This window comes from Microtus oregoni, unplaced genomic scaffold (genome assembly GCF_018167655.1).
Source record: "Microtus oregoni isolate MIOR12 unplaced genomic scaffold, Mior012 000020F_ref0000438, whole genome shotgun sequence".
Classification (NCBI taxonomy): Eukaryota; Metazoa; Chordata; class Mammalia; order Rodentia; family Cricetidae; genus Microtus; species Microtus oregoni.
In genome coordinates, this window is record NW_024543079.1 from 9,861,548 (window position 1) to 9,933,636 (window position 72,089).

The window sequence follows — 72,089 nt, forward strand, 5'->3', positions numbered from 1 at the left end:
GGGCGGGGTGTTGGCAATTACAGGCTGAGCTGGCTGTGGGATCAGAGAGCTGCCGAGGCCTGGGGAGGCCTGGCATGCAGAACCTCTTTGATGAGTGACAGGGTCATTATTATGAATGTTATGCTGGGGTGCCCATGAAGTCCTGTGGCAGGAGGGCTTTCCTCCATTTATCTTGTCTTACCCATAAAGACAGACATACATATACATACATATATTCATATCCTGGGACACATACCTGGTGAAGTGTGTGTGTGTGTGGGGGGGGATTACAGCCAGATAGATGGGTTTCTTACACATTCTGGAACAATCTTCCCATGGTTGTTGACTTCCTAGGCTCTCATCTTGTAGACAAGCTTCTACTTTGAAGGAGTAGGAATTTTGTCTAATTCCCAATTGAAGACTGCTTCTTCTTTCCCAGCCATTTGATTCTGCATCCCTCTTTCTCTCTTGTCTATTCGGCTGAGGTTTGTGGATTCTTCCACTGGACTCATTTCCTGCTACTCTTGTTTCTTGCATGGGGAAATGAATAAACACTTGAGGGCTAGCACTTCTGGCTTGGTCCCCCACAACAGCAGAGTGCTTCTCTGGGGACCTACTCTTCTCTCTCTTCTCCGCTGTGTGGGTCTCCATTCAAGGCTCTCATTGGTAAATCCCCATGTTGGATTGTTCCATAAGTCTACATTTTTAGCAGTGGGCTCTGGCTTCCCACCCAGTGCAGGAGACAGGCACGCCCTGCGTTAATTGTCTAGGCAGGGAGAGCTATGTCTAATAAGAAAATTCTCTCTTCTACATGGTTTGTCGAGGGCCCTCTTTGCCTCCCCATTTCAGTTTTACACTTTGAGATTGGATGCTTAGGGGATGATGCAGGATTTGGGGGCGGATCCACATTTCCTTGAGACAAGCTGATGCAGGCTGTAGCAGCATGTGCTTCACAAACTTGTTGAGCCTCTCTCATCTTGCATGTGAGCATGGCCACTTATTTCTCACTGTTCATTCTACTCAATTGCCTTTCTCAAAGTCTCTTCAGAACCTTAGAAATTGGTCTGGGCACTATACTGAATGCAGGCTTATACCTTATCTCATTCTGAACACAGACAAAGAAGTCACAATTCCTCCCCAAATCGGCCAGTGCAGCAAAGAAAATTGTAGAATTCATATCTGAAACCATGGCTAGTGTTTTTAAGTAGTCTCTATGTATCCATCATTGTTTGCATTTTATTGTTTACAAATGGTCCTTTCTGATAAGGGTTAATTATTTTCTGGATCTTAAGACCTCTCGTGATCTCGCACCACCTTTGCTCCCATATGATAGAGGAGATGGGACATCTGAGGTGGGGCGTGCAACTGCCTGTCTGTGGTGAACCCCCCCCCCCCCACCAGGCTGCACAGGGGCTAGAGGATCTGCAGCGTTCATTCAAAAGGAGGTGTAAATGCTTTTCACACATGCAAAGTACTTGCATATTACTGGTCTGGCTTGATGGTTACCGCCCCCCCCCCGTGTGTGTGTGTGTGTGTGTGTGTGTGTGTGTGTGTGTGTTAAGCAAGACAGAGTTGTTTGTTAAATGTTAGGAGCAGTCTGTATGCTTTGTCTGCTCCTTCAGAAACTACAGGCCAATACATGGAGGATGAGAGAGATGGAATTCAAGATGACCTCAACCTTGGACTAATTCCTGGACTAAGTCAGAATTTGGTCACCAATGGAAGTGGCCAGGTAGAGAAGAAGAGACTCCAGCGGCACAGATGGGAAGAATGAAAGACACCCCCACCCTTTCCCAATAATGACATATAATACATGCCAAATTTCGCAGAGCCCAGACTTGCCCGGTCAGGTTCTGCATGTGTCTAGCCTTCTGTTTCCACACCATATGGATATGGTCGTAAGGACTATAAAGAACAGTCCAAGTGGCACATAGAACCAGTGTGTCGGTTTTGCCAAAGAGCCGAAAGATGGGGTGAAGAGAAACAACTGTGTGGACCCTTTGCTCCTCCACCTTCTTTTCGTAGCTCACGGCAGGCGAGGGGAAAGAGAAGTGCTCACTCATACTTGTATTATGTCAGGATGTCCAGTGATTTTTCTCAACCTGTGTCGCAGCCATCCCAAACTACCAACAGACCATAATACCCTGACCATTCCTGGATGCTGGAAAAAGATGCGGATTTTCAAATAGAAGACCTTGATTATGGGTCTAAAAAGAGATCACTGATCAATGTGTGGACTCAGAAAGCAATTTCTCTGTAGGCTGTGAGAGGACAGCCAGAAAAAGCCCCAACTCTGCCATTCTAACAGAGTCCCCAAGGCACTGGCCGCTCAGTCACTGGGATTTTATCCCACATCTGCTCCACTGCTCCGGCCGTGGCAGCGGAGTGTGTTTCCCCTCCTTGAACCACAGTTCCTCATTCATAGACTGCAGAGTTCGGATTTCTGAGACCTCTCCCTTCCCCATGCCTTAACCAGCCTAAGCTATGAATTTGAAGACTGTGTAAAAGAAACTGAGGCTGTCAAGATGAGAGAGGGCTTGTATTTAGGTGCCTAGAAACTGGGACAAGTGATGGCCACTCTAGTCAGTCTGAAATGTACAAGGATCTGGCTGGGGACCCAAAGGTGACAATGGAGTGTCCTACAGGGGCTAGTCAGTCACACAGGGTCAGGTTCTGGGCAGGATGCCTCAGTTTGAGACTCGCATCCATGTGTAGGGCGAATACCTCCTGGCTGAACAGGTGTCTGAGCCGCAGCCGAGTGGACTGGAGGTCAGGCTGGGACTGAAGTCCTAAAAGTGGTGCCAGGGGACAAAGCAGTTCTGAGGCAGAGCCCAACCCTCTAGAGGCTCCAGTGCTGCTGGTGTCGCCACTGATGACCAGACTCTGGGTATAGGACTGCTATATCAAGGGCAGGAAACATCCAGGATTACCTACCTTCCCAGGGCAAGGACAGCATGGAGTCAATATGGGAGGTCGGAGAAGCTGCAATGGGATGAGTAGAACTGAGATTAGTGCTTTCATAAATTAATGTGAATTGAAGTTACAAAAGTTGTACAAGGAGGGCTCACTGTGTTGCTTCTTTATTCTAGTGTGGCATCATGTGAACCAGTTCATAGCTCGTTTTAGGCCTTTGGTTTATAAACCAGTGTGTTAACAGACAGTTGTTTAATTAACGAACTAAATTATTTTTGTTCAAGATGAAAACGTGGCAATAGCCAGACTGTTCATTGTGATTACCACCATAGAAGACTCTGGGACAAGATACCGTGGGTATGGAACAGGAGAATAGACACCATTGTGGGAAATCATGGAAACAGTAGGAGTTCTTTGCTTGCCTTCCTGTGTATGGATTTCATGTCACCTCTCAGGTGATTGAAGCTCCTCTCCAGTCTGTGACTTTTGCACTTTTCCAGTAAGGAGTCCACATCTCTATGCTGAAGATGATTGGATGTCTGTGAGGGTTTAAATGAGAATGACCCCTATAGGCTCATATAGTTGAATGCTTGGTCCCTAGTTGGTGGAACTGTTTAGGAAGGATTAGGGGGTGTGGCCTTGTTAGAGGAAGTATATCAGTAGAGGTGGGCTTTGAGGTTTCAAAAGCCTGTGCTAGGCCCAGTTTTACACACTTTCTTCTTCCCGTCTGAGGTTCAGGATGTAATCTACTTCTCCAGCTCCATGCCTACCTGCTTGCTGCTACATTCCCCACCATGGTGGTCATAGACACACCCTCTGAAACCGTAAGCAAGCTTTGTCTATAGTGCCTTGATCATAGTGTTTCTTTACTGCAATAAAAGAGTCACTAAGACAGTAACATTTTTTAACTTCTAGAAATAGCCTTTAAGTTCTTTTAGGCTTTGCTTTGAGGTGACTGGAGAAGCTGACAGGAGAGGTTAAAAAGCTACAAGGAATTTTTAAACAGTATTTTAAATGCATTTAATGCATGACTGAAAATGTAAGATGGACAAATCCCACTTTCTTCCCTGTTGAGAAGCAGATTTATAGGCACAGCTTGCCTCTAAACTGTACTGGGACTTGCTGCCTTGGTCTTCTCAATAATCAAGGAGGCCCTCTGTTCTCTTACTGTTCAGTCTGCCCCTCACTCTGTGTGTTAGTCCCTTCTCTCATCATTATGGCAAAACGACAGAAACAACTTAATGAAAGATAGCTTTACTTTGGCTCAGAGTCTTTGTCCTCAGTGGCCACCTTCGCCTGCAGACTGATACCTAGAGTTCACACCTCATGCCCTAGCTACCTAAGGTGTGCCTTAACAAAGTGCCCCACCTTTGCCTGCAGACTGATGATACCTAGAGTTCACACCTCATGCCCTAGCTACCTAAGGTGTGCCTTAACAGAGTGCCCCATCTTAGCTTTCACTCCTGGGTCCCACAATTCCAGGCTCAAAGAAGAACATGTTCTCAGTTTCCTCAGCTTCATCTCTCCCATCTGTGAGAAACAGGTTTCTCTATTTCTACCTGTGAAAAAAGTCCTCCTGGGTAGCATAGCTCTCTTTGTAGTATCCACGTCAAAGGCCAGCTCCTAGAAGCCTCCCTCTACCTCCATGCTTTGGTTTCATACTTCATCACTAGTAAAGATCATACTTACCTTTTGGACTCTAGTTTTTTAATCTCTGTATTAGTGTTTCTCAGGATTGTCTGTGTTGGTGCGTACACTAACTACTGGCTGGAATCATTGTTCATAAATCACCATATTCCCTAACCCCAAATCTGTCCCTCCACATTACAAACCCATGATGCTGTAGCCATGTGGTATTTATGTACAGACATATTTTATACATAGTCATGCATGCACATGATGTTTTTACACATGTATGACACACATGTACTTGTAATTACTTATGTTTGAAAGTACAACTGAGAACCTCTGTGAACTTCTCAGGCATATAGGAGTGGAGCAATACAATACGAAATCAAATTTGGTTGTATAGGTTTATTTCTCAACCCTGCTCATTTATGGGGAAGGCATCCTGGGCATGGAGTAGGCTTCCATTCAAAACTGCTACTCTAATTCATGCGATGGAAGGCCAGAGTGTCCACTGCCAGGAACCTTGGATAGTTCAGAGACAGCGGTGATCCTTCAGATCCTTGCAAGCACCAGGAATCCACATCAGAGTTTAGTCCTGACTCCAAACTCCATGTCTTCTCATAGCTATAAAAGCAGTCTTCCCAGGAAGCCTGTCTTCTAAGAGCATAGGGACCTTCCTCAAGGGTGCAGGACAGACATCCGGCTAATAAACAAGGGGTGGATATTAATTCCTGAAGGTTTAGCACACAGATGTGAACTTAAACTTTAATTTCTATATTGCCTCTGTTTCTACCTGCTAACCTGGAGAAATCCGGCATTTACTCTTGAAAGTTTACCTTCGGGTTACTAAACGCTTATATTTGTAATGTTTGACCTAGCTTCTCATCTTTGCCCAGAAGTTCTTCTGACTTCCTGATGTGTTTGCTTTTGTTGTGTATTTTAACAAGATCAAATGTCTTGGTGTTTGTGATGGTTAATAGCAGTTATCTATTGGACAGAATCCAGGATCACCTAAGGGCTAATGGATAAGTCTGCAGGTGATTATCTTAATTCTGTTAATTGATGCCAGGCTAACTATGGGTGGAAGCATTCCCCGGGCAGGGGATTCTGCACAATGTGAATTGGAAGGGGAAGTGAGCAGTGACCTCCATTCATTGCTCTCTTCAGCTGTTTGCAGATGTCATGTGACCATCTGCTTCAGACTCCTGCTGCCTCGATTCCCCTCCATGCTGAGCAGCTGTAGTTTGAACTATGACCAAAAAGAAATCCTTTCTTCTTTAAGTTGTTTTTGTCAGAGGATTTTTAGCACAGACACAGGAAAGGAAACTGAGAGAGTATATCACGTTAAACGATGGACCTCATTGGTTTTAAATCGTTTTGAGAATTTCTGTGGAAAATAGCTTTCTAGAAACACACACACACATACGCATATATGTTCTTCACCCTAATTGTATATCATATATATGAAATACATACATACACACACACAGGGCAAGAGAAAGAGATTGTGTGTGTGTGTGTGTGTGTGTGTGTGTGTGTGAGAGAGAGAGAGAGAGAGAGAGGGAGAGATAGATAGATAGATAGATAGAGCACAATTAATAAAACCCAGAGTCAGATATTGGGGTTCAACCTGAGGGTCAGAAAATCAAAACAGCTAGCCACTGGCTCTTTCCTCTACCTCAGTCCAAAACAGTGATCCTGCCTCCAGGAATCTCAGAATGAAACTGTGAGAGCTGTCTTCTCCCGTTTTATATTCCTCTCTAGGGCTGGGATTAAAGGTGTGCACCACTGTGATTAAAGGCATGCACTACCACCTGGTTTCTACGCCCAGCTAGTGTGGCTACTGGCATTAAAGGTGTGTTTCACCACTGCCTGGTCTGTAAGGCTGATCAGTGTGGCTGTTTTATTCTCTGAACTTCAGGCAAGCTTTACTTATTAAAATACAAATGAAATACCACTACAGAGAAAGAAGGGGGGAGGGAGGGGAGGAATTTGGGAAGACCATTATTAATACCACTTCTTCTAATCAATGCACATGGTATATCTTTCCATTTATTTAGGTCTTTAATTTAATACTGTATTTTAGGTTTAGGGATCATATATATATTTTTTTTTCCAAGAGGCTTTTTTGTTGTTTTTAACGATAATATAACTCCTTTTTTGTTTTCCTTCTTGATGCATAAATTTAAGTTGATTTTAAGTGCTGAACTTGCATCCTGTAAACTTATTTGTTCTAAAAACATTCCATCCTTCAGGGACTTCTTGAGCTGAGGAAGTAAACAATTCAAGGGCTTCAGGAATTCTCTGAAAGGGATCAGATGTACTTGGCTCCTCCTTCCCCGAGTATATACAAGCATTAAGGGCTGAGGAGAGACACTCTCATACAAACTGAGACACTGGAAAAAGGCAAAGCCGGGCTGCGCTGCCTAGAGAAGACACTTTCTAACCCGTTAGCTGCCAGCAGGTCATTTACTATGATCCAGATTTCCAGATTCTCTGAGGTGTCCATAGGCTGGGGTGGGGGGTTTCTGGTGGTACAGATGCTTTTGAGCAACCTTATCTATACTCCTGTCAGGGCCCTAGGAAAGACTCATTGGTTCACAAAGATGGGCTTTGGTGCAACCATTAATTTGGTATGTTATCTGTTTTCTTTCTGAGGTGAATAGGTGTGTGTGTGTGTGCATTGTGTTACACCAGGGAAAGTCTGTCACACAACCCTTGGGTCTTTTGAATTGATTAAAACCCCTTCTATATTCCACAAAATAGAATGCCTTGTAGTCTTCCATGCATACTTGGAAAGAATGTATATTTTTCTGGGTGGAACATCTGGAAGATTTCATTGGATTCTAGTTGCTTTATTGTGTTATCGGAATCACCTAAATCCTTAATGCTTTTTGTGGTAATTCTGGAATGTAGATTGTTGAGATGTCAGACTGCAATCATGAATTTATCTCATTTGCTGTCTAGTGTAAACAGTTCTCCCCTTTGGCATTGCTGAGTTTCCGTTATTAGGTAGGTTATGCGTTAGTAATTGTATGCCCCTTGACTTCATGCTCCAGGTTTTCATTATAGAATTCCTCAGTTGATACCTCCAGCTTATAATATTAATATCGACCTTCCAGCATCGGCCAAATACTACATGTCATATAACTTTTTACCCTGTTACCATTTTTGTCTCCTCTATGACTTCATATTTAGAGTGGACTTTGTGTAGTTGACCTAAAATTGGATAATGCCCTTTAATCTGCTTGAGCAGCTTCTCTTTGCATTGGATGTTAAGGTGGGTAAACTTAGTGCACCCGTCCCCTTGAGAGAATGAATCTCTAGCCTGATATTTGCTTTTACTTTCTTCTTTTTTGTATTATTTATCATTCAGGTATTTCCATCATAGAACTATTAGAAATGTCTTGCTTTTAGTCTTTATTTCTCTAGGCAATAAAACAGACATTTTTAATTGATCTCATCCTATCTTTAAACCACATCTGATCACTTCACAGTGTAAGAATCCTATACCTGTGAACTCTCATTTAACCTCTGAACTTCTTTGTGCATCATGTTGTGTCCTTTAAATGAGACAAATAAATGCCAAACACACACACACACACACACACACACACACACACACACACACTCACATATATTCAGAAATCCTTCCAATGTTATTTATTCTTCTTGTACAGGTAAATGTTCTCAACTGGCACCTTCTTTCTTCTTGTTGAAGAACATCAGTTAGTTTCTCCCAGGCAGGTCTGCTACTGATAAAGTCTTTTCACATGTTTTTATCTGAGACAACATTCAACTCTGATTTTATAAATTTAAGTCTATTGATGTGAAATTCTAAGGTGGCAGTTTTAGTTTGCATTTCTTCTATGGAAAGAATCAAAAGGCTTACTTAAAGGAATTTATGAACTGTGGCTACATTTGTGCTTCTGATCTACCCTTTGGAGAGTCTTCAGAAGGATTATTTGGCTTGTGAAAAGTCTGAAAGTGACTGAAACAACTAAGAAGCTGTTAATTCAAAGAACCAGATACGGTGTCACACACCTGTAATCCCTGTTCTTAGGAAGCTGAGACAGGAGGATCCTAAGATCAAAGTAAACCTGGGATTTATAGTGAGCCCCCCATCTCAAAGAACCAATCAAATCATCATCATTATCACCACTGTAATCACCATACCATGATCAAAACTACAAACATATTCACTACCACCATCACCACCACCACCATCACCACCCTCACTACCACCCAGAGAAGATACTATGAAGTTTCAAATGAGTCACCACAGGGAGGTATGGATGAGACAAACAGGCTGGGACAATGAATCTTCTGTCAGAACCGGGGGTAAGATGTAAATGCAGATATGGATTCTCCACACTTCGGTTAAGGATCGTGAATAAGATTAGACTCTGTTTATCAAGGTGAGAATTTGCAGGTACAACCAGTTGTGAAGCTAGTGGCAGCCATTTCCATGATGGCTTAGGCCCTAGAGCTGACCACTGCCTGCTCAGATTCTCTGCCTGGAGTTCAAGTTCCCCACTGGGATGCACTACTTATCTGTTGGAAAATACGATGCATTTCCAGCTCTTGTATGCTGCCTCAACCACCAAAGGGACTATTTTTTTTTTCCTGCAAATGACTGCTGAGAACATATTCTCATTTTAGCCTTCATTTCTATGATGTTGAGAATCTCTCACTCTTGGACTCTGGCTCGGCCTCTCTGGTCCTTTTGACCTGGACTGGGTTCTTATGAATATAGTCCTTAGGCAAGCTCAGGTCAGTAATTCTGCCATGGTGCTTGGCTTGTGGCTTCTTGTTAGAGACACCCTCGTGAGTACTGGCCTCATTAGACTCTAGTTCCTTCTGCTGCTTCTGTCGTACTGGTTACAAAAAGTCGACGGCTGAGTTCACCCACTAAGTTATGACATTATTTAGACTTTTCCTTTCAACTTGGAATATGAAACAAGGATAAATCATTCAACCTTTGCCATCTATTTAACCCCTGTGTAAACTGTCTGAGGAACAAAATGATAATTACCTTTTCCAGGGACAGACTTGGGGGAGAGTCAATTAAGGCTTGTATTGTGCTTTGAGATCTTTCAATGAAAGGCTCGGGGTTATTATTGTTAACAAGATACCAGAGGATATTTGCCAGAAGTCCCTCCCTTTGAGCCAGCATGTCTGTCATTAGTAATTTGGGGGCTTGGCACAGAGTCATGGGAATGTTTTAATGGCTTCTGTTCAACCCCAGAAATAGATCATGGAGTTGCTAAAAGAAATGTTCGTTTTCTTCTTCACTCCTTTCTTTGTGTCTGCATGCGGGGGCTTTCAGAGACCTCAAGTTTTCTAACAATAGTCAACGAAGTGGACAATGGGGGTCTTCCGTCACTCCATAAACTCAGACAGAAAAATGGCAGCTCGGAGTGCTCGGGATACTGAGTTAAAGATGGGTTAGCCCATCACATTGGAAATTTGCCTGAGCTGATGCTACCTGGAGGTCTTGCTAGTTCACTGAAATCCAAGAGTGAGAGGGAAAGAAAGTCTCTTACTCTAAGAAGTCCTTGGGAAAAGTGTATGAGTTCGAAGAGGTTATTTCCTTTGCAAGCTGACTCCCAAATGCTTTGCAGGGCTGTCTTGATGAGTCAAGGCTGTTTGGCATCTGAGAAGCCCAGACTTGTTTCTTGAACATAGGCAATGAACATATCTGTTTGACCAGGACTGTGCGTGGCTTCTCTCTGGAAGAGCCCATGCTATATCTTCATTTCCAATTGATTAAGAAACTGTTCATTTCAAATATTCCATCTATCCCTGTGCTCAAGCCTTGTCTCCATTGCTTCTGTTCCTTGCTTTGTGCTTAATCAATCCTTTGCTCCGTTTGTCAGGACAACAGGACAGACTTGAGGGAAATGGCAGATATTTTGAGATAAGGGTGACTCTGACTCTTACTGATGATAATCTTCAGTAAGTTACCTTAGCCCCTCCAAGCTTCATTTAGGATTGTTGGGACAGTGGAGTCCAATGATTTCAAGCTTCAAGTGTAGCTGAAGCTACGAAGCTACTCTGACTAATCCAAGATGGTATGGTAGAGATTGAGTCAAACTCCATTCACCCCATTCACAGGAGCGGCAGATGTTTCTATGGATTCCTTGCTTTGTTCAAACAAAAACAAAAACCTAAAATGAATGTATTTGCTTCCTTTCTTTTGTCAAAACAAACAGGGAACCCAGAAATGTGTGAACAAAATTTCCTGGTTTATAAATGGTGTAATTAATTCATTTTCTTTGAAAAGATTAGAAAAATTAAACCATGGGTACAGGCTGGGTCTGGTGAACAATTTAGGGCTTATGGTTTTATTTGATCTCTCTATCTCTTTCCCTCCCTCCCTCTCTCTTTTCCTCCCTTGCTCTTTTTCTCTCTTTCTCCTCTCCCTCTCTTTCCTTCTTTCCTCCCCTTTTCTCTCTCCCCCTCCCTTTGTCTCCGCCTTTCTTTCCCCTCTCTCCTCTCTGTCTGTCTGTCTGTCTCTTTTTCTCTGTCTCTCTCTCTCCCCCTCTCTGCCTCCTTCCTCCTTCCTTTCCCTCACCTCTCCTTTTTACCGATTTCTGCTACCTTCTCCTTCTTCTGTATCATAGACTACTTTGGGGTTTCTTTTCCCTTTCTATGCTTTCCCACCCCAACATTAACAGTCTCTTTTCTTTGCCATTGCCCTAAATGTGAAACCTGGTTCCCTGCTTGAGACATAGCTTCACAAACCACAGTTTTCACGCTTCAGCCTCGCACAGATTCCCATCTTCTTTCTTAGGTCCAACAATGTAGGAATGGCGCCAAGTCCACTGAATTTGGGACAGTTCTTCCTATACTGTATCCCAAGGAGGAAAACACAATAAATCTCTCTACTTGTACCTAAAAAACAAACCTAACAAACCTAAAATAAAACACAATCCCATGTGGCTTCTGATGCCATCATTAGGAATGTTAACTCACCAGCCTTTTGGAGCTCCCTCTGTGGATGTGTTTACTAGCTCTGGGCCCCATAATTGATACTGCTGCCGATCATGGTAAGGAGTTGTCATAGAAGGAGACATGACAGCTGTGGTTCCATTGCCTCTCCAGAAAAATATGCCAAAGAAGCCCCAGCCACTGAGGATCTAGTAATTGTACTGCAAAAGGCATGGCTTTCTGCAGAATGCCTGGGGCTCTTCCACTTGTGATTACTTACCTTCTTTGAATAAAAATTTATTTTACTTTTAATTATGTGTATGTGTGTGTGTATGCTGTGTAGGAGTATACATATGCAAATGAAGATGCTCATAGAAGCTAGAAGCATTGATCTCCTGGAGCTGGAGCTATAGGTGTTTGTGAGCCACTTAGCTTGGGTGCTGTGTAATGAATCTGGATCCTAGCAAGAGCATTACATGCTCTCAAATGCCGAGCCATCCCTCTAGCCTGTGCATCCTCTTATTACTAGTTTCCAGTGAGAAACATGACTGCTTCACTCTGGGCAGTGTTGTTTGTATCTTTCGTGTCCCCACCGTCTCATGTGCTGAGCACTTGATCCCCAGGCAATGGTGCTATTTTGAGAGATTGTGGAGCCTTCTGGAGGCAGGGCCTAATTCTAGAGTCACAAATCTGGGTACACACGAAGTCCATTGCTACTCATCTGAAGTGGGGGTGTTTGTCAAGATTCACTATGCCCAAAGGGAGAACAGCCCAAATATTAAGTAAAGAAACAGGCTAACTACACACACAATGGGAAACTCTTTGGCCATGAATTGAAAGGAGGAATGTAGATGAACATAGGCCATCCAGATGAGCCACAAAACATTACAGTGAACAACCCAGATGCAGAAGGCCAAGTGTTGCCTGAGTGTTCTGTAGGCAAGGTTCAGAAAGGGCAAGTGTATGTCAACAGGAATTAGGTGTGCAGATCTCGGGACAGGGCTGGTTAAAAGGCCAATTGCAAGTGGGCTCAAAATGTGGTAGAGGGAGGATTAGAAATGTTCCCTCATTATTGGGTGTTGCTAAGGGGCACACAGTTCACATATACAAAAACCATTGAAGGTGTATATTTCAAACAAATGAACTTGATTTTATGCAAATTATGCCTCAGTAAGGTTATTTATAAAGAATATAGTAGCTGTGACTGTCAAGATGTTCAACTCTCCGGAATCAGAAAAGCCTATAGTTACTCTGAAATTTTCCACCAACTTCCTAGATCAAGTGGGGGAAGACTTCTGTGCAGTTTCTTTCTCTGGAAGCAGATGTCTCTGTGCTGACATTTTCTCAGTAACTTCATGCTCCCCAGTACCAAGCAAAGAAAGCAGTTCCTGCCATCATGCAACATAGCTGCTCCTGAGGTTGGTGACTTTGGGGAGAGAGAAACAGATTACTAAGGACTCATTTTCCCGTGAATACCTGGCCCACACTCCCCCCCCACTGATCGCCATCAGTGCCTCATTATCAATATGCTATTGTGGATATGAACGTCTATGGGCATCCAGACATATACAAGATATTTCCTAATTTAATATTAGCACAATGTATGGAGATTCTGTGGCATTCCTGCCACAATACCGTGTCTTTTAGTATTCCCAGAATGTATGGCGCACTGGGGGTTGGGCTACCTCTCTCCATGATTGCTTCTATTAAGTAAGTAATAACAGTGAGGGCATGCATGTGTGTGTGTGTACTGAATGTGTGTGTTGGTGAGAATGGGCTCTGGAATTGAAACAAACATAAATACACAGACACACACAGCAAGAAACATACACAAACACACAGACGTTTACAAGCACACAGAGCGAAGTCACAAAAAATACGGAAACATACCGTACAGTTACTCACACAGGCACTCAGACATTACACACACAGACAGAGACGTACAGAGACACAGACACAGTCATATAGATACATACACAGACACATTTGCACACACACACACACACACACACACACACACACCTACCTCAGTTCCATCCCATATTTCATGACGTCCTTATGGGACCATGACTTGGCTCTTCTGAGCATCCCTGAGATGAGATGTAACCCATTTTCTGAAGTTCTAGGAGACTCTCTATGCTAGTTCTAGCATCAAAGTCGCTGCTTCCTTAATGTGTGTGTGTGTGTATGTGTGTGTGTGTGTGTGTGAACTCTATTCCCTTTCTATCCTCCTCTGCCAAGTTTAAGATCTGTTGGGATATGGCTGGATTTAGGTGGTAGAGGCTCAAAAGGAAGTTGCCCAGTTCGCTGGTTAATTAGACACGAATGCAGTCAGTCCAGGCCATTCAGCTTGTAAGAGAACCCTGCTGTGCTGAATGAGTGTTAACTGACTCTGGAAATGATTTTCCTGCCTTGCCTCTCACCCGCCTTTGCTTCTGTCTTTGGTCCGAGGGGTTTTAAGCAGCAGTAAGGATCCTGATGAGACATTAGGCCCATGATAATGAACATTCTTTGGCATGAAGAGATGGCAGGCATGAGAGATGAGAATTATTCCTAAGCCCCAGGAACCCACCCATCCCTTTTTATTTCACATTTGTTCAAAGAATCTAAGTTTCTGTTGCTGTTTTGCGGCAAGCCAGTGCCTTGCTTTTGGTCCATTTGTCCTTTAAGTCACAGCCAGAAATCCCTGGCAATGCTGGGCATGGTTTTGCATGGCCACACACACTGATGGACAAAGTCAACTCTAGTTATATCTAGTAATGTCATTGCTCATCTGTGAATGCCTTGTTCCAAACCAAGAGAATGTGTGATGAATATTCTTTTCGTTTTTGGGATGTGTGTGGTGTGTGTGTACACAATTTCACATCTGTGTGTGTGCGTATAGCCAGAAGTCAATATTATATACCTTTCTCTATTGATCTTCATCATGTAATATGCATTTTTTTATTTTTTGAGACTGCAATGTAATTACATCAATTCCACCTTCCCCTTTCGCCCTCTAAACCCTTTCATGTACATATGTGTGTGTATACAATCCACTTTTACTTTATTAGTTCTTTGAGAATTTCCTAGAATGTGCTTTGACCATACTTACCCTCATTCCCACAGTTTCTCCCAGATCCATATCTCTTCCCTGTCCACCCTACTTTGAGTTGTCACCTCCCCTTTTACACCAATCAAGTCCAATTTGTGTCACCCATTTAGTCTTGGGTGTGTGACCTTCCACTGGAGCGTGGTCAGTTAACTGGAGCTATACCTTAAAGACTACTGACTTTCTTTCTGCTAACAGCTGACAGTTGCAACAGCTCATGTCCAGGGTCTGACTCTGTGCTCCTCCCCCATCCATGCTAGGGTTTTGTCTAGAATGAACTTGGACAGTCTTGTGTATGTACTTTCATGACCACCATGAGTTCATATGTGTAGCTGCTCCACTGTTTCCAAAAGACCCCGTTTTCTGGTTTCTTCTGGCTCTTAACTCTTTCCCCACCCTCTTCCACAGGGATCGATGAGCCTTCAGAGGATGGGGTATGATATAAAGGTTCTATTTAGGGTTGAGCATTCTCTGGTCTCATCCTCTCTGCACATAGGCCAGTTGTGGGTAAACACCAGCTACTGCAAATAGAGGCGTCTCTGATGAGGGTGAGAGATGCCCTAATCTATTGTTAGAATGGCAGGTCATTAAGAATCAGTTTATCACAATGTCCATTTATCAGAATAAATTGGTTTTCTCTAGGGCCTATGACCTGTCTAGTCACACGTTCTTGGCCCAGTAATGATGCCAGGAATGGGTTTCGTTTTGTGGAGCAGGACTTCAATCCAATCACAAAGTGATGGGTTAATACCATGGGTTCCATATACCCCTTCATAGTGGGTAGCTATACCCTATCCATGAGCATATGCTCTGATTCTTGCAAGCCTTACATGTGGTTTAACACATGCATATTCATAAGCAATTGCAACTAATTTCGAAAAATTCAATTTTCAACCTAGTGTGATGTTGAGGAAGGCATTGATCTATCTGGCCAGGGTCTAGGTGTGACCACGATAGGGATGGGGACTAATTGCTCTTGGCCTCCTAGAGCTTGCAATTTAGCTCACCATTGTATTTCCTATGTACACTCTCCTGCCCTCTCCCCAGTTCTGACGATTAATGATGACTTAGAGATAAGAAGTTAGTGGCTGAAGGAAGGATATGGACATGAAACAAGACCACCCAAACTCTTGTTTACATAGCTGGGGAACAGTCCCATGTCTGGCGCCCAAATTCCCACACAGGTTGCTACCCTTTAAATGGCTAGTAATACTTGGTCACTCCAACCATACCAAGATAAATTGGTCAAATCTACCTACAGGATATCAGACTTTTTGAAGGCATCAGTAATCTAGCCAAAATAACACAAGCAAAGAAAGTGATTCCTAGTGAGTATCTGTGTGTGTGTGTGTGTGTGTGTGTGTGTGTGTGTGTGCTGGGTGGGTGCGTGTGTATATGCAGGTGTACATGCACACATGTACATGGAAGTCAGAGGAGACTTGTTCTTCAGGCACCGTCTACCTTGCTTTCCAAAAATGGCTCTCACTGGGCCTAAGGGTTGTTTATCCTGTGAGTCCCATTTTGACTGTCTCTACCTCCCCTATGCTGGGATTATAGGCGCGTGCCTTAGTACCTGGCTTTTAATGGGGGTTCCCAGAAATCAAACTCAGGTCCTCATGTTTGCTCAACAAACACTTTAATGACTGAACCATCTTCTTAGCCCAGCTCCTGCTGTTTTAAAACCACCATACTTTGGCCCACAGGCAGAAGCAGAAAGACTCTGGCCAGCACTATTCAGGATTTGAACCTCAGGTATGACATTTTGTTTTGTAACTTAAGCTTTGGTCAACTCAAGTCCTTGTCTGTAGAGTAGAAAATGTGAGTAATTCACCTTCCTGTGTGGTTGCGAGGTTTTCATGAATTTTATGCATCCGATATAGTACACAGCTCCCGAGACAGATCGGAGTATAGGAAACCTCAGCTATTATTTTTTTTTCTTCTTGTGCTAAATCTGGTTGCCCTCTGGAGTCCCCAGCTCACACTGTCACTCTGGGCCAGGCACCTGCTCTCTTAGCACCTTTGTTGTCCTCAGGAGCCCTTGGACAATTCTTGAACCTTGCTCCCATAGTAGGCGTACGTGAACATGATATGTTCCTGATATAGTACAGGGGTGCCAGGTGGCAGTTACTAGTTGGAAATGGGGGGCTGGGTACAGCTAATGGTTTTCCAGGTAGCCGTTTATACTCAGGGGCAATTCTGGAACCGGGTGTGATTTCTTCTTAGAATAACCCCCTGGAAACTTGTGGTTTGTTCTGATCTTATCGTCTTTTCTAAAATCCCTTCTGGCCTCTGAAGGTCCAGCTTGGGAACTTGCCTCTTTGACCTGGCTCTTTCTGCCAAGCTGGACAAGTACAGATACTCCTTTTCAGACCTGGGTCAGATTGCTCAGGCAGGACACTTCACACGGGGCAGGCCATCCCCTTGCTGGGCCCTTGGCTACCACATGTAGGGAATGCCACTGAGAAAGAGGTGTGGGATACAGAGAGCTTATGGGGGTGATGCCTGCCAGGAGCCTGAGGTGGCCTGCAGCTAGGAGGCAGGATTACTGATGTCAGCCTCTCCCAGGCAGCAGGTTCAGACAGGAGGATCAGGAGGCCACCCTCACCCAGGTCAGAGGGGACATGGGCAGGCAGGAGGGCAGGTTCTCCCAAGCCTGGGCTCCTTGGGGCCTGCCCATTCCAGCCTGCCTCTCAGGGAAACCTGTTGGGTAGGCTCCTGTGAATTTCCCTGTAAGGCTAGTCTTACAGTCAGGCAGAAAAGCAGGGTGAGAGAAGGGAGCCCTTTAATGACTCTGACATATGCTTGAGAAGCTGCCAAAGGGTGGTTTATGTTTCTTAAACAGAAATGTGTAATGATAGCAGGGCTGCTTCTGTGGCAGTGATAGCCCAGCCCTTGTAAGGCTGGGGCTCCCTGGCAGGTTCCTTTGCCAAGTCAAGAGGCAGTAAGGTAGAATGAGGAGGTTCCAGATTTGAGGGAGCAGGGAGAGGCAGACATAACTGTCCACAGAGACTGTGCCGTTGGAGTAGATACACGTCTCCCTGATCTCTCATCAGCCAAATGGCGAGAGCTGTCTACCTCCCTTGGATCCATGCCTTGCTGCGCATTCCTCCATTGCGTGTGACACTATTCTGGGCATTCCACAAACTCACTTTCACTTAATCCTGTGGTGATAGCATTAGGCAGGTGCTATTTTTAATCCTGGCTTCACAGACGAAGTAAAGAGAGAGACCAAAAGACTGGGCCAAGGTCTCACAGCAAAGCTGAGCTCAGAATCTGAGCAGATGTCTCCGACGTCTCTAGCCCCAAGCACTGTGTTCTGCTTCTGGGACTTTTCTAGGACCCTCACCACCTAAGCATTTCCCTCAGTTTGGAATAGCACAGTAGTTAAGCCAAGTCTTTGATGACTATCCATGTCCTAGCTTTTCCTCACTACCTTATCCTCTTTCTGCATCTAATAAGGACTTTCCTGTATGAAACATTTTCTAGGGGCTCACAGAAAAGAACTTGAAATAACAGGTGGTCCCCTAGGAAGTTGTCCACACCTTCTATGGGCTCACACCGAGTACTTGGGGTATGTTTACATTCAAGGCAGCCATGGGGTGGTGAATGACCTCATTTTCAGGTATCCCTCAGATCTGGGGGATCAATCATGCATGGAAACCATAGCAACCATGGGAGGACTACAGCGGACTCATCCCCAGTAAGATGCAGATTAGGCACCACATGGCTTTTCCCTCCCCAAGGAGGCATTGCCCCAATCCCCTACAGAATAACCTGGTAGAAGAGCCGACCATCTTTCCGTCTTGAGGAGGAGGCTGTCGATTACCTTCTCAGCATCTCAACTCACCTTCACCTTCAGCTCGGGTCTAAAGTAGAAAGTCTCTAAGTCAAGTTATGAAATGGCCTCAAGGAGAAAAGAGCCCAGCTTCAGGCTGTGTGTTCTCCTTCTTCTATCTAGCCTCTGTGCTTTCAGAGAGTGATGGAGGAGAGGAGTTAAGTGACAGTCACTAAGTGGACATTTACAGGAGCCTCTCCCTTCTCTGGAGCTGTGCATGTCTCCTGCTAGCAGCAAAGTGGTCACACGTGTATCTACGGTGTGTGTGCAAAGACACACTGGGCATCCTATCTCTAGGCCAATGGATACCATGTCATATGTCTTCTAAAAAAAGCTCTTTTGCTCTTGTTTCTTCCTTTTCATCATTTTCATCCCGAGCTTCTCAGTTTATGTTTCTGAGCATCCCAAACCCTATTTATGGCCATGATGAAGGTTGTAAACTTATTGGTATGGAGAAATATGCTGTAGTTTATCCAGCACATACTGGTACGTTGGAATGAAAGTGTAAGTCTAATTGGTCTCTAAGTTGGAATGGGTAGTTTACTTATATTGCACTACAGAAAGAAAGACTTTGGAAATCCTATACTTGATGTTCTCAGTTCCTATCAGCAAAGAGAATGTCATGTAATATTAGAGAGGGTGCTGCTTTTCGGTGCTGTTTTTCGTTTGCAGTGTTTATTAGATGATGGTAAGTCTTTGGGGATTTGTTTGCCCAACATGAAAACACAGTCAATCAGAAAGCCTGTGTAAATTTATTGCAAACCCATTACACATTTGCGCCTGCTCCAGAACGAGAGAAGCCTTCAACTTGGGACTTTATACCCTTGTCTTTGTTGTGCATCTGGAGTGATGACAAAACCAAAGAGGAGCTTTGCCACCATGAGAAACGCATCTCCGCCCCCCTCCCTCAACCCAATGACTATCTTAGCTGCCTGGTTGGAAACTCATGGGGTAAAGCTGACTGTTTAAGACTGAATGTTAGCTGAGCTTGGGAGCAAGAGTCTTTGAGATCTTAATTTTTTTCAAGGTGATGTTCTTACTTGGTAAAGACAAGTTCTTGGCTCAGATAAAACAACTCAACTGTCACCTGTGTCCTGTGACAGGGCTGTTGCTCCGGAACATTGCCACACCTGGGTGTGTGCGGGGGGCCTTTGACATGGAGCATGAATATCTTTATCCACTCAGGCTGAGGTGGTGGCAGCCTCCGTTACACTCCCCACAGGTGGCTTGGCTCTTGATCAAGCTCCCTTTGATCCATAGGGAAAGTCTTCTGGAATTGCCGGCAGTCGCTCTAAAATGCCTGTCCTATCCATGTCAAGTGAATCAGAAGATACCATGAGGCTGTGATCTTACCAACCAAAAGGATATGAAAGTCTGCGTGATTGACTTAATAGCTTAATAAAGCTTCCTCTATAAACACTATTCTAAAAATAAGGAAGAAATTTTGTTAGATTACATCAATTTAGTATTATCGTGGAAGGCAAGTTGGACCAAGCTGATCTTAGAAGATTAGAAGTTTTATGCTGTAGGTGAATTTAGTGCCTACATGTTGCTTACTCTATCCTGTTCCCTAATGACTAGAGTAGATGTAAACACACATGTAAACACACACATACATCTCACTTTTTACGCTCTTTGGACAGCTATCTAAATTGTCTTTTCCAGAGTGGTTGTGTGTGTGTGTGTGTGTGTGTGAGAGAGAGAGAGAGAGAGAGAGAGAAAGAGAGAAATAGAGAGATAGAAAGAGAGAGAGAGAGAGAGAGAGAGAGAGAGAGAGAGAGACTCCCGATCATTTTGGCTCTATAGACTCACACCTGCCTTGCTTGTTGTTTAAAAAGAGCTCCCATGTTGTGACCTTTGGGCATGTAATGCTGGACGTGTTGAACTCCAAGAAAGTAGCCTCACCCAGGGCATCAGAAATCTGTCCCATTCTAGCCTGACTCTCCTAAATACTCCCCCTGTCAGAGTTTTCAGGTGAACCCTCAATCTTCTGTAAGTTCTTCTCAACATCTCTTCAACATTGCACAAGGGCCACCTAAGCATACACTCTCTGCCTCAAGGCCAGTCAAGCTGTCCATGGCCTGCCAATGAATGTTTCAGGTGAAGGCCATGGCGGACTGGAAGGCGGTACTTCCTGACAAGCAAAGCTCCGAGGTTTAGCAATGACCCATCTCATAACTTCACTTGCTAAGGACATGGCAGAGAGAGTTCCATCTAGAAGCTTTAATTCTCAGGGCAGATTATCAACAAGTCTGTGGAGGGGCCAGAGATGGGAAGCTACCACAGGAAGAACACAGGTTGGAACATGATCACGGCGCACTGAGCCTTATAAAAGCTACGGCAGATTTTAAGTCAATTTTCCAAATTTTCTGAGACTACTTGGCCAGCACATGTAATAAAATTATGTAACATTCACAAAAATAATATTGTTGAGTAATACTGTTTGTCTAGTAGAGTATTATACACTTAACTAGATTGGTTCATTAAATTATTTTCGTACACTTGATAGAATAAATTAGTCTTCTTTACATATGAGGAAAGTAGAGTAGAGATGAGTGAAATAACCTGTTCAGAGTTCTAGACCTAGTAAGTCATAAAAGAAGCATTTGAACCTTGTTTCCAGATCCTGTGTTCAATCATTGTTCTAGTCTGTCTCCTGATGCTATATTCCAGGGCCTGCATAGTATTCGTGTGAAAGCCCAGATAATAAATATTGAAAACTTTGTGGCCATTTAGTCTCTGCGGCCACCACTCAGCTCTGGAGTTGCAACACCGAAGAGGTCTCTGACAATCTGGGAATAGATGTCGTGGCTGGATCTCCACAAAGCTTCACTTATGAATAGAAGCTTCTGATGCGTTTGACCCCTCTATTGGAGTTTGCTGACACTTGGCATAAACCAAAGAGGAGGTTGAAGAGTGGGATTCAACAAACATTCATTGGAACACTTATTATGTGTCAGGTGCCTCAATCAATTTATTTTATTGAACCCTTCAGAAGCTGTGAAGTAGAAAAGGAATTCCCAGTTTATAGATGAGAGAACACAGGCTTAGTGAGGTTCACTTTCCTACAGCTAGTAAATGGCAAGAGAGAATTGAACACAACACAACATCACTCAAGTTCCTTTGTCGTTTTCCTCTGTAGGCTTTCCAAGTAGACCGAAGCCCCATAAATACTCACGTCTCCAGAAGCTATATTGCTGCCCTTTTTCTTTTTCAGGGAAGTGTGAATGTGTCATAACTTGGCCAAGACAAACTGCAAGGCATGCTGGGACCTCTGGCTCAGGAGTCATCTGAAAGAGGAGAAGGCACCAGAAATAACATTGAGTGGAACTGGGCTAGCTGGAAGGCTGACTCTTGGTGCAGGGAGGGTCCTCGGCACTGGTGCAAACGGTGAGGTTTCAGGTTAGACTTGGGGGCAAGAGTCTAAGTCTTAAGGTGTGATTAAAGGAGGAAGCATCCTAGTTTGGTACAGATGCTGATCAGACATTCTTAGGGGGATAGAGGTGGAAAGATTTTGGCTGCTGTTTGAGACAGAGGAAGCAGACAGAGGGAGAAACAGGAGTTCCTAATGGGATCCACAGTCCCACAGCCCCAGTCAGAAACAGCCTTGGCTCTTCAGTATCAAGGTCATGTCCTTAAGGAGGCTGCTGCTGAACACTTTTACCAGATGATCCTGTTCATCTAAATTCTAGGGTTAAAATGTAATTTACCCAGACTTCGAGACTCCTGCACTTCTGATCTTGGAAGGCTCATTTCCCAGATATCCTATGCCTTTCCCTCATTTCTTTAATACAGAAGTGTCCTGCTCAAGGAGGTATTCTTTAGCTATCCCTTCCAAATTTCCAAGCTTTCTCTCTCCTCTCTAATATTTTATTAGTCTCTTTCCTTGCTTTACAGGGTGTTTTTTTTCTTCTTCTTAGCATGCACCATTAACCTACAAAATGGGTCATCTTGTTATCTTATTTCTTATCTGCTCTCTGGGAAGTCAGGGAGTGTAATATAGCTTTATTAGTATACATATAATATTTAAAACAGTGTTCACACTCAATAAATTTCTATTGGATTAATGAATTAACACACCGTGAGTTATAATTATGTTTTTGATCATTTCTACCACAAACCGAGCTCTGTGAGAGTGAAGACCATGTCTTTGTTTCTGTTGCTGTGTCCTCAACACGTGACAGGTATCTGGTGCTCAACCAACAGGCAAATGAGATGATGAAGATTTAGAAAAGGAGAGGTGTCACCCAAGAGCCGAGCGAGCTAATGAGTGTGCCTCTCTCTCATTCACCTAGTCCTTCTCAGTTCAGTGGCACCTATTATCAATATCTGAGAAGTGTATTTTTCCCGTAAATCTAATAATTCCTTATGAAGAATAAATGATCTGTTGGTCATCTCTCAACCCAAGTTTCTTAGCATCAGCTGACACTTAGGTGCAGACTGTATTGCAGTAACTAATGTAAACCCTAACAGCCTGTGGCTCATTTGAGAGCTCAAGCACTGGTGGGGTTGAGCACGCGTTGTTTAGGGCCAAGAAACGGAAGGCAAGGCTTTCTTTGCAAATGTAATTGTTTTAGTTAGGGTTTATATTTCTATGATGAAACACCACAGCCAAAATCAACTTGGGGAGGAAAGGGCTCATTTCATCTTATGACTCTCAGGTTACACTCCGTCTCCAAGGGAAGTCAGAGAAGAAACTAAAGGAGGGAGGTACCTTAAGTGGAGCAGAAGTCATGGAGGAAGAGTGCTTGCTGGCTTGCTCCTCATGGCTTGTTCAGCCTGCTTTCTTATAGCACACAGGACTGCCAGCCCCGAGCTGACATTGCCCTCCACCATCAATCAATCAATCAAGAAAATGGCCCCATAGCCAGTCTGTGGGGGACATTTTCTCATATAAGTTCCCCACCTCCAAAGTGATTTTAACCTGTGTTGCATTGACAAAAGAATAATCTAAGTAGGTGAATAACTTTCAGGATATAACTAGAAGGGCCTGAGAAGATTAGATACAGAGGACCATTCCAGAGTCCCAGATCATCGGACCTTTCCAGACACAGTTGGTGGTAAGAGTACTCAAAGGAGAGGAGGTAGGCAGGAGGAGGGGTGGAATGGAATCACAGAAAAACCAAAGAAGAGACTGAGTCCCCTGAATAATGTCCCCTGCTATACTGCCAATCATGGCTAGCCTAGTCTCCTGCTTGTTCCTTGGGCCATGTGTAGTGCCTTGTCCCCTGGCTGGTAATGATCATTTGGTAACCATTGTGAGACTATGTAGGGGCTATGGGTCCCTGTTGCTACAGGAAAGGGACTAGGAGTGAATTTAGTCTTTAGGCTACAACTTAGATGGCAGATAGGACAGAAATGCCATTCCCAACTTCCTTCATGTAGCCTGTGTTCTAAGTTGCTTTTTATAACCCTTTAAATTCCTATGCAACAAAGGTTTGTTGATATATGGATGACTTATAAAGAGATGCTGAACTACAAATTGCATCCATGCGAGGATGTAGGATGACTCCTGGTTTAAAGATTAGTGATCAGGGATGCCTTTGGCTGGTTATTTATCAGGACCATGTGATTGCACTGATGGATGAATGGATAAGGGAGTGACTAAATGGACAGAGAGGTCAGTGAGCGACTGGAGCAAATCTTCGTGATTTTATGTAAAGACAGGGAATTGCGGAGGAGAGCATTTAGGAACCACAGAAGCCCTATAAATGAGGGGTAAGGACAACTGGATTTTAGAGAATTATTGATTATGAATGCCCATTTTGCACAAGTTCTATGACGAGACTCTTTAAATGTGACAGATCCTGAAAAACCTGGACAACTGGTTGAAAATTAGCATTTTGAATTTAGAAGCTACTGGGGTTTTCTGTGTAGAGTGTATTTGTATGTTTGTAGGTGTCTTTCTGTGTTGGGTCTGTGTGTATTTCTTTGTTGCAAGATAGAGCTGAAGGAGGTGCATTCATACTGCCCCCCTTCTGTTGGTGTCTTGTTATTTCCACAGTTGCTTTCCTTATCCAGTGTGCTGGTATGCTATTTGGTATCTAAAGATATATGAGCAGTTGCCCTGCATTTTGTTTGTGCCCATTGTCACTACAGAGTGGACTGGGTCAACATACAGTCAGTAGAGAACCAAGGGACGTGACAAATGCAGGTAGTGAGGCAAAGGCAGTAAACACAGCCCAAGGACTAAGCAGGAGACTAGGCTAGCCATGATTGGCAATATAGCATGGCAGTGGAAAGGATGGCCATGAGTGCTATTGAGTCCCTGTGTTATTGTTGGGTACTTTGGCTCAATTTCTCTCTCTCTTTTACAAGACTTGTTTTTATATATTATTTATGTGTGCACGTGTGTGTGTGTGTGTGTGTGTGTGTGTATGTGTGTGTATGAGAGAGATGAGAGAGAGAGAGAGAGAGAGAGAGAGGTGAGAACTATGTGTGTGGGGGGGTGAGTACTATGTGTGCAGTGTCCAGAAGTGTGTATTGGATCCCTTGGAATTCTGAGCCACCCAGTGTGGGTGCTTGGAACTCTTCCTTTGCAAGAGCAACAAGTGTTCTCCACTGATAAGAACAAAGGAGCATCGTGTTGGGCTGGGGTAGTGCATGGACTATGATAGAGAAATATCTGGTCCTTTTAGATGGGGGGAAAAAAACCACACCCAACAATGAAAACAGGACAGAATGCTGAGTCACTCACCCCAGCAGCCTGCTGCAGGATGTAACTCTAAACAGCTGGAGCAGGCATCATGGGACTCCACAGAGCAGGCAGGCAAGAAGCAGCAGCAGCGACAGGGACTCAGGAAAGGGGAAGTTTCTGCAGAAGACTGAGGACTGAGCAAGGCCAGAAAGAACTGGATAGAGCAGAACAGAGCAGGCCCTACTCTCTGAAAGCCAAAGAGAACTCCATTCCTCAGGCCCCAGAGTTCCTTGAGCTATGGTGTCTCTCAGGAAGTAGTAAAGTAATAGGCACATGACCCTGAAACCCTGAAGCCTTGACTCTCCATCACATGAAAATAAGTTTGAGTCGAGGCAATAAAAGCAGCAGAGGCAGTGAAAAATCTCCGGGTAGAAGGGCAAGGCTGAGTGATGGAGCGGCCCTTTTGGACTTAAACGTTATTTTTTCTTAGTCTTCTAAGGTACTGGTGGCTCGTTTATCTCGAAAGGCCAGGTAACTAATGCCTCTTTATTGATGAATGGCCACTTGCCTGCTGATGTACAACCACTTAGTTAATTTTCCCTGCCTGAAATTGCTGTACCTCTGAGTTGTCACACTTGCTAAGCTCCCTTCATGAGAACCCAAGGGTCCTTGGGAAAGCCCCTGAGCCTAGGCCCTGGGCAGGAGAGGCCTTATATACCACCAATCTGACCCCTATCAGACACTCCGAAATCACCCCACTGAAGAAAAAGGGAAGTCAAGAGAGGAAGTGGCTTGGGAGCATGGGGTGAGGGATATCCATTTGTTCTCCAAACTACTGTTCCCTGGCACCTACCTGGCCCCATGGATTAGTTCTAAGGTCAAAGCCAGACTGTACCTGGGACATTTAGTATCAAGTGAGAAGACCTCAGAAGTGCCTGACAGTCCTTTAGACTCGGCTGAGTGTGTTTTTAGACATGAAGAGAGTTTGTGAATAAGTGGCCCAGTCATGTGAGAAAGATCTCTTTGCATAGCACGGCCATGGAGAGCAGGAAAGGCAGAGGGTCCACCAAGGTGTGTAGGAGGAATCAGCTCAGCTTCTTTTGGGTGCTATTGTTAAAATGCATGCAATGAGACCAAGGGTCAGTGAGACTAAGGGTCATTGAGCTCAAGTAAGGCTTGGACAGACTTGGGTCAGCATGCAGCTCTTCTGGGCAGCGTTGAGTGCTATCAGAGAATGTTTGACACATCCTGGGACTCACCTGTCACTGAGCTAATGACAGGTCAGATGGGAATGAAGCAACAGTGTTGTCTCTCGGGTACCTGCTAGGGAGCCTGGGACCACAGGAGACACGGTCCAGCGTAAATGCTCACTGTCATCCATTTTCTTTTTCTTGTTTTGAAGGAACGGTGTGAACGATGAAGAGACCAAGACCTGTGCTCGGAGTTAGTTTGGAAGATGCCATATTAATAACGGAACAACAAAGGCTGATTTAGCGCCACAAAGGTAATACCGAAGTGCAGCCAAACCCACGGTTGTGCAAGGTCAGAAGAGTGAGCTGTGGAGCGCATATGCAGGTTCTCCAGAGCTGTTTTAAAGGTGATCTCTGGACTCTGCTTTCAGCTCATATAGCAAGTCAGAAAGTTAATTTTTAATGAAAACGAATGCTTCTAATTTGTGAACACAGCTCATGTCTGAGCAATTACAGGGATACAATAAGTTCTTAGCCCAAGTAAAAGAGGAGTAAAGGCCATTACTACTCACTCTGCTTCCCTTGGAGTCAACATTTGGGTCCCTTTCTTTTTGACTAGTCTGTGAGTAAAGTCTTGGGGGCCCTTCAGCTGACCTGTATTTCAGGGCATCAGGTCCTTTTAGGGGCTTCCAGGATGAAGCAGTTGGTCCTAGGCCAGGTGCTAGCTGTGCTTGGTACTGATTGGAGGCTGCCATTAGCACTCATTTCTACCCTTGTAGTTCAAATGATAATTTGTCCCCCATGTGTCTGAGGTAAACGAATAACGGAATCTGATCCTAGAGCTGTGGTGGTCGAGTATGTGGGTACCTTTTGAGTTCAGACAAAGAAGACTCCGCAAGGCAAAAGGAGGAAGCCTTTCCTAGCGACATCTTTCTGTTACTTAGACACACAGTGAACTTCCCTCTAGTGTCTTAGTGTCTAGTCACGTTTCTTATCATAGAAATGAAAGGACCAATTGTCCCTACTCAGAAGTTTAGTGACCTTTGTGGGTTTTTTTTTTTTTTTTTCTGACAGAAGATCTGAAATTTGATGACCCTAGATTCTTGGGGACACAGAAAAAACTGTGCGTCAGACATAACTGGATCCAGCCCCCATTTTTCCCCATTCTATGAGCTGGGGAAAGTCCATTCTGAGGCCACAGTTCAGCAGAGGCTATTGTACAGTTGATCTAAATACTGCACCTGCCCTGTTGGTATATAGTACATGCTCAGTAAATACTAGTTAGGTGATCCCGCGCACGCCATTTTAATCGTTCAGATCCACTTTCCTAATGAGAGGATCCCCTGTAAAAGTCTTCCTCAGATTTATTCCCCGTTTCTGTCCCATTTCAGAGACTGTACATGCCATGGAGCGCTCCCCGAGGCATCTCCAGCAGAAGACAGGCTGTGGAGATTGGGAGCTAGGACGCAGAGAGCCTTTCTGGTCCTAAGATCTGTTAAGCAATAGGCAAACACACTTCGAGAGTGATTGCTGACAAGGGAACCCTTCCTGTTCCAAACCAGAGCGAAGGAGCTAGCCAAGAGCAGATTTGTTTGGGAGGAGATGGCTCAGTTGATTGAAGTGGGGACCCAGAGCTAGGCTCTTCTGTCCCGGGGAATTCTGGGAGGGAAGTGATGAGCATCAGGATGGGAGGTCGCCGTATTGGCCAAAGATGTGTCTCCCGGGACTTTCAGGATGAGAGAGGTGGCACTGAGTTCCTGTCCAGGGTGGTCTCTGACGGGAATGGGAGAATCTAGGAAAAGTTTTGATGAAAGAACACTAAAACAGAACCATATTTTGGGGCCTGAGATTTCCAATTCGGAGTCCAAACAGAAAATCTTAAAGGATTTGTACAAAGAAAATGCCTTTGGGGCTGAGACCGTAGGATTTATTTATTTATTTATTTATTTATTTATTTATTTATTTTGCCCCGGTAGGGTTTTCTTGCCCCTTTACAGCTTGCTTTCTTAAACACAAAAGCAAGTTTAGCTCAGAACTCCAGGATGGAGCTGGGGAGAGAACGATCCATTTATTTAGCGCAGAGGAGATGCTTGCCAGAAGATCTGCAGGGAAATGCCCTTTGCCTGCAGGCCCTTGGAGCCCAGGCCAGGCTAAGCAGATTAAAGTTCCATTCAGAATCGCAATAAGCCAAAAGCTATGCTGGGGCCACTGATGGGCCTTAAGATTAGCCACTAAACTGATCGCTCTCCCTGGGATTGTGGCTGTTGTATTTTTGGAAACTGAGCACTCTAAAAAAAAATTCTATTTTCTCATGGCTTTCTGTGCGAACCTCATTAATTTCCCAGAGTCTCTGCAGAAGAACAATTGCTGTAATTCCATCTGGCAGGGTTCTAAAGCCTGAAAATTTCTCATAGAAAATAAAATATATGGAAAATGAATAGACACACTTATATATGACCTCTGTAATAGATGACCCAAGTATACATAATAGGCTGCACTCTATACACAAACATACACATATGTGTATATAAATATTTTTTTCCTTGCCTTCCTGCCCTTATCCTGGAATTCTTAGCAATTTGGCCTGTCCCTGCTTATTAATGATGTTTCCAGAACAGAGCTCATTGGTGCATTTTCCGCAATGGGCTGATTAATAGGTGGGCACCGGGGAGCTCTTTGAAAGCCAGGGCATCGCTGGCTTGTTGACCTTGATGCTCAGGGGACAGTCTTGCTTCAAACTACGGAATCTCAGTTAGCATCATAAATTGTGGAGCCACTGGTTTTATTACCCTTCTGCCTCCTGCTGGGAATGTTGTTTCTCTTTAATAATGGGCTGAGCAGCAGCAATGAGCACTGCCCCCTCCTCCTCCCTCACTTGCCCTGTGCATTTTTCTCCCCCACCTCCACTCTCCACCAAAGCAGAGGCACAAACACACTCCTACTCACGCACGCACATACAAACAACACACACACACACACACACACTCTTAGGATCACACACATACAATATCAACATCAGTTATCTTCCCTCTGTTTAGCTATAGGACTTAGTCAGGAGACCCTCCTACCCGCCACCTTCCTTGCTTGGCACAACTAATTCAAGCAGAGGTTTTCAAAGGCTTAAAAAAAGACATCAAAGAGAAACAGAAAATAGCCAATCTGAGGAAATATGAAAAGCATAAAAATAACCTCGTTTTCCAGATAGAGATAGAGAATTCTGGAGTCTTGGTCAAAATAGTGAGAAGCTGGCCTGCTTTCTAAGTCGTGTTCTCAAAAGAGCAAAGGTGACTTCCTGCTTCCCCTGTCCCTGACCTCCCTTTCTCTCCAAGAGCCATTCCTGCTTCTGGGGACTCAGTGATTAACCTCACATTCAGGGCCCTGACCCTAGACCTGACCTAAGGGAGCCTTCTGATTGGCCTAAGCTCTGTGTAGCTTCTGCTTCACGTTTCTGCTTTATTACTACACTTCTTTGTTGGGGGGGGGGCTTTCTTGTCCATCAGATCCTCCTCTTTCCAGTCGAGAGTATTGTTTTTTTCCTCCTCTTTCACAATAACCACCCAGTTGTAAATTTGTGTTTATTTGTGGGTGCATTTGGTTAATGTCTGTCTCCATGTCTGGAATGTAAACTCCTTTAGAGTAGGGATCCCATGTGTGATTACACTCACTCGCCACATCTCCAGTGTCTGTCCTCTTACCAGGAATAGAGTTCACATCCAATAAATATTTGTTGATGGGATAAATAGCCCTTCTGTATTAGGTTATACACAGCGTAGAAGTGGCTCCTCAAATCTTGCTCTAGTTCAGTGTCTAGAATAGCCATGTGGTATCCTAGACATTATTGCTGCCCCACTCAGGTCTCGTTTGTTGAGCTGCATCTCAACTGCACTGAAGGTTAAAGAATTTCAGCTCACCCTTCCATAGAGTGGCTTTGGCAACAGATGCTAGCTCATCTAGAGATGCCCGCAAAGCTGCATCCTCCCCAGAAGGTGATCAGTAGCTAAAGGCCAAGTAGTATGGAAATAGAGAGATCTGCTTCCCTGCTTTAAGGTGGGAACACTGTGGTCCATTCAGAGCTCCCGAGCTCCACACTGTATCAGACTGAGACTAGACTTCAGCTGAATCCATGTCTTAGTCAGGGTTTCATAACTGGAACAAAATAACGAGATGGATTACTTATAAAGAAAGAGATTCATGCCCAGTGTATCAAATCTTATAATATAGAGAGACGAAAAACTGTACATACATAAAATTAGTAACAGTATGGTTTTGACGCTTATTCTACGTGTTTTTCTAAATGCCGTATTTCTGTCTTCACAACTCAAATGCTTGTATTACTGCAGCTTCCATTTTCTAGGTGTGAAGGTGCATCTCACACAGTGCTGTGCTTTATCTAAGATGATGCTACTAACAAATGTCAGGCTGGGCTTGGACTCCAGGGACTTAACAAGTAGCTGGGGATAGTGTCGTCTGCCAAATGCAATACCTATTCTGGTAGAATTGTATACTCAGAGTGGCTACTGTTTTACATTGCAACTTAAATTTCTTGTTATATTTTAATCAAAATAAATGGCAAAGAACAAACATCTTTTAAAAAAGATTTTAAAAATAATTTATTGATTCTTATTTTTTGGACATTGGTGTTTTGCCAGCATGTATGTCTCTGTGAAGGTGTCAGGTCTTGGAGTTACAGACAGTTGTTCAATGCCATGTGGGTGCTGGGAATTGAGCCCCAGACCTCTGGAAGAGCAGCCTGTGCTCTTAACCACTGGGCTATCTCTCCAGCTCCTGCACAAACATCCTTTGAAGATGGATATTGATGATCAAGATTACTCTTTTCAAAGGGTATGAGGAACTCAGCTGTCTTCACAGCAGGGCTTTTCATGGTCCAAGTGTCTTCCTGGTAACGTTACCCTTTCCACCTCAGAATCTCAACCATTAAAGACAACTGCATGTTTGACTGTAAAAAGGCTGTCATTCTAGGCACCGTGTGGAAGAGCACTTGCTGTTTCTTTAGCATCAAATGTGTGTCAGTTTGGATGAGATGTAAATTCACAGAAGGGAAACATGCTCGGCGTTCCCAGACTGAAGGGTAAGTCCGTTCAGTCTGCTTTGCTCTGACCATTGGTGCCTACAGCACTTTCTTGGAAACTCCCAACCAATGAGAAGTAATTAAGGTAGAAATCAGCACATGACAGGCAATTGGTCTGTCTTTCTAGGTCCTTTTTTTCAGTGTTGACTAAAACAGGTAGCAAATCCTGCTGGGAAATACCAGCACGGTTGTGGTCCTGTGGAATGGTACTCACAGAACACGTAGGCCTTCAGGGTTTGGGTTCACCTTTTTATGCCATCTTGGGTGCAATGAAAACTTTGCCAGGGCTTGGGGGTGCCCAGCCATGGTGATTTGACTTAGAACATGGATTGGATAATCTACATCATTCAAAAGGACAACTAGAGAACATCTCAAAGGATGAAAGTGGAGTCTACTCCTGGCAGCATCAGGACCAGACACCTGACTCTGTTAGGCTTCTTAGGTATTTGACACTATTGGCTGTGAAATCATGCAGTCTAGGCTCAACTAGGACTCAGTCTTCATGTCTTAGGCTAATTTATTTGCCCTTTCATATGCAAGGTTCTTCTCTTGGAAAATAGAGATAAAGACAAAAGTTTTTAACTGCCTTTTTGAAAAAAATACTTTTATTCATAATCTGCCATTTATTCCAAACTCAGTCCCTTAAATGTATTCATCCACAATATGAATTATTAATATTATTATGCCCATTGCCATCACATTTAAAATAAGTTAATATTTTCTACTCTATCAGCTTTTCTGAGTTGATAGATCTTTGGTGATCTAAGTGAGACTCTAAGACTCCTTAGCTAAACTTTATTTCCCTTCTGGTGGAAGACCTTCAGGACAAGAGTTACCTCTTCTAGGCTGGAATTGTGGTTGAGTTAGAAGATTAATAAGTGGGATTGGAAAATCTTATTGGATTAATCATTCATTTAACAGCTGTAAACCAATAGGCATTGATTAGGAGGGCCTAAGAATCTTCCAAAGCACTGTGTACTAAAGAACAGACAGAGAGGGCTGAGGAAGAAGTCCACCAATGACTGCCCAAATAATACTTTTTATCATTTGATGATCTTGTGACAGTCCCTGGTTACCTTTCTTTGAAGGGACAGAAGGGATAATGTAAACATTGACTCACACTATTTTACTTACACTTGTAGCCTAAAGTTAGCCATAGATTTCATTATGGAGACCTTGCAGGTCAATTGGTACTTGTTGGATACCTGCCAGGGATGGTGTTGTGCCAGTCACAGTGGTCCATGTAAACAAACCTCACCCTCTCAAGAGACTGCCATGCTAAGGCTAGCAATGAAGAACTTGATACAATAAAAACTAGAAGTGACCAGGTTCATACACACAGGTACACACACACACACACACACACACACACACCTTTGAGACTATGAGCTATCCCCAGGGGAAGAGGGATATTTCCTGAGCTTGGCCGGAGGTGATGAGATGATTTGTTAATTTGATGAGACTCACAAGGGCACCTTGTCCTTGCTTTTTTTTCTGTGGCTACTCTGGGTGGCATTATCATCTTGTAGCCAGCTTTGACTTATGATCTGCCCATCTCAAAAATACAGATGATCCTGAGCCCAGCCCTCCTCCTCATCTCAGCTTTCTCCAGAGAGATCCAAGAGATAGAGGGCTTTAGCTGGACCTTGCAGCAATCCTTCTTGTAGCAGGCAGAGTCACACATAGGTGGGCAGTGGTCCTGATACAAATCCCCAGTTCTGCTGATTTGTGCAGGTTAATACCTGAACATTCAGGGAGACATCTCAATGAGGGTATTGAATGGACAGAGCACATACAAAATTTGAAGGATGAATGTCAACAACAAGGCGCAAGTGACACCAAAGGTCTGGTAGCAGTTTTCTCGTTCCACAAGCAGTGGGCCTGCAAAGCAGCTGAGCTCAGAACTAGTGAACCTGACCTTGTCATTAAAGCAGCAAGGGCTCAGCCAGCCTGGAGAGCTGCCTCTACTCTCAAATAACTCATCATCAAATGGAGTTCTGAACTTTAAGCCATAAAGGCAAGTTGTAGGTATACTCTATGACCTTAAAAATCTCCGCAAAAGAGACTGGCAGGCAAGAGAGCCTTTGCATACCCCCTCTTCTTCATCCTCTGCACTCAACACTCTGGGATCCAAACATCCTAAAGCAGACTCCTAGGAATTCCTTCTATGAAGGGATGGAGGTTGAGTACTCTGTGGGGCTCTGCCAGCTGGTTGTGGAAGTTGCTTCTGCCATGCTAGATGCTGACCCAGAGCACAGGACAAAGATGGCAGTCAGTGACGAGGGCTGATGCATTCGGTCACAGGCTGACAACTGAGCTGTCACCCAGCAGCCACCGTTGAAGCTATGCCTCTATTTTGTGTGGTCATGGTGAATCTCCATGGGCTTTCTTGGGCAAGCTGAAGACAAGGTGTAATCCCCATTGCAGAACAGAGCAGTCTGCAAAGTGTTCTGAGACTGAAAGACCCATACAGCACATAAGATGTCTTTAGAAAAGCATTATTTGGGTTTGCCTGCATAGCAACACAATGCATACTTTTTAGAGTCACAAAATAAGCCATGTGTGGTGTCATAAGCTTGTAATATCAGTACTCAGGAGGCAGAGACAGAGGATAGCTCCAAGTTTGAGGCCAACCTGGCCTACATAGAGAGAACCTGTCTCGATGACAATAAAACAACAAATTGTAAACAAGGGATCAAAATTAAGTATAGTTGGAGTTTCTAAGGTTGTGATATGTTCTTGTTCTATATCTGAGAGCTAGATACACATTATGTGTGCATATTATGTTGCTTTATTTATTCTTCTCTCATACAATACACCATGACTGCAGTTTCCCCTTCCCCATCACTCCCAGTACTCCTTCACCTCCCTTCTCCTCCAGATCCATTCCTCCTTCTGTATGTGTATGTGAGATTTACACATGATACTCATATGGGCATTAAAATGGTCCTTAGAAAGAATGACGTAAGCAACATTATATAAGACATTAGTTACTAACATAATTTACAAGCCACAGTCGCTGTCGGCCAAATATCTATGATGTTGGTTTAAAGGTCTGTGTGGATCAGCAGTAGGACAGTCCAGCACATATAACAGACTGAACTAGGGGTCCTAAGTTTTCTGCACACCCATCTGGGACATCTGATCATGGGCCCTGCAGCCTTTTTTTGGTGCTCAAGTTTCATTCTGACTCCCATGGTTCTCTTGGACTCTGTTCCCTAGCCCAAGGTTCCTCTAGACCTAGCCCTTGCTGCTGTCAAAGACAAGATCAGCTTCACTGATCCTGAGCCTGCAGGTGCACTGCTGGAGGAATGGAAAAGCCGTCTGCTGCTAGATGCTAGCACCCGGGTATAGGCTGCATCCTTCAAGCACTGCTTTCTTGGTGTGAACTCTGTTCTTTCACAACTATGTGTCCTGTGGAACTCAGTCCTGTTCATCTCTCAACCACCTCTGTCAGGGTGTCTAGCTCCTTCTAGCCTTCTTCTTTGATTGCTCACATTCCAGACTCAAACATTGTTATATGCTCACTGGCTTTAAACCGGAAGTTATTAGCTGAACCACCAGTGGAATCCCTGTTGGTGCCCGACACACCGTCTCAGCTCTTTGTTTCATCCACTACAGAAATTTCATTCACTGTCTCCTCCATCCTGGATTCTAAGGAGGGCTCCTATTTCTCCCTACCAGTTAACTCCTGTTGTTTGGCAACTGAGTTTTGAAATCCTATGTCCCAGTGCTTTAGGGAAGCTGCCAACTTTAGAAATGGGAAGGTCTGACTGAAAGACAGGAGGGGAGGGTACCATATCAGACCAAAGAGCCTAGGTCAGCAGCAACAATAGGGGAACATGCAAGTGACGGCACAAGTCTCAGGCCACTGGACAGAGGAAGTACAACACCCAGAGGAAAGCGGCATCACCCAGCCTACTGCCAGGCCACCCTGGAAACCCAGATCAGCCGTCTATCTTTGGGGATGGGTTAGGATGTATAAATAAAACATAAGACTATGTTTATCTGCCTTTGTTTCTCCATCAGTGTGAAATTGTTCCAATACCTGGTTTGGGCAATAACTACCCAAAGTTTACAAATTCCTTTCCAAAAATATTTGTTAATATGGCTCTCTAAAATGTCATAGATTATGTGGGTCCAAAATGCCCCTCCAAGATCCTGCATAGAGCATTATTTCTGAAAACATATCTCAGAACCCACAAACCTACCATCCCAGAGCCTGGAAGAGAATAGCAAGTGTGTTGCAGGATGTCAATAAATCTGCAAAACCTCAGACACATTATTTTGCCTCTCTGAACCCATTTCCTCCTCATCTGTAAGTGGAGATAATGATCGTGCCTCTGCCTGCTGCTCGCTGGCGAGGCTCAAGCAAGATGTAAGAGCGTGCCCGATAAACTATAGCGTAAAGAGTTATGAGCAGAAGGCGAGCAAATTCAGGAAATGAGATTCTGCTGGGCAGCAAGAGCCCTGTGACATAGGAAGTGTATCAAAGGCTGGCCTTTTAAATCGCTATCAAAATGTCGTACTTAACAGAAGCCGTGCACCCCTGCCGGTTGCTAGGCTTGAGTCTGTGGTAGTTACTTCTCTCATCTCTGCAATGTGACATGAGTCCACTTATGGGAGGAAGGGTGTCAGAGGGTGATGTCCACCATGGCTGTAAGGTGTGTTGACATTCATGGCGGTGGCAGCATACAGCTGGGATTCCTTACATCTCAGGAACCAGAGAACAGAAGGGGAATGCCAGAAATCCTTGAATAGTCTCCTCACCCCCATTTTATAAGCTCAGGACCCTGGCCCATGGAATAGTGACACCCACATTACAGTTACTTTTTCGCCATCTTGGTTAATTCTTTCTGAGAGCTCCCCGGAGACATTCCGAAGTGTGCCTCTGAAGTGATTTCAAGTTGACAGGGAAAGTAACCTTTATCTTTTCTTGAGCTGTACACACAGCTTCATGCTTACTCTGCCTTTCTCTCTGTTCTCTCCACATTCTTTGTAAGATCCTGGCTTTATGACTTCGTTTTTTTTCTCTTTCTTTCCCAACATTGTAAACTTTTCTTTATTCGTATCTTAAGAATTTAGAGTTCCATCCTTGGCTTGCTGTGTTTTAATTCTAGAACATTTTCATGCTTCCCTCATTGAACTTTGTATAACCCCTAAATCTATAATAAAACCATATCTCCTCTCTCCTTGCATCAAATCTGCATATCTTCTTATCAGGCTCCCTGTAACCCTCACAGGCCCCCTACTGACCTTACAAATGTCCCCACCATATCTCTCTTCTACCTATTGTTGTGCATCTGAGCATCTCTGAGCTTCCTCAGCCCAAGCCAGAGTGACTAGCTAAAATGAAATAGCCTTGAGGTTAGCAACCATGTGACTATACATTTTGTTTTTGTTATGAGATCCTCAGTGCTATGTGCATCATAAGGGCTTAGAAAGCATGTTTTAAATTAATCTTTAGTTGACATTGAAAATAGTGGGTTTTATTATGAGCCACACTTCTCATATTGTCTTCGTGCCTGCACTGCCTTCCTGAGTGAATCCTTCTCCCTCCCTCCTGTGGGTTCCTGTTCTTACCTCAAATGATCTCATCACACCTTCATATCATATCCACCAATCTGTATGAATAGATGTATGTACAGCTGAGTCAAGTGTGTGCATCTGAAAGTGTGATAATTCTGTCTATACCCCATCTTTACTCATTATTTTATTTTAAAATTTATATTCACAGACAATTTCATTGATGTATACACTGAATATTTGGTCATTTTTTTCTCCTCCTATTGCTCCCTCCATTATACATTTATACCATTTACTACTTCGTTCCTACCTAGCCGAATTTCTGCTGTACCTAGATCTTGCTAATGACTGACGAGCACCCCTGTATCTGGAAGTCCCTCTTCAGGTGGCCTGGTTGACACAGGTTAGATCTAAGGTTACCAGGACGGCTCCAGACAACCTGTAGTTCCATTGTACTCTCACTGGCACAGTAAATGGCATGCCCGAGAGTGCCCACAGTTGGCAATCACCCTAACTACACCTGGGAATAATCACCAAGAGAGAGAAAAGAAGAGTACACCTAATTCTCAGGACACAGCTCATTCTCAAAAAAATTACTAATCCTCCTCATTTGTAGCCTTCTCCTCTCATGTATCTTTCTTTCCCTCTGTCTGCAACCTCCCAAACCTACGAGCTGAGCAATTGGCATGTGAGTTTGACTATGTGTGTATGCTATATAGTTACATATTTACGTCTTCATTGTTCGTTGTTGTAGAATATTACTTTAGCATGTGTTTGTTGCATTTGTTTATGCTGAGGAATGTTTGTTTAATGATGCAAAGATGTGTTGCATTCTTTTATGTTGCCTTTGTTTAACTCTGCAAAGCTGTGCTATGCTGCCTGCCCAAAACACCTGATTGGTTTAATAAAGAATTAAATGGTCAATATCTAGGCAGGAGAGGGATAGGCAGGGCTGCCAGGCAGAGAGAATAAATATAGGAAGAGGAATCTAGGCTTGAGAAGAGGAGCAAGGAGCAAGAAAAGGAGACGGAGAGGAGGATGCCAGGAGCCAGCCATCCAGCCATGGAGTGAGAAGGAAAAAAAAAAGATATATAGAATAAAGCCCAGAGTCAAAACGTAGTTAAGGAGAAGCAGAATAATTTAAGTTAGTAAAGCTGGCTAGAAGCAAGCCAAGCTAAGGCTGAGCATTCATAAATAAGAATTAAGTCTCTTGTGTTAAGCTGGGTGGTGGGCCCCCAAAAGAATAAAAAAAAAATAGATTCAACTACAGCTCACTAACCCATATAGACAGCAAAAAGTAGAACATTTAGACACAGTTTCCAAGTGTTTTACAAATGAGACTTCATTTGCTCCTTAAGCCAGTCTTCAGCCGCCATGCGTTAGTACCGTCTCTGCTCTGCACATGGGAACCCATGTGGAGGAAAGGGCGGAGGTCACAGTTGTCAGGTTTGAGAACTGAGGCGTCTCCTCACTCAGGGTCTGCCCCATGCTGTCTCACAAACGCTCACAAGGCAGTCGCTCCTCACCCACATCCTCACAGTCCTCCTGATCTCACTTCTTCGGCATCTTCTGGTTTCTCCTTCTTTCGCTGGTGTCTGGTGGGTAAAGAAGCAAAGAGGAATAAATGACAGAAATAGATAAATGAATAAATGTGCATGTCGTCTTTAATTCCTCGGTAGGTCTCCCTAAACCTTCTTCCTGCCCAAAGATGATGTTTTTTCATGTCTAATGTCTTATGTAGCTGAGCATTGCTTTGCAAAGATGCTTCCCTTCCTTGAAGTTCCCTCGTCCATTATCATTCTTCCTTTAAACAGCTGATTGAAAAGGATCTGCTTCCTTGGTACAGGTCATTTTTGTCTAGTTGTGAGGCCAAATGTTTTATCCCATGGGGATGCATCTTCATTTTTATAATGGAAGTCAATGGAGTTAATAAAGGGAATGGAGAAAGTGCAGGACTGCCAACTGCTTAAGTGTGCATCCGTTCCATCCTAGGAGGATCCCACCTGTCCTCACAGTGCGCCTCGGGGAATCCTACCAGCAGCTGCATAGATGAGACTATATGAGACAATGGCCGTCACACGCATGTGCATTTGAAGTGTATATAACAGTTTAGAAAGGGGGTCCCTGGAATGGAAACCCCAGTCTTTCTCAAAGTTATGACAAAACCTGGGGGCTGGATTTATTTCCTGTTTCTTTTGCTGTTGAAACCAATTCGCAGCTATTGTCATGAAGGAGAGTCATTTTATTAACATGTAGTTATGAATTTTCATGGTCCCTCATTCTGTGCTAAATAGGAGATGTGATAGCAATACAGGTCTGAACCCAGCCTGGAGCCACACGCTCTGGAAATTATCTGCTATCCCCAGGAGATCTAAGAAGGTTACTTGGCCCTTCCAAGTGCTAATGCCTTCATCTGCAAAGAGCTGAGGCCCCATGATGCACTCATCACAAGCTTGGTGAGAGAATTAAAGGAGATAAGGCTCATTTAATTAACTGAGCTCCATCCTGTAACTGCAAGGTAGGAACTCAGAGCATATTACGGTTGAAGGTGTTGAAGACGGTGATGGTGCTGATGATACAGAAATAACTCAGTCTCTTTTTAGAAGACACTCTCAGGGAAGTTGGGAGACAGGCACACTCTCACCCTTTCTTTCCTGAGAGAGGTATAAATATCAGGTGCAGCCGTTCAGTTGGCCAAAGACACCTTTGCACGGCGTCACCGTGAGGTTTCAGGATACGTTGATACGTAAGCCCAACCCCCAAATCTGTAGATTTTGAGATGGAAGGACCAGCTGGAAGGGCCAATGCTGATGGAATAAAATCAAGCTTAACTATAATAACGCCTTTTGAGAAGCGGAGATATTTTCAAGTTGTCTTTTCTGTATGTTCCGCCATGGGAAATAGTGATTTGAATTTTACATCTTTTTGCACATTTATTTTTAGAGGCTCTAGTGATAATATTAAAAGCTCAACCCTTCAATATTAATGTTGGCCCTCCATAGAAAATGTGTGTACCTTTCCTTCCAATGAGCTTTCTGAGTCATCTCGGAGTGAGCGGGACTGTGGAATACAGAATTATTCAGATATTAAAGATATAAAAGAATGGGCTTTAAGAAATCCTTTGAACGTAAACTTTGTTGAAAAAAACCCAGGAAGCAATTACGTTCAGAGGTGCCATGGAGTTAGGGAAATTCTCTCTCTCTCTCTGTGAGTGTGTATGTGTGTGTATGTGTGACAGAGAGAGAGAGAAAAAGAGAGAGAGAGAGAGAGAGAGAGAGAGAGAGAGATAGAGAGAGTTGAAGTTAGAGCATGATAAATACTCTGTCAGAATATTCTTGCAATAAAGTTCTGACCATTTCCAGGACTGTATTGCATGTGCCAAGCAATGGTATATGGCATTTGTGTTAGTTTTTTTATGTCACTGTTGGCAAACTGTCTTTGAGGACAAATTATATAAGAAAAGAGTTCGCTTTGCTCATGGTTACAGAAAGTTCAGTCATGGTAGAGAAAGTGCGTTGGAACAGAGCAGATTGTAGCATGGTGGGTCAGGTAGTAGAGGCATAGACAAGAAATGGCTGGAGTAATATATTTCTCAAGGGTCCTCATTGGTGACTTACAACTTCATCCTGCTAGATTCTATCTCTGCAAGTTTTCAGAATCCCTACATTTCACCTCATCTGAGGACCAAGTGTTCAAAGCATGAGGGGCATTTGGTGTTCAAACCATCCCATTGAATATTTCTCAAGACAAACAAAGAAACTTTCTGTTGCCCAGTAGAGATTTTACGAGCTGAGGATCATATTGAGCAGAGAGTTCTGTACTGTATAATCTTGGGGTGCCCCATTATCGTGTGGTGTTGCCTTTATGGAAGCATCGTCAAAGTGCTACCTTACCAGCAGCAGGAGTAAAAGTCCTTTGCTGTGGATATAGAAAGGTCTGTGGGATTCAGCATCATTAATTATAGTGAACTATTTAATCCCAGAACACCACGACAGAAGGAAGGAAGCACAAGGCTCGCATCTAAAGCGGCACCTCCCACCCACCCACTCCTAAAACTCAGCAGTACCACCTATCTCATTCCCTTGATTTTGTGCGGAAATGGCCTTTGCTTACTTGAAGAGTTCAGCTGAGTGGTTGCTGGCTTTCCTCTCCCACATGTTTGTCTAGCTTTTGGCATCCTCAAGACCTGCGAGACCGTCTGATACATGTAAATCCTCAAAATCAGAATAATGAATAAATGAACATTTGCTGATGCCATTTCTATGTGCCAGGATCCCAACTGGTTCTCTGTCACACCATAGTTAATTAGGACCTTTAACCTAAATTTTTAATTGCAATAACTTTTAAAGTGGAATGATACAGCCAAGTACAACTGGATGTGATGGTCCCCACTTGCAATCCCAACACCTGGGAGGCAGAGACAGGAGGAATGGAGCAAGCTTAAGGCCAGCATGAGACACTTTGTAAGTTCTAGGCCATCGCCAGAAAGAAATACAGTGAAATGCTTTCCCTAAAAATCAAAATTTTAAAAATTAAAACACACACACACACACACACACACACACACACATAGACAGACAGACAGACAGACAGACAGAGACAGACAGAGAGACAGAGAGAGAGTCAGACAGAGGACACAGGGACAGAGAGAAACAGTAAACAATTCCCAGATCAGAGAACAGAACATGGAAAGCAAACATGACCTGCTTCTCAGAAGCCAGAAGACCTCTCTGCCCCTTCTTCCAGACAGAAGCTGGTGTTTCCCTTGAGGGGAAATCATTACTGAACAACAGATTTCAGGGCTGGTAGGAGGGCTCAGCAGGTTACCACACTTGCTGCACTAGCCTGACAACCTGAGTTCAAGCCCCAGAATCAGCATAACAGGTCAGATATAGAGGTGCCCATCTGCAATACTGGCACTCCCGTGGCATGAGGGAAGATGAGACAGGAGAATTACCTGGATGTTCCCAGGCCAGATGGCCTGGAGCAGTACAGTGCAGTGCTAAGAAACGAGATACCTCCCTCAATGAAGGGCAATGTGAGAACTGTTTCTCCAAAGGTCTCCTCTGATCTTTACATGAAGCCCTGGGACTCGTGCGTCCCTCACGCAATAATAAGTGAACAAATACCCTTCCCAAATTTCATTGTCTCCCTCTTTTAGTTATCCAAAAATTCATTCAGCATGTACTTTTTAATTATTCCTTTTCCACCTAATATTCTCATGAGAGTTTTTTTTTTTGATTGTATATAAGTTAAGCATTCAGCTAGAAACTTATTTCTCCACTAATGTCCGTTGGGTTCGTCTCTAGCTGGGAGCTGTTATGAGGCACACTGCTATCTACAGCCCTGAATGTCACTCTGGGTGCAGGCATGCACACTTAACCGTGGAGCGCGTCTCTGGGAGTGGAGCTGCTGGGTCATAGGGTCTGCAGATGTTCATCTTAATGAATACTGACAAAAATGTCTAAAAGTTGTTGTACCAATTGAGAATTCCAGAAAGTATAGTGTAGGAGAGAGTTTTGGTTACTTTCCATCCTTGCAAAGGGTCATTTTCTATCTGTCTCATTTCTCTGCGGTGGCTTTCTGTGTATTTCTCTACAGCCAGAATCTCACGTCCCTGCGACTCCCATCTTCTCCCCCCAGCCTTCAGATTGGGTGTATGAGGTCAATATCTTGTTTTAGTTCTTTAGAAATAAGAATAAACAAGGCTGCAAGCAAATCCAAAAAGGGTTATGTGGGAAGACATCCAGTGTAGGGTAATGTGGCTCGGTAGTCAGTGTAAGCTAAAGCATGGCTCTCATGAGCTCAGTACTTCCACATTTAAAACTGTGACATTTTAGGGAGGTTTTCAAGCTTCTCCATATATATGATATCTTCTGGTTGCTGCTGTTTTGTCCATCCATCTTGTTGTCACCATCTCTCCTAACTCAACTCTACATTTTGGTCAGAGCAACAACCTTCCTAAGTCCCAAGAAGAGATCCTTTCTGTTCACACCTCCATGACTTTGCACATCCTTCTCTGGACTCTTGGGTCCCCTCTCTCTTTCTCCTGATTCTATGTTCTGACCTTACTCAGATAAACTGGGGAGGGGTCTCTTTTTCCCCCTATAGGGTTAGGGGGTAAACTCATGACCTCATACATGGTAAACAAGACTGTGCCACTGGGCTACATCTCTTCTTTTTCTTTGCATTTTGAGACAAGGTCTCACTAATTTGTTCAGGCTAGCCTTGAATTTTCAGTTTTCTTGACTCAGTTTCCCTAGTCCCTGGGAATACAGACCTGTACCACCAGCCCAGCTGGGTTTCCTAATTTGATCCCACTGTAGTTCCCTCAGAGCTTTGGCCTTGATCTTATTTTCCAGTTAGCATTTGTTTCCTTGCTTGACATGGAAGTTAGAACCTCAGCGCTGGTATCCAAACACTCAACACCCGGTTGACATGTGGATTATACTCAAGGGCCTAGTGCATGTGTCTGGGATAAAGCAGCTGCCTCTGCATGCCTTTATTGCATGAAAGAGAGAATGTGGTCCCGAGCCTTAGATACATAAAAATGATTCTGGCAAATACTACTCGTGGTGCCAGATGGCATCGAATGTGGAAGACAAAATAAAGGGCAAAAGGGGGCCATGTGGGACCATGACGGACAGTGTGTGGGGCGAGATTGAACTGAGGTGGGAATGTGGGAAAGCAATACTGTCTAAAGTGGGAGAGCTGCAGGTGAGTGAGTGTCAGTAATAACATCGCTTCGGGGCTTCTTAGAGCGCCCTCGTATGCTATATAATTTCACCATCATAGTAAGGCCACAAGAAATAGTTTCCATCTTACAAATGATGAACTTGAGCCGAGAGGTTAGGTCAGTTTGTCCGGGGTCACAAAGCTGTAGAAAGAAGAGCTGAAGCTCTGGGCTGGAGAGATAGCTCAGCAGTGAAGAACATGGACTGGTCTTGCCTGGTTCTAGTATCTGTTCCTAACATCCCTGTCAGGGGATTCACAATTGCCTGTCACTACAGCTCCAGGGGCATTTGATGCCTCTGGCCTTTTTGGGGCACCTACCCATGTACATATACATGCATGCAGACATACACATGCTTAAAATGATAAAAATATAAGAAACGATTGGAATCCCCAAAGTCTAATCTACATGTGAGTCTCAGTCCTCTTGAATGTAACTGCATCTCTTTCGAAATCTAGTCTTAGCCGGGCGGTGGTTTCCCACGTCTTTAATCCCAGCACTTGGGGGGGGGGGGAGGCAGGCGGATCTCTGTGAGTTCGAGGCCAGCCTGGTCTATAGGAGCTAGTTCTGGGACAGGCCCCAAAGCTACAGAGAAACCCAAATCAAAAAACAAGAAGAAGAAGAAGAAGAAGAAGAAGAAGAAGAAGAAGAAGAAGAAGAAGAAGAAGAAGAAGAAGAGAAAAAAAAGAAATCTAGTCACATAAACAGGGCAAATACAGACCCCATTTCCAAGGCTAGAGGGTCAGCATTCACGGGCTTATGCACCTTTTCCAGGATCATAAAGTTGTTTAATGAGGAGACTGGGAGTCTCTAGTGCCAGCATTCTTCCCATTCTGAAATATAGGTGGGTACTGAGGGGAACCCTGAGGTTAAGCCACAAGTAAAGCCCATGCCTCTGTCTCTGTTGGCTGCAGAGGCAGCAAACCCGGCTCAGTGCTGAGCAGAGTAGGGACCCAAGGTCTGATTGTGGGCCAGTCTCTCACCTCCCCCACCGGGATCCACAGCATTTCCCAGGACCCGGCCACTTCAGGCCTCTTGCCAAGCACAGCAAAGGTTTAGTCTGCAAGCCTCCTCTTGGGGATACTTCTCCAGGGAAGACATTTCAAAACAAGCCTAAACCATTTTGTTGGAAGCTCCCTGAGAGAGATGAAGGTCGTGCTGTGGTTCCCATCTGTCTGGGTGCCTATTTGGAACCTTCATGTCACACTGAGGCTCATTGTGGTGGACAGTTATTCTCATTTGAAGAAAAACATGTTTTGGACTTGAGGAATTTGTCATTGTCTGAAACTAATTTAAGGAACAATCCAGATGCCTCTCAGAACAGCAGCCTGAGCCTAGCCCCGCCACAAACCCCTACCCGGCTTCACTGTGTTCTTCACAGGAAGGCTTTCTTTGCTTGTTGACGGGCTGAGATAGTCCTTTCTCACTTTGCTTTGTGGTTCCACTCCACAGTTAGCGTGTGTGTCTGTCACCCCTTAAGTAAAGCCCAACAAATTGCTGTGTATTGCTTCCTGATTTATCTAAGTTGTTAAGAAGGTAAATATAAAACCATCCCACCTACCATCACAGACCATGTGCCATTTTGTGCAGCATAAGACTCTGCATCTAGAAGTTCAGGTATTTGAAATACAGAAAAATATTTAATTGGTACAAGTACCTTTATAGTTTTCTAATTTCTTGTTGCCTCAAGATGCTAATGAGCCAATGACTCTGTGTTAATCTAACATTTCACTTATTAGTTTGAATATTGATTGTTTAATCCATTTCAGATGTATTTTGGTATGTGGCATGAGACAAGAGAGATGATTTAATTGTTCAAACACTTAGGGAATAACTCTTCAATTCCCAGAGCTGAGTGAATTAGTTATCACAGGCCAACCCTTAGTGTATGTAGGGACCCTTTCCTTTCCTTTCCTTTCCTTTCCTTTCCTTTCCTTTCCTTTCCTTTCCTTTCCTTCCCTTTCCTTTCCTCCCTCCCTTACTCCCCCTCTCTTTCTTTCTTTTTCTTCTTTTTTGATCACAACTTATTTTTAACTTATTAGTCTGCTGTCTCGCATTCATACCATGATATCTTTACATGCACACATCAGAGCTGTTTCAATAAAACCCCTCCTACGTTATTATTAATAGCACCACAAACAGCCCATGATATCAACTTCTTCCTTTGGTGTGGAATGTACATCTTTTTCTTTTCTGACTTAAGTATTTTGCTCATTATACAACTCTTAGAACAATAGTGGAATTGGTTATTTTGTTACTGTTTTTCTTGGCAAGGATCCCATTGTGTTGAGGAAATATAACTGAAGGATATACACACTTTCATTTTAAAGAAACAGCTTTTCTGATTATCAGAAATCACACTTATATGTAGAAAATTTAGGAAATTAAAAAAACAACAAACAAACTTTTAATTTCAATACTGTCACAAGGATATAATTGCTGCATATGATAAAACATCCTTCACCAGTATTAATATTGCTGATTATTTTTCTCTCTTTAATGTTGTGCTTGTCTAGGCAAACATGACTTGTTTTACATGTTAAAAATAAAAGTCCCAAGAATTCAAGCCACTGGCTAAAGCAAACACCCAAATGTGGAACTTAAATCTTAAAAAAAAAAAAAAACTCTGCTAACTCCTTTAGTGATCAAATTTGTAAAAATCAAATAATTTTTTTCAGTCTAAAAACTGTATATATTAAGCATGATACTGTTCCATTGTTGAGGACATGTCGAGATGGGACTTTATATTTATGCGTTTGCAGAATTGTATGTGGGTTTAAAATTATGCGGAATAAAAATATAGTAGGAGTATTAAATATGTTTGAAATGTGGAATACATAAAGTATCGTGGGTCTCACTAGATATGAGTGATCTGTAAGAAATAAATATTAAAAGAAATTAAACTATAAAAAAGCCCATAAATATTTTATTGTGGAATAATCACCAACATGATGTTGATGGAAATATCTAATGACATATTTGATAATTTCATAGTAGCAAACTAACATAGTCCTATTGAGTGTCTAAGGTTATGTCAAGATTTATTTTTAATGATGTGAAGATACCCCTTCTCATAATTAAATATTGAAAAAGGATATTTATTGAAATTCCAGAAGATTTTTTCTGGTTGTTGGGATTATTGTTAATCTTTTATTTATTCATTTATTTTTTGAAATCTTGCTGTGTAGGAATGCATGCTTCTTAGCAGTATCCTCACCCTCTCTCCTTACCGAGGCAGTTTACAAAATGAAAAACATTGCCACTAGAGGGCACTGAAGATACCAAACTGCAATGGGCTCTATCCTGGTTCCAGTGTGGATTCTTTGGCATAGTGGTGACCCTGTGGCATCCCGGGGGCATTCTATCACCGGGAACACGATGATATTTGCCTATGGACAGGTTCCCACAGCATCCCACAAGTGCACAGCTCAGGGCTCTTCTCTATAGTCCATGAGCCAAAGTACCACACATGCAGAGGTGGGTCTTGGCTCTGAGATGGGAAGTGTGTCCTCCATGTGCCCCTTCCCTAGGTTCTGTGCTGGTCTTGCACAGAGTGGCAACTTCCTACTCTACTAAATGTTGATATGGGGAGTCATTTATACTTCTGAGTAAGCAAACCTGTGTTGTATGTAGTAATTTATTGCACCAAACTTTTCCTGTTTAAATTGACACATGGTTTTTAACTCCTGTTTGGATCTGGTCTACGTTAGGCTATATTTTGCCACATTGTAGGCAGAGTTTTCTTCTCCTGTAGTTGTTCTCAAATAAACACACTGAGGCTTATATTAATTATAAATGCTTGACTAATAGTTGAGGCTTATTACTAACTAGCTCTTACATTTTAAGTTAACCCGTATTCCTTATTTATGCCCTGCCACATGGTGGTACATTTATTGGCATGGCATGTTATTTCCTACTTCCTCTGCATCTGCCTGGTAACTCCAGACTCTGCCCTTATTTCTCCTAGTATTCTCCTAGTCTGGCTCTCTTGACTAATCTTATTCTGTTCAGCTATTGGTCAGTCAGCTTCTTTTGTAAACCAAATTCATCAACAAATCTTTCACAGTATACAAAAGGATTATTCCACAACAACATATTTCCCACGCTTCTATCATGAAAAGGAAGCAAATTAGTGTTTATTTTACACTTGATATCTATACCCATCTATATATATATATGTATCATTCTAACAATGGAAAGTAAGATGAGTCATTTTATTTTCTTATTGTAAAGAAAATAAAGAAAATGTGAACAGTCTCTTGGAACATTTGCCCATGTATGAAAAATATTAATGTACTGACATCTAGACATCATTGTGTATGTACCTTCTAAAATAGGACTAATTAAAATATTTGTTTTTATTATTTTTAATTATGTATATGGTACCAGATCTGTTATTCTTACTCCCAAACATCATTTTTCATAAACACATAATTATGAAGCAAATCACCTATTTAGATTACTGAGTAGGGACTTTGGGAGCCCAAGGGACACCACCCAAGGTGGGAAGAGTTCACAGAAAAGGCAAGAGGCTAGCATTTAGGGAATTTGGGTGTAATTCTTTCAAAACTGCTTCCTGCTTTTTGGGGGCGTGGTAATTTTGGGGATTCACAGAGATCTTTTGTTAATAAAGAAGCTACTTTTGGCCAATGGCTTCACAGTGTAAAGCCAGGTTGAAAGATATATAAGATATATATATATATATATATATATATATATATATATATATAAAGAGTAAGTGGAGTCAACAAGACACCATGTAGCTGCCGCTAAAGGAGAAAGACTCCCGGGAATTTTATTAGTAAACAATAAATCTCATGAAATATAAAATAATAGAAATGGGTTAAATTAAGATATAAGAGCTAACTAGCAATATACCTAAGTGATGGACCAAGCAGTGTTTTATTTAATACGGATTTTGATGTGATTATTTTGGGAATCTTGGGGGTTGGGAAATGAACGAGCAGCCTCCAACAAAATATGGGTGCCAATGTGGTCAACTAAATTCACTTTAACATAAGAGAGCTTGAAAAGGGATTCTAGATGCAAAACAAAACAAAACAGAGTTTAATGCATCTTCTTGCTCTGTTTGCTGGCAAAAGCAGAGACATGGCTCCTTTAAGAGGTTTCCTGACTCAGCTTTAGCAGTAAAACTGCAAGGTGTCTTTAGAAATGGTGGCTTCCTGATTTGTCAGCATGAAAGGCTCTGATTCTTTTAGGAGGTCTGGCTAAGGAAAATTTAAATGGAGTCTGTGAGCAGTGTGTTACAAGTTGCTTACTGGTGACACAGACCTGCTGCGACCCTGGATCTGGAATGGCTCTCAGAGGCAGGGAACATGCCTCTGCCATGTTGGACTGGGCAGAGTAAGCAGGCAGGACTGCAGAGTTGGTCCTAGCCATGCCTGCTTAGCATTTAAAAAAGGCACTTCTGGTCAGGAAATAATTACAGACACACATGCAATAAAGGCCAAACCAGATGGAAAAGACCTCTAAATGGGTCACAGTGTTGGAGAAATGGACATAGATTTGGGAGAGAGAAGAAAAAGAATACAAGCAGTTATAAAAGGAAATAAATAAATATAAAAAAGTCTTTAAGGAGACTGAGTACAGACAGTCATAGGTTAAGGGAATACAGAAAAATAAGCCATGTAAAGATGGAAAATAAGCAGAGAGTCTGGATCATGTATATTATTGTGTATTCTTTGAATTTTTTGACTATGAATGAGCTAAGTACAGAGAGATATCTCATTGTATGAGCTGCTAAGCTAAATCAGCATATATGCTTTAAAGATATCTTGACTTCAAAATTTGGGATAAGAATATGTTGTTTTGGAAAATAGGTTCTGCTTTTGTTCCACAAGAAGATGAGAACCTTTGGAATAATGTGGTGTGATGTATCAAGACCTCCTAAAAAATCTCTGATAGGAGTGGATGGCCTAGATGGCCCAACATTTCAGAGGACCTCTGTTGGAGTTTTCTCTGAGTTCTACATCCAGAACAGCCTCAAGACTGAGATGATCAACCCTCACAGACTATTCCAGTCAGGATTTGACCAAAATCCTAAATTTTCTTTAGGTCCCCATAAGCTTACCAGTGCCCGCAATCAGCAGGAAGTAGCCTAGAAAACTATGCCCACATTCCCTCAAAATGGATTATGGATATTTGCCTTTGTTTAGAGTGTTGGTTACAAGTTGTTATGGATAATGATCAGGAACAAAGCTAAACAAAAGAGATTAAATTCAGAGTTCTTGTTTTGAAAAAAGAAGCAGGGGAGGGGAGTGCTGCGGAACAATGGTCTTGTACTCTGTAAATATTTGTCACTTTTATTGGTTTAATAAAATGCTGATTTTCCAGTAGCCAGGCAGGAAGTATAGGCAGGTGACCAGAAGAGGAGAATTCTGGGAAGAGGAAAGGCTCAGTCTGCAGTTGTTACCCAGATGCAGAGGAAGCAAGATAAGAATGCCTCACTGATATAAGTTGTCAAGCCACATGGCTACACGGACAAGAATTATGCATTAATGTAAGATGCAAGAGTTAGTTAATAAGAAAACCTGAACTAATAGGCCAACATGTTTATAATTAATGTAGGCTTCTGCGTGTTTCTTTGGGACTGAACAACTGTGGGACTGGGTGCGACAGAAACCTCTGTCAACACTCTTGGGTTCTGAGATCCCAGACTTGAGCTATCATGACTACTGGATTTTTAATTATTGTTTTTTTTTTCAGTTGTATATGAGGGAGTAAGAGTGTGTGTGAACATGTATAGACACACATATGCTTGTGCCAGTGAAAGCCAGAGGTAAATATTGAATGCCTTCTTTATATCTCTCTTTCTATTTTATTTCCTGAGAAAAGATCTTGCACGGAATCTGGAGTTCACTGATAGGGAAAGACTAGCTAGCTGGTCAGCAAGCTTTCCAGTATTCTTAGCTCTTAATTCAGGGTCTCTTCAAGTTGAATTCTCTAGGGGCTGGTCCTGCCTACTAATGACAGTGGGTCTCACCAATCAGGAAACGCTTGGCCTTGAGGACTGATAATTTTCATTTTCTGGCCCACAATAACTAGCATTACTTTCTTGTATCCGATGCCCTGGTTAAAACTCACAGCCAGGTTCCCTAGGCAAACCACTAGAGAAGGGTCTTGCCCCAGGGCTCAGGGAGTCCAGGAGCTATAAAGGACGGCAGTCTTGGCTGTTCTATACCTCCATTATTCAGCGCCCGAGCTGAGGCTGGGGGGCAAGCGAGCTGGTTGCTCAGCCCAAGAGGCCAGCTACAGTTTTAGTTGCAGTTTGGAATTTCCTGGTTTTGGGGGGTCTGGAGTCTGAACTTCCCCTGTGCTGGGGTAGCTTTTGCTGCCAGAACCAGGCTGTAGACAGTTATTTCCATCGGACCGCCCAGGGTGCTGCAGGAGAATCTCCTCCGGAGCTGGGCCCTCTAGCTCTCTCTGTTTGCCAGGGCTGCCTGGGCAAGCTCCAGCGGCTCCCGCCTGTGCTGAGCATGTGGTTCAGACAATCACAGGCTCAGCTGGGCTGGGTGGAGCTCTGTCTGCCTAGGGAGGCAGGCAGGCTTTCACACCTCCCCTAATAAAAAGGTTAATTATCCTGCTCCTGGGTTCTGAAATCCAGTCAAAGATATTGTGGCTCTTATTCCTCTTTTGGTACCCGAGTGGAAATGGCGCTCATTGTTGAATGACTTGGGTTTCCAAGTTCCAAGGAATAGAATCTTTACCCGGCTAACGGAAACAAATCTACTTTTTAAAAAAGCATACAGAGTATAGCTTACAGAGTAAAAGTGAGCTTGAACTGCTAGACTTTGAGGACAGTATGCATGGTAATTGGTTGGGTCTTAGCAGAGTAAACACATGGAGAGTCTCAAATAAGACCTCCATTTTCAATGACCTAGGAATCCAACAGGTCAAGAGTAAAGAAGAACCCTTGACTGACATGCCACTTATATTTTTCCCCTCCTGACATTGACTTGATTAGTTGTTCTGAAGATCGATCTCTTGAAAATGACTTGCAGTAACCAAATTCATAAACCATAGGTGGACTAGCCAGCCAACAGTGACCCAGTTTCCAGAGTGTCATCTATTTTTGTTGTGAAAAAAAAAACAAAAACAAAAACAAACACAAACAACTTCTGGTTACTACCAGGGATCGTCTTCTGCATCCCACCCCCACCCTGCCCCGTCATGTCCTTTTGCAGCCAAGTCAGGCCTCAGGAAATTATTCAGTGAGTGGAGACACGATATCTTCATAAGCAATTGCATTCATCAGGGGATAATGCTGAGCCTCCTGTTCCTTGGCTTCAGTTTATCTAAGCACCACACCCCTTCCCTATCTCTGATGGCCATCTACTGGGAAGCTGTCAGAGGCTATCCATTGGGAACCTGAAACCCCGACACTAAGGGCTCAGCAAGGTTATCTTTATGGGACTCAAAACGTATTACCTTCACCTGAGAGCATCCCTCTGCCCCTCCTTATTACTAGAGAGTGTCTACAGCACAGCTGTTTCCTCGGCTAATATTTTGCATAAGGATATCTCTGCGTGTATGTGAGGTCTTCCTAGGAAACATTTTGCTGATAGGGACTGCAGAAAAGAATACCGTTGCATCACTATTTCACCGAGTTGTAAATCACAGCTCAACCCCACCTCACGTCCAAACAAAACCAGAAAAACAAAGTCGAAAGATTCCTTCCCGAACCACAATTCTTGAACACTGGTCAAATGCAACAATCAAGGATGCATGTTCTTCAAGAAGCATAAAAGATGCTGTTCTTGGCTCGTGTGTGTGTGTGTGTGTGTGTGTGTGTGTGCGCGCGCGCACACACGTGGAAATGCCGCTTGGCTGGGTGAGCACAGCCTGCTGTGTTTTGCTTATTCAGCCCGAGATTGCTTCAAGAATTGCAAGACTATTAAAGACACATTGATAATATGTAAAAGAGACATTTGTGCAGGTTGCTGAGTTAAACAGAAACATAAGGCCTTTGGCTGTGTCTGGTTCTGCCTGACGCGAGGAGGGTAGCTACTTCTAAATATAGACAGATTGTGTGGCATGCCATGTTGAATTGAATACCCCCATGCCCCAATAAATCAGAGTTCAGACCCCAGCAATCCAAAACACAGGGTGAACCATTTACTTAGACTTAGACACAGAGAGGAGAACCCACAAGTGAGTAATGGGGCCATGTTCTTCCAGGGAGTGGGTATACCTATGCAGAGAGAAGAAGTGCATAGAAGACGGGATGGAGGAATCTATCTGAGCTATCTGCGGTGTAGGACTCAGGTTTACCTCTCTAGGGCATCGAGAGACTGACTTGAGGAAAACTATGGGGGTTGTTTGAAGTCCTAGACACTTGCTGCACTTAGCCTGGTTTTGTGTTAGTTTGTTCTTTTATGTGTTCCAGGCTCTAGCAATAGACCACAGCCATAAACTCAGCAGTTTGAAGGGGTTGTGCCATGACAGACACGGAAGGATTGGGGATAAGCCGAGTCTTGTTCATATCTTGGAAGAACTCACTGTGTTTCAGAAGGTTTTACATGGAGGGGAGATATGCCAGTCCCCATTAGTCATGGGAAGATGTGTATGGCCAAATGTGATCCAAAATCTTGAGAGAACAATTCCCTATCCAAACTCCACACTTGTGAGCCCCCGGGCTTGGCTAACTACTTTGGAGAAAGCATTCCAAGATGCCAAAGCTGGGATTTCTGAAGTACAGATAGCCAATCAGAGATGCCCGTATTCAAAAGGGTGTGCCTTTCAAGGAGGAAACAGTAACATGCGATGTTACCTTGTATGGCTATTGGAGCTCAGAGGAGGGGCCCCGAGGTGCTTGCCTGGGCACATGCATTCAGACTGGGAGTTTATGTTTCGTGTCCTCCCCCTGACAGCTTATCACAGACACGGAATTAGGCCTCTGAAGTTCATCTTCTCTGTTCCTTCCTGTTTTTCCACCTTCCTCCACATCAGGGCCAGAAGAGACAAAGTGAGGCCCATGGAGTCGTCCAGAGATGGGCTGGTCCCTGGCACTGAGGAGTGCCCACCCGGCATTTTATTTCCATTTTTAGTCCAGAGCCGTTTCTGTGGGTTAATGAAGACGTAAGCCTCCAGCCTCAGCCACACTATGTAAAAGAACTACTTACTGCCTGTTCCATCTCACTGACTTTTATGGTGATACTTAAACCAAAATGGTGAACTATTATACTTCATAGCCTGCAAATAAAAGCAGGATGTTAAAAAGTCGGGGCCATAACCCCGGATCGTGTTGAAATGGCTTGTAATCTTAAGATGACTTTGTTCAGCTCCCCAGGGCCAGGGCCCAGGGCGCTGTGTCAGGCTCTGACTATGAATCCCTGGAGTCTGTCTGGCCAGCCCCTGGGCTGGGGTGAAGCAAGCATCCCTGAGGAGCCTCATCCCTGAGGAGCATACAACAGTTAAATAAAAACATGGCTAGGGGGAGGATAGAAAACAAAGAAGCAAGGCAACACTGGTTCACAGGACAGTGGGTGTGGAGGCCACCCTGGGGAGACCCCTGTCACAGCCCTGTTTCTTTTATGTGCCTCTGTGACCCTCAACATGTCCTCATCTCCACTGATGGAGACCGAGGGTGACATGGAGCCCAGTATGAGCAATAGAAATAACTGTATTTTCTGTTTACTTAAACTTAGGTTTATTTTAATTACTTTTATTCTATTCACATTTATGTGTACACAGTGTGCATGTCCATGCGTCTTTCTGTGTGTTCATGCATGTGTGTAGACATGTGTTTCTATGTGGGAACTAGGTAGTTCTGTGTGTGGAGCTCAGAGGCTGATCATGAGTATCTTCCTTGACTTCTTCTTCACCGTATTCCTTGATGTAAGGTTTCTCAATCAAACCCTGAGTTCACTCTCATTCGCTGGGGATCCCCTCCATTGCCTTCTGAGTGCTGAAATTACACAGGTGGGTGGTCCTTCACACTCACCATGGAAGTGGACTCTGGGGATCTGCACTCTGTTTCTTTCGCTGTAAATGCTGAGCTTCCCTTAGCCCAGCTTCCTTGGGTAAGAAGTATGGAGACACACAGAAAAAAATCCAATAGTGGCTTAGTTTGCATTCTGCACAATGTAGGGTCAGAAGGAAGAATTCAGACCCCAAAACATACGGTGAAGAGATGGGGTGTGAGACAGGAAAGGACCATGTGAGTAGCAAAGGGTAGGTGGGTGTGGCCAAGGGATGTTTCTGGGGGGCCACAGAAGTGGGCTGGGTCCACTGACTTAGCTTCAGAAAACTGAGTCACCATGCTTAGGTATGGAGGCTTGCTTCCAGAAACATGTGACTTATTTCAAGGCAGAAAAGAAGAATAGGAGTGGGGAGGAAGAGGGGAGAGGAAAAGGGAAATGGAGAGGGAGGGCTAGAAAGAAATAGGAGGGAGAGAAGGAGAAAGGCTGGAAGGAGAGGAAAGCAAGAGGGAGGAGGAGGAAGAAGGAAGGGGGCATAAAATAACAAATGAACGAAAAGGAAGAATATAGGTTCTTGCAGCCAAAGAAACTAAACCCAAATATCACTCCCCAATGAGAATTTCATGAGAGTTTCTTCTGTACTTTCGTAGAAATGCATTCTCTCCTCTCTTCATTTTCTCTCTGTATGAGTATATCATTATGTGGCTCAAAACAATATAAATGTATTCATTATAGGAATTCTCATATCAACACCCTCTAAGTACATAGTTATTTCGTCTGTATACACTTACTCTAAACAGGATGTGAGATGGCGTCTAACTTCCTACATTAAGCTGTAAGTTATGTGTGGGTTTGCATATGCACTGTGTTTATAACCGGAGTGGATGTGTGAATGGACTTTGTGCCTTCTCATTCTCTGTGATAGTTTAGCATACACCCTTAGAAAGAATATACCCTAATTTATTTTGTGGTCTACTTTAATAAACTAGGCCAACTCATTAAAAATTACAAATAATTAAAGCCTGTAATTTATGGAAACGACAATAACATTTAATTTGATGAGCTTGTCTTTACAGATGTTTGCACAGTTAGTTGCTCAGAACTGGATGAAATGACCCGGGGAAAGGAGGATGGAGAAGGGGCTACAGAGTAGGGACGCCTGTCTCAGTGAACTTCTGCTTTGACAAGAATCACCCCTTCCGAGATTTTACAATCTCATGAGGTTTCGTCATTTGGTCTCTTCAAAGTGGCTCTAGCATGGTTGTAATAATCACCTGTCATCAAGAGCCTGGGCTTTGGAAAGCTGTGTGACCTACAAAAAGTCTCTCAGTTCCGAGCGCTTCTCTGTGCAGCTCACCCACCAAAGGGTTTGTAGACAGACTCAAGTCAGGGTGATTCGTAAAGGGGGCTCGCTCTGGCAGAAATAGTTAATGAATATTATCTTCCAGTATTCGCTCTTCACGATTCAAAATCAAACAAACAACAACAAAACAACAAATACGTTCCTATGTCTGGCCACCTGTCCAAAGGAAACAGGGACAAGCACCAGATTCATTGTTACATAGTATGACTTCGACTTCATAATGTGTCTGACCACACACGGTTCACACTGGTGAGCTCAGACTTAGGGAGAGCAGCAGGTACTTCAGACACATGGCCTTGGTGCTGTGATATGGATAATGATGGCTATGCTATCTTCAGTTCCTTCTCCATGGAGACTGATCTTTGTTCTAACAGCCAAAGACTAATTTTCTTTCTTTAGTATGGTGGTCAACCTTCCTAATGCTGTGACCCTTTATACAGTTGCTCATGCTGTGGTGACCTCAGCCACAGTTATTTTATTGCTACTTTATAAATGTACTTTTGATACTGTTATGAATTGTAATGTAAATATCTAAAATGCAAGCTATCTGATGTGCGAACCCCAAAGGGGTAACAATAACATTTTTTAAATTTATTATGTGTTTAACTGAAAATAGATGTTTTCATATAATATATTCTGACTATGTTTTCCCTTTCCCCAAGTCCTCCCACTTTCTTCCCCAACTCCCCACCCTCCCAAACCCACACCCTTTCTTTCTCTCTCTCACTGGAATACAAACGGGCATCTAAAAATAATAATAATATTACAAAAACATAATATATAATTATATATAAAGCATTATATATAAATGTAATAAAATAATAATAAATTAGGATAAAATAAAATCAAATAAATTTTAATTGAAGTAAACAGGCTACTAGGAGAAAGAGAGCTAAGGAAAAGCACAAGAAATACAAAGATGCAGACATACACACAGTTGAATGCACAGAAATCCCAGAAAAACACAGCAGTAAAAATAGATATTTAAAAGACCTGTGTGTATATGGGTAGGGGGTAAAAGAAAAAGATACCTAGACAAAGCCTTATGAGACAAGAAACCTCCAAAAGGACCACTGAGTTCATTTGGTATTGGCCATCTATTTCTGGGCATGGGACCTGCCACTGTAAATGGTTTGTACACCCAGTGAGATTCTGTTGGAGGAAGGAACTTTTCCTTTGAGAGGGTTTTCTTTTGGAAACAGCTTTTGGTTAGGGACAGAAGTTGTGTCCACTTGCCCTCTCAGTGCTGGGACTCCATGTGGCTTGCTTGACTTCTCTGTGTCCAGTGAATTGCACAGGTGCTGTCTTCAGCAATAAGACCTTACCAACAGTTTGTGGAGAAAAACCCATAACTTTGGCCATAGTCTGGGTTGTTTGGTGGTGTCTATGGGGTCTCTTTGATCAACAACCCGGTTAGATGTAACCCATTTCTGGAACTGGAGGCTTCATTGGATGACAAGAGATGTCTAGTCAAGGCATTGTCTCCCACATTATTTGGTGATTTCATTTAAATTTCTTTCATATATGTATATATTTTAAGAAGTTTCTACTGTATTAGGGTTCCATTTGACCCCCTCAAATGGCCCTTAGTTTTAGCTTTCCCTCCATGTATTCCCTTTCTTGCCCCCTCTTCCTGTTCGATCCTCCCATTCTATCTTTCCCCACGCCCCATCTATTCACATTACCTATTTTATTTCCCCTTCCTAGGGCGATCCATCCCTCCACCCTAACCCCTTACTCTATACCTAACGTCTGTGATTATATGGATTGTGGCCTGTTTATTATAGAAGACTTAACAGTTAACGTACACATAGAAGGAAATATAAACCATATTTGTCTTTTTGGGTCTGGGTTACCTCAGTTGGGATAATTTCATTTTCTATCTCTACCAACTTTCTTCAAATTTCATTCTTTCTAAACAGTGGAATAATATTCTCTTGTGTGTTTTTAAAATCTATATTCTTTATCTATTCTTCCATTGACAGACATCTTGACTGCTCCCAATTTCTGGCAATTATGAACAGAGCAGTGATGAACACGTTTGTGCAAGTTGTCTCTGTTCTGAGATGAAGAGTCCTGTGGGTATATGTCCAAGAGAGTGACAGAACTGGATTTTGAAGTAGATCTACTTCAAAATCTCAACTGCCATGCTGATTTCCATGGTGGTTGTACAAGTCTGCAGTCCTGCTGGCAACTGATGAGTGTCCCCTTACTCCACGTCCTGGCCACCATGAGCTATCAGTTTTTTCTTGATCTTCTCCATTCTGACTGTACAATGTACGATGAAATTCCAAAGTCATTTTGATTTGCATTTCCCCGATGACTAAGGGTGTTGACCATTTATTTCAGTACATCTCAGCTCTTTGTGCTTCCTCTTTTGTGAACTCTCTGCTTAGATCTGTACCTCATTTTTAAATTGAATTATTTGTTTGCTTGATATCCAGTTTTTTTGAGTTCTTTGTATCTTTTAAATACTAAGCCTCTCTCAGATGTGTAGTTGGTAAAAATCTTGTCCCATTCTGTAGATTGGCACTTTGCTAAAATGATGGTGCTCTCTCCTCAGCAACATTCTTGGCCAACAGAACAAATTGGGAACAACTTTTTAATGTGTCCACATCCATGTTACAAGAGAGCTTTCATGGTCTATCTGGCTAGTTGCAGCTCTCCTTCTGGAGGCACTCAGCAATCAGAAGAGAATTCTGATGGTCCCAGAGGCTGTCATGCTTTCAAGGAGTCAAAGATTCATGAGGAATGGCTCCTAGGAAAGAGAGATACTTAATCTGTACCATTATTTTATCCATCCCAGGCATCAGACGAACTTTCAGATAACTGTATCCTTATCTGCAGGTTCTTGTAACTGCACCTGAGACCACAGTCTTCTTAAAGGTGGAAGCCAAGCAGCAGGACCACATGAGGTTAAATAAATTCTAAGGGTGGATTGTTACAAGGCAAAAGCCCTGTGGTATAGAGGAATAGATCAAAATGTAAAAGAAGGGCCTCTAGGCTGTTACTCCATCCTAATTCTTTTTTTTGCATCTCATTTTATTCATCAATTATGCGAAAGATTTTTTTGCTTTTATTATTTTGCAATCTAAAAATACTTTCAATGATGTCAATTAATGGTTTTACAAAATAATTGTAGTATCTTGCCCCTTGGGTAAATATCAGCATTTCAGTCTCCACTGCAATATTCTGTTTAGAATAATTTTGTGCAATTTTAGTAACTATCAATGTATTTTAAAGCATATGGATATAAAATGATTATAGTTAACCCATTTGTTATGTTTTTAGCATGAAAATAACAAAGGAAATTTTTTATAACAAAGGAATTCTTTCAAAATAACTGGGGTGGTGGTAGGTAATGTAGGAAATTGAACCCAGGCTTTACCCACGGGAGGCAAGCAGTCTGCCACAGTGCTATACTCCCAGGCCTCCAACATCTGTTTGCATGTGCGTGTACATGCGTGTGTGTGCATGCATAAACATGTGTGCTCAGATGCTCATGGAGGGCAGAGGTCAGTGTCAGGTTATTCTGAAAGTGTCCCTCACTGAAACTGGATTTGGTTGGTGAGTCTCGAAAGGCTGGCCAGTGAGCCGTAAGGATCCTCTTGTCTCTACACCCCAGCACCCCAGTACTGAGATTATAAGCTCACAGTCCATCTTGCCTGGCTTTTTACTTCGATTCCAGGAAGCCAGTTGTGTAACAGGCACTTTCCAAGCTGAGCCATCTTCGCAGACCTCATACATTCATTTCAAAGGTATTTATATTTACATAGCCTGTGTCATTTGATTGGCAGATAGTTTGTTCCTCAGTTTTAAAATGCCATCTTAAGTTTGAAGCAAAAGATTGGGCTCATTATTATTATTATTAGTAGTTATTATTCACTATTGGAAACATAAGAATTTTCTATTTAATTCTCTGCCAGGTGACATTTTTCCTGCAAGTCAGTCCTTGTAGCATGTTTGTGTGGAGGTGTGTTTGTGGGGATGTGTGTGTGAGGCGGGGGATGCTGGGTGTTCAGTAATACTGAACATTTTCAACTTCATAAAAGAAAATAGATAACTTCAAACTTTAAAATCTTTGCTACATAATAAAATATTTTTATTGTCATTATCTCATTGTAAAAGCAACAATTCTTTAGCACTTCAGAATTCCTTTGAAATGAAGCACACAGATAACGGCTTGTAAACATGTTTGTTCCCTAGTGATTTTAACTTTTTTGTTTGCCTTTTTTCTTGATCAAAAGGCACACAGGTTGTATATTTGGGACTGACTTTGTAATTCTGAATAATTCCAATTTATCAGTACTTTGATTTAAAATTATTCACAAGGTATTGGTTCCACAAGGAACTCGCCTCTTGCTCAGAGTATTTCAGTTCAATCGCATGTTGTCGTTAGTGAATAAAAATAGTTTTATCTGTATTTCATGCAGTAAATTCCAGAAGGGAAGAGATGCTAGGAACATCTGGGCTGTGTGGAAACCCTCACACACCGAATCATGCCTCTTAGCACAGACTTCACATCCTCAGCAAGGTCTCCTCTGCGTCTCCTAACACAATCTGCTGATAAAGGAATATGTTCTTACTTTCTTCCACGGCATTCCTGCAGTTTTCAGGTTTCTTCTTGTGATAGGAAGATTGACTGTTTCCCCAATGACATCTCTTTCCAGCTTTGTTAATAGGCATGAAAACGCAAAATAGACTTCCAAACATAACCATAAGTTTAGTGAAGTTTTGTCCAGAACTTCACTGAGCATTGCGTGACTTAAAACATGACTGGAAAAAGCAATCATCGTCCTCTACGTGGTGTCCTGGAAGCTTCACTTACAAATGTCCTGAAAATAGGGCTTAATTTGTGGAAGGTTTTTTTAAAGGTTTATTTATGGGTCTTTTGCTTGCATGTATGTCTGTGTAGTGTGCGTGGCTGGTACCCAGGAAGCCCAGAAGTGGGCACTGGATCCTGGAAACATATCTTTAGCTACAACGTGGGTGCTGGGGATTGAACCTGGTTCCACACCAAGAGCAGCAAGTACTCTTACCTGCTGAACCATCATCTCTCCAACCTCCTTATGTGGATTTTGTTTACAAGGTTTTTAATAACAACAACGTGTAGTTTAGGGGGGTCAGAAGGGAAAGAATGAAGGCAGGGCAACACCGCAGGGGCACTGAGGTTAAAGCCAGGCAAGCGTGTTAGGGAAGCAGATTGAGGGCAGGTTTGAGAGAAGGCCCTCAATGAATCCTGTGCTGGTGTACGGATTACACCTGATAGCAGTATTTCTTTTCATCTTAAAGAAAAAGCAGAACAAGATTTGTTCACTTTATAAAGAAGAAAACAAATCATTGCTGAAGTAGGTCCCATTAGAGACAGACAGAACGCAGGGTGGGGCGCAGTGGGATGGGGCATGGCCGGGAGGAAGTAGAAAAACCTTTCTGTTTCTCTGGGCTCTCCTTTTCAGTATTAGCCACAGCCTTGGAAGTCTCTCTTCCACAACTCTCTGCCTTCTGAATTCCTCAAAACAACCAGAACTTAGCACTGATGGCCGTCACTCCCCAGTGGCATCCTTGTCTTTTCTCATTAGTGTGTTACCATATCTGCGTCTCACTTAGAATATCAGTGTCTACCCAAGCACACTTAAGCCACAATTGAGTTCTTTCTTCCTTTGATCTTCAAACTAGAGACAAAGAAAGACAGTGTGGGATCCAGAGACCAGAGAAAATGACAACGTTTTAAATTCTTTGTGCTGAGGGAGAATGGAGGATTCTCTTGAATTGTTTCATTTTCCTTTGTCTTATAATGAACAACAGAAGTATCATCGTTATCATCATCATCATCATCATCATCATCATCATCACAAAAAACAATAACAACAGCGACACACAACAAACTTTAATTCTTTCAAGAAAACATGCACATGTGGTTGAAAATAAGCCATTGAAGGCATCGGCCTTGGACATAGGATCTGGGCGATGATCTCTCTACTCCATCAGTTAGGTATTTGAGGAGTGAAAAAGATACTGGGCAAGCAATATAACCCAAATTCCTCATTTAATTTCTGTCTGTGCCTCTTTCTCACTTCTACCAAAACACTATGGAAGATGGAGCAGGAGACTCAAGAGCAGTGTACGCGATGATGGGGGACACCTGGGTCTCTCTGGGCCATCAGTTCTCTGTGCTGATTGCCTACCAACGGCTGTGCTGCCAATGGAGGCTTCTTCCTTCCCGTTTCTTCATTTCCTACATTTTCTGTGAGTTTTTTTTTAAATAGAGATTTATTTTTTTAAAGTTCTATATTTCTTATTGCTTTCAATAAATGAATGAATGAATGATAGAAGGGCTTTTCTAAGCAAAGATGCTTCTATGTACCACCCATCCTGACATGTCAAGCTCTTATCCCATCTTTATTTGGCTTGGTGGCTTTGCCAAAATCTAGCTTACTCAGAATCTTAGCTTCAGTTCCGACCAACATAACCCTCTTCCTGCAAACCTTCACCATCACAGACCCCTCTGATACATCTACTTCATTATTCCACACATTTTTTTCTCCTACACAACATATGCTTCCAGCTGATAGCTACATTTCATGTTGGGCCAAGGTGGCTCCTGATTTCTTGCCCTCGTTCTCCCTTCCTTCCTCTTTCTCCATTTCTATTCAGGTTAATTTATTTGATTATATGCAATGCACTGCAGCCCTGTTAAGACACCAACTGAGTTTCCACTCGGAGGCTTGGAGGAAAGATTACCATTAAAACGTGACTTCCATCCACTCAGCTGAAATTACTATTGATTGCCAAAGAAAAATATTTGTGCTGTGAAGCTGGGAGCTATGATGTTGAACCATATTAACATAATGTTAGCATAGCTACGGGTGTTTAGTAGCACGCAATCAGATTTGAAATGAACGTTGATTATAGATGGAGATTAATGTTCACATATTCATAGGAACACAATGAGAAGAGCAATTTCCTTTCTACTACAGATCAATGGTTTCCCCATTCAATTATACAGCTGTAATAATTGCATTATGCTGAAATATTTCTTAATGGCTAATTTCTTTCCTTTTGTGCATGCATGTGTGTGCGTGTGTATGTGTGTGTATGAGATCTTTTGTCAGTGATAGCTTCTGCAGCCGGAGGACAACATAAGATGTTTTAATCACTGGTACCATTTTGCAAGCTTTGACCAAGCCAGTAATTTCCCCCTCTCCTCCTCCTTTGCTATCCTCTCTTATTATTGCTTAGAATTGCTTCCTGGATGATTGAAACACAGGGATTTGCCCCAAGTCTTTTCTGTACTTGTTTTGAGTGAGAAGATAAAGCCAGAAACCTGCATGGCTTGCTTCATTCGTTCTGCATCTTTATTGGAGACACTTTAGGGGATAAAGAAATGAAGACACATTGACATTTTGTGTAGGATGGCTCTCTCTTCTCTGTACACACACACACACACAGACAGAGACAGAGAGAGACAGAGAAGGAGAGAGAGTGTGTCTTCTCAGAATCTGAGGGGATTGGTTCCTCCAGCCCCCGGATACCCAAATCTATAAATGCTCAAATCCTTTAAATAAAATGTCACACACATCTTTTATCCTTACTGTGGACTAATTTAGAAGAGTGTCTATAGTTAGTTTGCTTCAATCAGAGAAGAGTCAGTAGATTCCATAAAACATTCTAATCCTTCCCCACCATGAGAAAGATACATCAGAATAGACAGCCCTCTGTCTTCACTTCTGGATATAAATTTGTGTATTGGCCGGTGAGATGAAGATAGAAAAGCAGGAGAATGAAAAGAACTTGGGTCTTTGATGAAGTAGCTGAATCTTTTGAAGAACTTACATTAGTCTCCTCCTGTATCTGGATTACTTACTTTTTACCTTTGGCTTTTCATACCTGCACCTGAAGGTGTCCTTAAAACCCAAGTTACTGCTACTCACATCAGACGCAACCTGGCCCATCATTGCTTTCTCTCCTGTCAGTCTCTTGCTTCCTTCGTGGTCCCTTTCCTCTCTCCTTTCTCGTTCTTTGGGATCCAGGTGTAGCATATATTTGTACTTTTGAGGGCCCCCATTCTAGCAACAGTCTTATTAACCTGGTGGGCTTGTAATTAGGCAGATAAGCTCTATCAAGAATGTACAGCATGTTTCTGAGTAGGTACTGAAGCTCTCTCAGTCTCAACTTGTCTTTCTGGAAAATAAAAATAACAATAACTATGCCAAGGAATTGACAGCATATTCATCAATGTAAACCATGAGCGCCAATCATAGAAGGAGAGCTCAATTGATTCTGTTTTCCCAAAGGAACTCAAGCAGAAGGGTTTTTTTTTTCCTTCCTGCCTCTTGGTCCTTGTTCCCTCCTCAGTCTCACTCTCTTTAATGTGTTCCGATGGATTTCAGAGGTTATAACTCATGCCCTTGATCTTCTCACTGGCATCAACGCAAGATTTATATATTTGCAAATTGATAGTTTTGTTGCTTCCTCTGAACACATGCAACAGCAGAATCTTTCCAGTGTGAACCTGCTCCCAATGAACATTTTCAGTGGCTAATGTATTCATGGCACAATATTCTTTCAATCACATACATGTATGCACACACATATGCTCATTGAATATATTATTTGTGCACATATATGCATATGGTATAACATAATTTATAAATACTTATATATTATTCCCTATGGAGACACATGTTTTTATGACATGTAATTTCTTTTCTACTGAAGATCAATGAACTTTTTCAATAAATTATGCAGCTGTAATAGTTGCATTATGAGTGTGAGAGAGTTTTTAGAATTCCCAGCTAATAAAAATTGTTTAGATTTTTTTTCGTGAAACATGCATCAGAGTTTTCTGAAAATGCACACGCTACCTCTCTGTGGTGTGTGTGTGTGTGTGTGTGTGTGTGTGTGTGTGTGTGTACTAAAGAAAAGTAGTGAAAGAATGAAGGGGAAAAATGAAAAGGTTACCAGAGATCAGCAAAGCATATGTGATAATAAATGTCTAATATGAAATCTAAAAATCAAAAACAAAACCCCAAAACTCTGCCACAATTTCTCAGTTTGTTTGTTTGTTGCATGTGGCTGATTCCTTCAGGAGCAGAGTGTCTGCTGAATGCAAACCAGCCCTTACCTCCACCAGCTGGCTCTGCATCTCAAGCCATGGGGAGTGATTTCCAGGCTAGCTTCACACACATGCACATGCATGCATGCATGAACGTGCACACACACACACAAGTCTAGCAATTAACAATACTGGAAAGCATAATTTTGAAGTCAGAAAGATCTGTATTTGCTTCTAGGTCCTGCTGCTTCTTTGGGTTTGAGTCTTTGCATGGTTACTTATGTTCTTTGTGCCTGTTTCCCGATCTACTTAGCAAGAATAGTAGTTATTCCTATTTGCTATCAAATCAGTGACAAGGCAGATAAAAATCAGTCAGTGCTGTGCCTGGATACATGAGGCTATGGTTTCTGATAGAATTCCTGTTTTGCCAAACAGAAAACTGAGCTACAGGCAAGTCAAATAAGCTTGTAAGTTCCTGTACCAGGGAAGAGATGTAGACTGCATTTGAAACAAGCCAATCATTTGTCTCCATCGTTCATTTTCCTAACTCTAAGACGTGTCACTTCTGAAGTAAAGCATTAAAGTAGGGGGGCTGGGCTCTTTTGTAATCTAAAAGTTTAAGATCAAATGCTCATCATTCAAGTTAGCCAAAAATGTCAGGAATGCCTTTGTTTGGCATTTTAAGCTTCTATCATTCTACCTTAATCTGTCAGGTCACTCTTATCCCACTGAGATGCCTTAGGGGAACCTGCCCCAAGTGCCTAGTTGTTTACAAACACATTTTCAAATACTTTTTAAAACGCACACAGAACAGATCTATCCTTTTTGAAGCTAAGTTTCAGCTGAATATAGTTAAGACATTTCAAATACTTGTGGCCTTCACATCTAAGTCTGTGAAATCATTTCTAAAATTTTCTTGACACCAGCAGTCTCCCAATGGCTGGGACTGCTTTCTACAGACTAACTGGAACCAGAGCTATAGTGAAGGCAGTCCTGGTTAGATGAGGCCACACGCTAGGTCTTCCATGGGACCAGTCTAAGTCTTGAGATGATCAAAGTCAAATCACAGGTCAGAGAGGCAGTCTAATGACCAAAGGATTCATCACACAGTCTCAGATCATCAGATGTTGGAGAATGGAAGGCTGATAGAACAGCCTCTGGAGGACTCATGTTAAGTTGTGGGCATTGAGAGGTCCCAGCCATCCCTGCCGTACATGCTGGATTCGTTCCTTTCCTGTGTAGCTTCCTCCTGTGTTAGCCTGTTTTCTGCTGCTGTCACAGAACAGCTATGCCCAAGAACGGATAGTCCATTAAGGTAAGGGAAGAGCTCTATTTGGGCTCTTGGTTCCAGAGACTTAGACACCCAAGGGCACAGTGCCAGATCTTGGCTATTCATGAGACACATTCCATTTATGGTGGGAAGTGGAAGGGCAAGTGTGTATGTGAAAGAGAGACCACGATGGGTACATATGCTTTATAACCGACTCTTTAGGTAACCATTTCAGCCCCTCAGGAAGGCTAACTCACTCCTGACTGTAAGAGAAACAGTGGGTAGGACATGGTGAGCATGGAGTGAGCGAAGGCGCTGGAGTTGAAGGAGAACTCTATGTTTAGCATTCAGTGTGAAGATGAGTATGTGTGCACAGAGTGCAGAGTGTGCAGATGGGTATGTGTGCACAGAGTGCAGAATGGTCTGATCCTAACAGGGTTTCTTCCCAAAGGATGTGGAGAGCATCATTTCAGATATCGGGGCATAGTGCTAACATTTTTTTTTGGTAATACTATATATACAAATGACCCTAATTATGTGTTTAGTTCAACTGTCATAGGCAGGAATGAAATCTCAGTTTTAGTTGTCACCCAGTGGAAACCTCTCATCTTGTGAAGGGAAGCACAGTTCCTGTCTTATTCTGAGGCAGAGACTGGAAAGCCTTTCTTTGAAAGGATCAGGTCCGTGCTACTGGTACCCAACTCTGATGTTGTAGGTCAAAAGCAGCCATAGACTACATGCAAATGCATGAACTGTATGGGAATAACTGTGTTTCATTAAAATTTTATTTGTAAAAAAATATGGCAAGATGAACTTGGCTTGTGGTCCATAATTTCTCAACCATTATAATGCCTCCCAATGCTCAGCCTATGTTTGACATCATTTTAATTGTAATAATTCAATGCAGTTTGATGTATTCTAATATATGGTATGTGTTGTATTTTCATAATCAAGTTGAATGAGATAGAAAAACATAAATATATATTCACACACACTATATATATATATATATTTCAAGCATATAAAAAAGATTCTCTTGAATTAGATATGCTTGGAAGTACCAGGCACCCATGAGCTTAAGCATTAATGCCTGGTTATATAGGAAGGTGGCTTTCTGTAGATTTGCATCAAGTTAATGAAATGTAGTGTAAGGTTTGCTCAGTGCTCTCACCATCAACTGGAAGTTAGGAGCCACTGGCCTGACATTTCCAAACTCAAGGTTATATCTAGAAAGACAGTAAAGTAGTAGACGTGATTACAAATAAAGAAAAACTAACTCCCAGTCTTGTTTCCCTTCCTGGCCAAGAAAATTTCAGGACTCTTTTCACAAAGGATAAGAATCTCCAGAAAAAGGGAGTCTTTCAATATGAGTTTTAGCCAAACTTTACACTGGGAAATAAATATGTTTCTGCTTTGGTATTCTGTTTTCTCTTCCACATCTGGCTGTCTCCAGTCTAACTCTGTGTGTTCTTGATGATCCTGACAATGTAGCCACAGTCACTTGCATGTGAATGCCTGGCACCTGGCTAACTGCTACAGATGCAGAGATCTGCACCCTGAAATGCTGAGGTATGAGAGAATGCACCCCAGTTCTTGCTCATCAATCCCCTCCATAGCCTGGCAGGCACATCAAGATGATGTCAACGCAGTTTGCTGAGCTATGGGCAGGAGAAGGCTTGGGTTTAGGGAAAATAGACATCCAGTCTTTATCCCCCAAACAAAATCTTTTGAGCTAGGAATGTTTGACTCTGTTCCTGGACCCAGTTCATGGTCCTTCTAAATAGGAAGATGGAGTTGATAATGTCCTTTGTATAAAAAGAGATAATAAAAGTAAAGCCTGAATCTAAAGGATTGTGGGCACCAAAGAAATAGCTGGAGATAACGGCTGCAGTGTCTGCTGTATTGTTTTGGTTAGAAGTTTCACTCCTAGCTGTGCCTTTTAAAAAACATAGGTACATACATGTGCATGTGTGTGTATATAATATGTGTGTAGGTAGGTATTTGTGGAGTGTGTGTGTGTGTGTGTGTGTGTGAGTGTGTGTGTGTGTGTGTGTGAGTGTGTGTGAGTGTGTGTGAGTGTGTGTGTGTGTGTGTGTGTGTGTGCGTGTGTGTGTGTGTGTGTGTGTGCGTGTGTGTGTGTGTGTGTGTGTGTGTGTGAGTGTGTGTGTGTGTGTGTGTGTGTGTGTGAGTGTGTGTGTGTGAGTGTGTGTGTGCGTGCGTGTGTGTGTGTGTGTGTGTGTGAGTGTGTGTGTGTGTGTGAATCACATGCTCATGCTGCATTCCTGGAGTCCAGAGAACAACCTCAGGTGTTGGTCCTCACCTTCTCTTCGAGATATCATCTCTCTCTGTCGTCCCATGAGAGTCAGGGAGGAACTGACTACGGGATTGGGATTCTTGATCTTTATGTCTTAATTGAGAAGTCCTGATTTAGATAAAACCCTCTGGAATGATTCCTGTCTATATTCCTTCTTTGAGCCTTTGATTCTCGTGTATGTGTTTTACTTTATCCCACAGATGCCCAAATCCCACAACATTCTCTTGTTCCTCTTCTCCTTCTGGATGTGAGAGTATTCTTCCAGCCATGCTCCGAGTCTCTGTGAGGAACTCCAGCGTTTCCCTAGAATAGGGGGACTATGTTATGAGTCTGTTATTTTCTCCTTGAGGTCTTGCTGCCTTTGAAAAATTAAGGTTTGGATTTCAACGGTGCTATGAGCAGACAGTGAGCACACAGAATCCTCCTGCTTTCTGAGTCACTCCCTGTAGACAGAGCCTGCTCTGCTGTGGGCACTTACTGTTCTCTCCTCACATGTGTGCAAACAGGAGAAACAAAGCTCCCATAGCACTCTCTCTGGGCCTTTCTCTCAATGGTCCCTGTAGCAGATGCTTCATTGCCAAGTTCTCCAGCACAGCTGCCAGGTAAAATGTCTCAATCTACGAACGGGCAGCAAGCATTTTCAACTCTGGATTTTGAAACATAAAAATCAGCACAAATCAAGCCCCTTGCCCCCACACAACTTATGCATGTTGTATATACATAGAGTGGTATGTGATTAGAGTAACGTCAAGGGTGGGGATGTCTGTATGGTTTAATCTGTAGGTTAAAACCCAACTTAAATTACAAGGCAAATTCTCTATAATGAATGATGGCTCTGCACTATGGCCCAAGAGATGATCTTGGTGGAGGATGCAACCCTATCATTCCCAAAAGTACGCTTGGGAAATAATCAGGGGCATGATGGAAGGAGCATCGTGTTTCTTGAGTTCTTTAGGTTACGACAGGCAGAGAGTGGCTGTGGTTGCCTCCAGCAAGGCAGAGTTTTCTTGTAGGCAGAGTCCGGCTTTGCCATTGTTGACATATTTTTCAGGCTGGGCACGTCATTGTCATCCAGTTCATGTTTATCTGGTTAGCAGCAGCCTTGGCCTCTACCAGCTGGATGCCGGAGCACCTTACTCACTCCATTTATGGTGGCATGAGCTGGCTCCAGACAGCACACTGATGGCTTCACTGCAGGATCCGGTAGCGTTACATGTTGTAGAAATGCTCTGTTTAGAGGAGGAAGCTGTCATGGCTGGCACCATGCTTAGTAACTTGCTCGTTCCTAGGAAAGAGGTCAATGAAGAAAGGGACATGCCACAGTGGCCCCTTGGGTGCTTCAAGTCTTACATGGCTCATTCATTCTCTCACCAGTCACCTAAGACATGTCACACAGGTATGACTGTTGCTCCCTGTGCAGATGAGGAAGAAGGAGGGAGAGCTGGGTGGGAGCCTCAACCCACACACCTGGGAGAAGTCTGGGGTCCACAGGTAGGGATCTTTCTAAGTTCATGACTCTGTCCTATGGGGTTATCATCTGTGTCCCCATTTGTTCACCTAACCTAAAGCCCACAGAAAAAATCCACATGTGAATTAGGAGAGCATTCAGAAACTATGGCAGAATAGGGGCAGGGTGGAGCTGGGGGCCCTTTATGGAAAGATGAAGGACAGATGTTCAAGGGAAGGAGCATTCTTGACCCGGCAGCCTTGACTCTTAGCACCCTTCAGCTCCTCTCCCCAATCAGAATGATTCCCAAGCTCGTATTTACACAGAAAGCCTTTACTCGCACGCCTCTAGACAGAACCTAAGGAGCACATCCTAAGTCCTGCACTGGCCTGGGGGCTTTATATTTATTAACTTCCTGAGTCCTCATAAAAACCTCAGACGTGATTCTATTTTTGGCTCCAATTTAAACGATGAGGGAACTGAGAGGGAGAGAGAGGTTAAGCAACTTGCCTGATGTGAGGGACCTGGGAGGTGGCAGAGCCAAAACTGGGCCAAATAGCTCTGAAGTTGATCTTATTAGACTCTCTCCGTCTTGGGCTCACAGTGGGAAGCTATGCAGATTCCCAGAGAGCTTATATCCTTGCTCTTGTGGCATGGCTCAGTTTGAAGAGTATGAAATCCTCTTTGGATTTTTGAGCGCACTCTGGGTGCACCTGTCTATTACAAGCATCTGAAAGTCCTAGGTACTCTGGGTGTTCCTTTCCTGGGGAGACTCCTGGAGAGCACCCTCCTGCAGCTTCGGGACCAGTCACAGCCAGCTCAATCTCCATCTGAGCACCTGACATAAAAGGCTTTAACCAAACCCCGAGGAGAGAGATTGCAGTGGAGACAGGCCCTGGGAGAAAGTGTTTGAGGGTGGGCAGAGGCTGTGGTTGGGGGATGGGCACCCTGAATGTTAATGTCCATGTGCCTGAATTTTGCCCTGCAAGCTTCATTCTGTTGGCACTGTAGGTGACTGCTCTCAAGTCTTTACAAGAACCTCGTGGCTTACAGCACCCTCTAGATGTAGGGTGGCCTGGCTCTAGCCTCTCTCTGCCCATTCAGAATCCCTGATCTTGCCCAGGCTGGATTGGTATGCCTGTGCTCACTAAGATATTGTCTCTCTTCCCTCTGTCCTTTGTAAATGACTCCAATAGACTCTTTTTCATCCCTGTTCTATTAGATCATACAGGTGACTCCTAGGAATTATCACATTGTGATGTGGGAGTGTCATATATCAGTCTGTTGATTTCATTGGTTAAGCAATACAGAAACTGCTTGGCCCTCATAGGTTAAAACATAGGTGGGAGGAGTAAACAGAACAGAATGCTGGGAGGAAGAGGAAGTGAGCTCAGACTCGACAGCTCTGCTCTCTGGAGCAGAGATACCATGCTCCCCTCTCCAGGGCAGATGCTATAGCTCTGCTCTCTGAGACACACGCAACAAAGCTCCGACCCAGGATGGACGTAGGCTAGAATCTTCCTGGTAAGCGCACCTAGCTGGGCTACACAGATAGATAGAAATGGGCTAGTCCAGGTGCGAGAATTAGCCTAGAAGAGGCTAGGTAGAAATGGGCCAAGCAGTGTTTAAAAGAATACAGTGTCCGTGTAATTATTTCGGGGTATAAGCTAGCCAGGCGGCTGGGGTGCTGGGGACGCAGCCCCTCCGCTCCAATTATTACAACAACATTGTAAGTCCCTGTTAATCCTAACCCCTGCCTCTCTCTTACTACCCCTTTTTGTGAAACCTTCTTAAATCTTTATTAGTTAAGTAATTGTTTTGAAATAGATTGTATAGAAGAAAAACCATTTAATGAAATATTTGCTAACTTACTGGTACTAAATCTCACTTCAGAGTCTCCGGCCTCTACCCATTTAACACTACTAGCAATGCTTCTTGCTCTAGTGAGCAAATGTCCAGTTCTCTCCAGACATAGGGTGGAGATGTGTAGTATCAAAAAAAAAAGTATTGGAAGGACTTTGGTTCTGTACAATTAAGTACAAAGAGCAGTTCTAAGTCCCATGCCTTACATTTGATAGGGACTCAATAAATCTTAGTTACTACTGCCATTATTATAATTATAATAATTATTATTATTATTGCCAC